The sequence below is a fragment of the Gossypium hirsutum genome, chromosome A09, assembly GCF_007990345.1.
Source record: "Gossypium hirsutum isolate 1008001.06 chromosome A09, Gossypium_hirsutum_v2.1, whole genome shotgun sequence".
Lineage (NCBI taxonomy): Eukaryota > Viridiplantae > Streptophyta > Magnoliopsida > Malvales > Malvaceae > Gossypium > Gossypium hirsutum.
The window spans coordinates 65,916,978-65,973,479 of record NC_053432.1 but is presented as its reverse complement, the minus strand read 5'-3'; the positions used below and the strand labels follow the sequence as shown (position 1 = coordinate 65,973,479).

Genomic DNA, 56,502 nt, shown 5'->3' with positions numbered 1-56,502 from the left:
TCAATGTAACACCCCATACCAGACCCGATCGCTAGGTTCAAGCTACAGGATATCACATTTGTTGCCAAAGCAACTACGATCATTTACAATTAAAATTATACTATTAGATAATTAAATTCAACCAAAACATGCATTTAATACGATATACAATCATTTTCGGGTCTTACACGAGCTTGCAAAAGCCCTAAAGCTAACCCGATATAGAAATAGAACCTAGTTGTAAAGAATTCAAAATACAGGATTGATGTCATGACGTAGCCAAACAGTTTGTCACGCCACAACGTCAGCCACTTGATGTTGCAATGTCAATTACTGTGTTGCCCTTATCGAGACGAAGGGGTTCCTCGTCTCACTGTGACATTATAGGTCATTCCTCATCGCAAAATCACATATCTACAATTCATATTGAAAATCAATCTACAATTTCTTTCCAAATATTCTCTATACACATTCATCTATAGGCAGACAATTTACATATCCTTCAAGTATCAATTCAAGCATATTAATCCAAAATCTATCAATATGCCTATGCCTTAATACCTATAAACTATCAAACACATTTCATTCAAAATATATATACATACATGCTATCCACAAATACCATTTACAAAGGCATCTTTTATACTTTACAAAACCATATAATAAATTCACATACTAACTTTGTATTCATATGATTAAATCCAATGCCAGGCATTAAAATTCAACATCATTAAACATAGCAAAATACCAAAATGACTTTACTAGGTACATGTCATTTACTAACAAAAGAGGTTCACAAACATTATTGAGTTTAGGATTCTGACGGGATATTGAAGTTAATGCTCGAGATCTTGATTTGTACCTAACCTATGCATAGAAAACAAAATTGTACGCTGAGTGATAAAGCTTAGTGATATTTCTATAATTCAAAACAAGTTAACACACGATATAGTCAATTGCATACCAAAATTTCAATGCTTAATGAATTACATAAATACCTACTTATAACAAATAATCATGCAACCTTTCATTACCAAGTCAAATGTTTCATTCCAAACCTTACCGAATTGACTTTCTGACTTGTTATTCATTTTGTGTAATCTTTTACATACCTCGACATTTAGTGTTGTATATAAGTGCCTATAAATCACCTTAGTAGCATATAATCAATTCTAGTCATCATTCAACCAATTCGCAATATATATGCATAATATTATTCCCTTATTAACTTGACTCAGACTCGAACAGATATACTGTAACACCCCTTACCCGTATCCGAGGCCGGGCTAAGGTACGAGGCGTTACCAGACAAACATACAAACATTAAACTAAAATACGAGCCATAAAATTTTATTCATATTTCAAAGCGTTCATTCTCTTACACATAGTCCCTTATTTGAGTCTACGGAGCCCAAAACATACTTTAGAAAGGGTTTGGGACTAAACCGAGAACTTACGAAAATCTTGGAAATTTCATGCTTTAAGGCTCCACACGCCCGTGTCCCAAAGTCGTGTTCCATACACGGCTGAGACACATGGTCGTGTCTCTGCCTGTGTGGAATATACCTAGGCTATTTTCCAAGCTTTGGTCAACCTTGATCTCTTACACACTTATACAAAATCAAAAGCATATAACATGGTATTCATTTAATGATTAAACATCCTCAATTAAACCACAAACATAGCATTTGTATGTCATCATACATGTGTCTCTCATACTCATTTTACCTTGTTTATTATAGTACCACTTATACATTTATACCAAGATTATCATCTTACCAAATATCTTCAGCTTAATCATCAAGCATTCATATTTAAAGCTAGATCATATCTTTATAAAATACCACGATTCAGATGCGCAGAATAACATGTTTTCCTGAAACATTTCAATTCAATTCCATACCCAACAAGCATTACATTGAGACTAGTCATATATATATATACATGTCATGATACATAACATTCTCTTTTTGTTTTCTTATAAACACATATCATTTATTTCATTATATCAATATTTCATATACCATAGTTTCCATGTATTCCACATATATTTATTTTTCTTCTCCTCCTCTCCATTCCACATTCTTAATGTATATAGCATTCTTGTAAGTACGATTTCACAATTTACTAATAAATGTTCACATCAAACTGTCCACACGAGTCACAGTCACTTAATTATTTATAATTCAAGCTACAGAGCTCCAAATTAAGATTCGTAAATTTCCCTAAAACTATACTCACATATCTTTCCACCATAAAATTTTCATAATTTTTGGTTTAGCCAATTAGTACAGTTTATTCATTAAAATTTCCCCTGTTTCACTTTCTGACAGTTCTGACCTCTCTTCACTAAAAAATAATTATCTCACAGTACAGAACTCGGATAATGTTCTTGTTGATTTATCTTGAAAATAGACTCATTATGGATTTTAAAAATATAATTTTGAGCCTCTAATTATTTTTCTCCAAATTTTTGTGATTTTCCAAAGTCAGAATAGGGGATCACGTAATCATTCTGAATCAGTCTCACAAAAAAATAAATATCTCAAAATATAGAACTACTTTGCTTTCTATATTTCTTTATATGAAAATAGACGCATTAAGCTTTAATTTGATATCTCATTCAGTCTCTGATTCAATTTATACTATTTTTGGTGATTTTTCAAAATCACGTCACTGCTACTGTCCAAAACAGTTTTATTGCTAATTCACTCTTTCACACTTTATTTGTATTAACCTCATTTTAACATACATATCACAAATCATTTTCACCACATTTCATACATCACAAGTATAGGCCCATGATCAGAAGGTCACCATAAAATCATCCTCATGTATAACTTACTTGTTTATAACCTTACCACATCCTGGTCACTTAATGAACACATCATTCACATAACCAAGTTCCTGCACTTATTCATCACAAAACTCACAAAGCAATACATAAAGAGTCTCCCGTTGAACACTTCGGATCAATCCTCGATACTTGGTGGTTTCAGCACATAGCTCCACCCATCATATAGTTTGGCTCTCTTGTACACATGGTGAACACTTAGTACCACCCATGTGACCTAGCCAGTTTATCTCGTAGCTCTCTTGTCTACATGGTGTCCTTCACTTGGAACCACGCATGCGACCTAGCTACATATATCCCGTAGCTCTCTTGTCTACATGGTGTACACATAGTATCACCCATGCGACCTAGCTACATCATAATGTCTTGTAGCTCTCTTGTACACATGATGTGCACTCAGCACTATACATGTGACCTAGCTACATACCATCTGTATCATCCAATCTTTCCGAAGGTTCAACCGGGATTTCTCTCTCTTTTCCAACAATTTCACCAATCAAGTAATTATCCACAAACATATTTCCAATATTTTTATAAAATATCATAATACAAGTAATAGTGATGTATTACTTACATATAAACTTACATCTCATTTAATATCAACGCAATAACATTAAATTACACATTATCTTATTAAAAATCATATGAACTTACAATTTCTCATAATATCCATAATCATAGAAATCACATTTATGTATGATGATTCAATGCACTTCATGTACCATAGACATATTTTTAAATCAATTCATAAACTTGGCACCATAATCATTTAATTTAACATAATTCAATTAATTCACTAAATTTAACTTTCAAATATAAATTACAGCATTATTGTTGTATTATTATCATACCAACTTACATACTTTCAACACCTCGGAGATCATAGTAAATATATCAATTTTACATTGAAACATGCATAAATTAATGCTTATTATACATATGAACTTACCTTGATATTAAAACGGTCATTTTACCAACTTTCCCAATTTTCGATTTTTCTCTCATTCTAGGTTCAAATCTCGTTTTCTGGGATCTAAAATATCATATTTTACTTATTTAATTAATGTACTATTCAAAACAGTACTTAACTCAAACTTTGGAAAAATTACAATTTTGCCCCTAAACTTTTGCATATTTACACTTTTGCCCCTAGGCTCGGGAATTAAACTTCATCCCTTATTCTTATGTTTTATGACATGATGATCACTTTTCCCTTCTATGGCAACATCAAATTCTCACTCTAACATATACTTATGACTATTAGGTATTTTTACCAATTAAGCCCTTTTGCTCGTTTTCACTTAAAACCGAGTAGCACAAGTTGTCTAACATAATTTAAAACCTCATATTGTATCATAAAACACCAGAATACACAAATTTTACCTATGGGTATTTTTCCAAATATGAACCCTAAGTTGAATTATTGCTAGCATAAGCTAAATCAAGTTACCGGGACTACAAAAACGTAAAGAACTTGAAAAACGGGGTTAGAACGGACTTACAATTGAGCTTGGGAAGCTTGAAAATCCTAGCCATGGAGTCTCCCTTGGTATACACGTCCATGGTGAAGAAGATGAGCAAAATTGGCTTTTAATTTTGTATTTTAATTCATTTTACCCCTAAATGACCAAAATACCCTTACTACTAAACTTTCCAAAAATTCCATCCATGTCCAATTTTTGTCCATAACTTAGAAATTGGTCAAATTCTATTTAAGACCTCCTAATTAATATTTCAAATCAATTTCATACTAGAAACTTCTAGAATGCAAGTTTTGCAACTTATTCAATTTAGTCCCTAACTTCGAATTAAGCACTTTATGCATAGAATTTCTTCACGAAAGTTTCACACAATCATGCAATCATATCATAGACCTCAAAATAATCATAAAATAATTATTTATATCTCATATTTTGTGGTCCCGAAACCTCTGTTCCAACTAGACCTAATTTTGGGCTATTACATATACGGATCCAACCAACATACCAATTTGATACTTAGTACTTCATCGGAAAATCTGAAGTAAGCAAATTGCAGCCAAAGCTCATCAGTATAACCGAAGTACAAATTATGCCCAAGACTCATTGACATATAGTTGAAGTAACCCATACTCAATCTATCCTATGACATGCCAACTATATCTGACTCTGCCCGAACAGTTAATAGGGTAACCAATTACTCAATTTATCATATAAGTCAATTCACATTTCATTATTTCCAATTAATCAATCTATTCATTATTTCATCATATAACATAACACATTTCAGCCCAATTCAATGCCAATATCATATAATCATTGAGTTACACTATTTTCCATTCTTTTCAATTTAGTCCTCTCTTGGATAATCAATCTCAAACATAGCATTTCAAAACAAATTAATTATTTTCAACTTACCATGATATTATACCATACAAAACAGAGTAAATATGCAACAATTATGATATTTCAAAGCATAGAAATACAAATCGAAAGTTCGAGTTACTCATAATTGATTATCATCTTTCCTTTTCCTCTCAACGTCCCCATGTCATCTTTAGCTACATATTATAATCCAACAATTCATAATATTAGATTCCATCTCAAATCACAATCAATTACAAATTCATACATATTTTACAATTTATTCAGTTTAGTCTCTAAAATCAAGACTAGCATAAATTTCAATTTAAAAATTAAAATTAAAATCTGATTCCACTATTATTCATTAGGGGTCTCCTATTTCTTATTTCAATAGTCAAATTTACATTTCATTCAGTTTGGTCCCTAATGTATGAAACTATCAATTAAGCTTTACAATTTAGTCATTTTTTTCACTTAAAATCTATCAATTTAACACGTAAAACTTCAATAACTCAACAATAAAAACTTCTTAAAACTTTAACAATTTTACAAATTGGTACATGGGCTAGCGAAATCAAGCTCCCATGACTTCAAATTTATAAAAATCAAAGGAAAATGGTTAGAAACTTAACCCTTTAACAATGGTGTGGAGATCCTTTTTCTTTCTCACATTCGGTTGAAGAAGGTGGAATTCTCTTTCCATCCACCAAATTTGGTCTTTTATAGTAGGACTATTAGGTTAATTAAGTTAATTAATCTTAGTTTAATTAAATAAAGTTTATTTTAATCATGTTTATGACTACATAACCTTACTGCCCACCAACTCATGATTATGCATGGTCTAATTGTTATTTTAGACCTTGGTTAATTGCAATTTAAGTCTCCATGTCGTTTACTAATTAAAAATCTATAGCAATTGGACTTTACAATATAGTTCCTAGGCTCACAATTTCGGCTAATTTGACTATCCAAAATTCAATTCACCTATGCAATAACTCCGTAAATATTTTTATTTAATATTTACGGGCTCGATTTACAGAAACGGGATCCCAAAATTACATTTTCCAATACTATTGGAAATTGAATCGTTACAGTCAAGGTTACAATAATAATATGTTTAAATAGATAGTACATTATAATATTTATGGACATGCAAAAATAAATCCTCAATACCAATAGTTCCAACTTCCTAATTTCCATCTCCTGCACATTCAAATAAAAAATTTATATGTTAATTTAGAAAAAAAATCATTTTTAAATTTCCAAATACATTATATGCTAATCAAGAAAAAAATATATAAACTTTAAAAATTACAATGCCTCTCTACATTAAACATGACCACCTTTGATAAGATGGAGAAAATGTTCCACATTAAACAAAACAAAAAACGGTATACATCATTGTTTGTGTTACTTCAATGTTCAAAAACAACCCTTTTATAACACAAGTTTTGCACTCAAACATACTTGAACAAGAACTAAAACCAAAACTGGGTTGCTTTTATCTGTTTTTGGTTAATGAAGGAAGCTAAATTGAAACATATGGCTATGGCTTTTTCCAACCAAATTCAGTAGCAGCTTATACAATGGTTTTGCAGTCAGCAAAATTGACTTGTTAGCAAGGAAAATAGGGGATGATCATTCCAATATCAGCCTTGAGGCGTAATGAAGCTCAACATGAAAGGAAAAAAAAAATCAGGCAACGCAATTGACTTGTTTTGCCACTCTCAGTCTCAGACAATATTAAAAAGATTATCAAAAGTATAGTTGCTGGTGTTCAAGATCAGTCAACACTCTATTGGAGTAGTCAATGCCCAAAAAAGCTTATAAATTTTGGGGATGAGAACGTAAGAATAAATTTTTGAGAATATTTATTTTAAAAGTTAAATGTCTATGTCAATTGAGTTTTAGTTCAATTGGCATAAGTATTGATGTCAATGTAGGAGTACGTGGTTTCGAGTGCACTGAAACGTATTATCTTCCTATTTATGGGTTGGGATGGAACTATGGATTGTTATAAGCATAGTGCCAAAATACCTTTAATATTTGTGATGGAATATAATTTTCGTTACATTTCTGCCACAAGCCTGTCGGTTACTAACAAGCTATAATAGTGACAGAAAGCTGTGATGGAAAAAATTTCTATCACTGTTAAGATGTTAAGACAATGAGAATTGATTTAAAACTTTAGAACTTTTAAGTTTTCAGGTGGTGTCTCTCCATTTAAATTTTATTTTAATTTAAATATAACAATGTATGAATTATATTCAGATATATTTTGATTTAATTCTAAATGTATTTCAATTATCATATTACTCATACTTTAAAATACTCTAAACTAATATAAAAACTTGAATGGGATAAAATTCAAATCGGTTTAATGCTTAATTTATTTAAATTTTAAAATTTTAAATTTAAAATTATTCCAACAATAAAAAAAAATAGTCTACTCAAAACTAGTCGATTATCACATCTAATTGCTGGTTTGATTCTTTCTAAACTAACTTGATGTAATATATCTAAAATAAATAGTCTAAATTTTTTATGAAATATTTTATCATGAATATTTTTAATAAATAATTAATTATAAAATATGATTCATTTCCAAATAAATATCGCACCAAATTTCATAATTTATGTTTCATGTGAGAAGCTACAAAGAGATGGAATCTCTTCTCTCTCTATTTTTATGATTTCACATTTCAATCCAAACAACAAATTGACAAAAAAAAAGAAAGTGATTTGAGGGAGAAAAGTAAATGCATTTGAGTTGAGGAGATTCAGTAGAAAATAAAGTGAATTAAATGACATTTACTCCAACAAATGCTACAAGACAAAATCAACTTGTTATCAGATTGCAATGTCATGTCATAATCTGCTGTACATCCAATTGATGCTTGCAATTTGGTGCCATTTTATACAAAAATCAATTAATTTTTTAGCAGAGCAGTTTAATGGGATTTTTTTTGGTGATTTTCCATCCCACATTTTGTTTTTATCTAAAACTCTTCCTATCACTGGATTACACTGTCTTTAAGGCTACCTACAATACTCAAATCAGAGATTTCACAGATCCATCACCTTACTGATATCATGGCCCTATGCTTTATATATGATGTGCAGGATGCATATAAATATGTCAAGCATAGAGAATACTCTAAAGCATGAGAGATTTATATATACTTTTATGCAAATAAAAAAAAAGAAAGAGGGAAATTAAGAAATACATGGGTCTTGAAAACACGCAGCAATTTTTATTTCTAACCCGTTTTGCATCAATATTACAATCTTCCTCTTATTTATAGAATTGTAACAACAAACTCTCAAACAATAAAGGCTACATTCTAACAAAAGCAAACAATAAGGATTATTGACAGATAGGATTCTTGACACATTCTTTTTCTTTTTTGATATTATGCATGTCTATTTTACCGTTTATATTCAGAGTTCGTGATGATTCTGACACATTCTAATCAAGTAAACAGTAAGGATTCTTGACATTTTAACAGTAAAAGCACAAGATTTAAAGTACAAGGTCCCTAGTAAATGAACGTGAAATCGGATTTTGATTTGATAAAGAATACTGAAAGATGTGAGCATTGAGGATGATATGGACTAAAATGTATAAAATGCAATCAATGTTTAATTGATGTGTTTTTGTGTGTTTGTGTGAAACTAATACTATTTCTACAATCAAATTTATCATGCACGGAAAAGTTGGCCCACTGGAAAGAAAGGGCGGGCACTTTCGTGTTTCAACCCCACTATACTATTGATAGTTGTGGGGCATTGTGTACTTAAAGCCTCTACAATAAGCAAGTGAATGGGAAATAGCTAAAGATGATATCTAGATGTCGCTAGATAAGAGAGAGGTGAAGGCCGGAGAAGAATATTTCTATCCCAATTTATGCTTTAATGATTTGATTTCAATATATTACTTACTATGAGTTAAATTAGTTAAAGTAATATTTAAATGTTTTGTCTCATGATAGGTGAGTATACTTGTGCTGATGAAAGTATATATGATGATCTGAATATGATGATTTGATGCAAAAATATCAGAATGAATTTAATGTGATAATTAAAATGAGAAAGTATGATAATGTTATATAATGGTATGCTAATGATTTGAGTGTGATATGAATTTGCTCTGTAATTGTTTATAACATGTGAAACATATATGTTTTAATTAAAATAATGAATACTCTATTAACAGTTTAGAATAGAGTTGGGTGTAGTTGAAATGTTATAGGATTAGTATAGATATTTTACTTCAATTTATACCGATGAAGTGAGGAATGCACATAATTTCATACGTACCGATGAGGTGCTAGGAGCACGCATGCGCGCGCACAGGCACACACTCATATTACTTTCATTTTATGTCAATGAGGTGCAGAGTGCATATTACTTCAAACATACTGATGGTCCACTAGATGCAAGTAATATTGATGTGATAGTTGATCAATTAGTGTATCGATTTTGAGTTCACATCCAATTAATAAAGACTATAAATTATGTAATATATGATTCATCGTGATATTTGACATTGGATACGGAATATAACATGTTCATTTGAGAAACTATACAAAGATGCTATAGTATTGAAAGGTAGCATGCAAAAGAGTCGGGTACTATAAGCCTAGAGGGTTGATAAAATTATAAAAGAGTCGGGTACACATGTTATCACAAATCATGGAAGCATGAAAGTAGAAAGCATGAGACAAGGATTGTACACAATGGTGATATATGTCTATATATGATTCCATAACTAATTTATATGTTTAATTTAATTATGCTTTCAAATCATGTTAGCACTATTAAGTTTTATTACTCAACGTACGATTTGATTTATTTCAGTGCGTAAGTGGTGTTAGAACTCGAGGATTCAGGAAGCACGATAGCATTTAGGACTCAATTTTCGGCTTAACAAAGTTTGTATAGCTTTTGGTACTTTTTGTTGCAAGTTGGCATTAGACCTATTCAAGGGTTGGGTAGTCTGTTCAACCCGTTAGGCCCAATCAGACTAGGGCTCGGTTGGAAAAGAATTTTCGTGCTTTGCTCAACTTGAATTTAATTTAAATAATAAAATTATTTTTAAATTTAAATTTAATTATAAAAATATATAAAAATATCAATTAACAATATAATTATTAATATTTTATTATTTTTTGAATAATGAAATGAGACGAGACCAAAAATTTTGATGATGAAGAAAGCAACTTCACAGCTACTGGAGTGTTAGCATTTAGACTTTTCCGAATCCTCGCTCTCCGATCTCGGTCTCGAAGTTAGCAGTGAAGGGCCGATTCTTGGAACTTAGTAACCCTTACTTGTTCGATGGCGTAGTATTACCAACTTCTACAACATTTAAAACACATTGTACAAAGAGTGCAACCAACCAAAGCAGAAAAAAGAAATTTGATGGATATGAAAGAGTAAAAATACCAGTTTGTTTTCTCCTTTTTATCTTGTGAAAGATGATTAGAAGGCTTAGGAGGATAACAAGGGCAACAACAGCTATAATGGATACAACAACCGGAGCAATAAACTTCTTCTTGTTTTTTCCTTCACAAGGATCCCTTTGGCATGATGTTTGGTTTTCATTGAAACTGCCATTCCATAGAATAGACGCATCAGTTGAAAATATGACAAAAATGAACCAATCATGTCATGGGGAATTAACTTTGAAATGTGAAACATTAAGGGAATCTAAGTAGGACATAATAGCCAATGACCTTAAACCTAAAAATGATTAGAAATGTTCACATTCTCTCTATATGTATTTATGGAGGATAAGCTCCCAAGTCACCAATCAAATTTTAAAGACATACAAATATTACTATACACTCATCTATATATACCATTTTCTCTAACTTAATTTAACTTTAATTAAATTATATAAAAATAATTAAAATTTTGGATGTCTCATTCATACAATTCAGCAAAACTTGACTTTCAGTTTTGGCAGACTTGCTAAAACTTGTGGCACAAACCCGGTCAAATCGTTGTATGATAAATCAGTGCATGAAATAAACAAGTTCAAAAAGAGTTGCTGGACCATATATCATGTAGCACTCGGGTGCTTCATTAAATTAAGAAGTACAGTACGTAGATGGACTCTATTCCTGGAGATGAGCTAGAGATGGAGATATCTCCCCTGTTAATTTACTTGAACTTAGGTTCCTGCAGAGTCAACTAACAAGGAAGGAGAAAGTGATACCATAGCCATCTAACAGTTTTGTCTTGTTAAGACAAGCCATCAACTTGTCTTCCGTTTCTATAAATACTGTTTTGGATGCTTTGAAGTGAACTCACAATGAGATTATCCTTGGAGTAGTGTCAAAACGACAGCTGAGACCACTCCATGAAGTCTATTCAGGGATGCATGGGTCTCCTTGCCACTCATCTCTGTTTATGCTGTACGTTTGCTTGATGGACATGATTGCATCAACTATGATTGAATCGAGAATGAACAAACAAATCCAAGTATTGCTAGCAAACCATATTTTCTTAAAAAAAAAAAGGAAAAGGTACCAACTGATGCGTGGTAGCAGAAAGTGGGAACTGTTTAAGTTGGTAAAACTCAAGCGCATTAAGGATTGGAGGAAGGGCAGAGTCCATTGTTGCAGCACTAGCAATAGTAAAAGTAATTTCCCCTTCAATTTTGTGGAAACTTATGGACAATGGCTTCAAGTATCCACGCTTTACACCATTCAAAGCTATGCTTATTTCTCTTACTTTATCTTCAAACTCCTCAACTTCAGCAAAGTGGAAGTAGACATTATATTTATAGTCAGAATTGAAAGAGAAAGAGCCTGTCAAGGAATTGGATGGTTGGACAGCTGTTCTCAACACCTCAGCCGGTAGTTTATACAAATTACCACTCCCTTGAATAACAATATTAGAAGAGGTATTAATTGGAACAGAAAACCAGATACGGTCATAAATCATAGATATACCTATGTGAGGAAGATGCATTAGCTTCAATACAATAGACTCCTTCAGTTCAACACAAAACATCCATATTCCATGGTGGAAAAATGATTCATCACTCTCAAAACAGAGTCATTTCAGGATGCCGAATGAGTTATTTAGTCCATCATCAAAGCATGCCATTGATGCCTACAAATCTGACTGTTAATCAGACTCACGAACCCTAGTGCTTACAAATGTGCTAATGAATTTTTAAATCCCCCCTTATTTGTGAACAACTAAGTACACTTAAACCTTTTCTTTTTTAATTTTTTTAATATTTAACAAATTTATTTTTTTTCCTTTTATTATTATTTAGTAAAATCAAATTCGAGTCAAGATAGTATTCAGTAAAGCTCTCTTAACAATGTTAACTTCAAATTCAATTTTAATTTAGATACTTAAAAAAGAAGTTCACTTTTACTTCTTCCATCGTATTTATTAAATTTTAAACTTAAAAAAGTTAATATATATTTAATATTTTACATTATAGTTTTATATATTTAATTTTTATATGATATAATATATATGTAAAGTAAAATAAGATAATATTTATAAAGTCAAAATTTGTTATTAGACCCTATATTTTGTGTAATTTATGGATTTAGTATCTTTATTTTAATTTAATAAATTTTAGTCTTTGTGCTTTTTAAATTTTAAAATTTTAATCTTAACCCAATGATAACACTTAGTACTAAAATTTTTAAATTCTAAAAATACAGGGACCAAAAATGACCAATATAGGTACTAAATCAACAACCTACACAAAGTACAAGGTCTAATTGCAGAATTAGACCTATTTATAGTTGGAAAACATATCCAACCTCTTACATAAGTTTTTTATCCAAACCTATTTTTCAAATATAATATTGGTTATGAATAGGTCAAGGGTTTTGATGCTTGATGCTCGTAACAACTCAGTTTTTTGATAGATATAGTTCCTTGCTGTTTTTCCTTGGAAAATCCTAAGCCCTCGATTTAAGCTAAGACAAAATTTGGTTGGCATGAGTTTGGGTGACAAGAAATAAGATTGTTGCAAATATTAAGATGCAGGGTTTTGGGATCAGCTAGCTTACCTGACACCAAAGGGACCAATGTAGGAACCCAGGTCGTAAATCTCGACATAAGTTAGTTCCGACGAAGACCCATTTCCATAACAAGTGGAAATGTTTGAAGGTCGAATCTCCAATGAAGAAATAAAAAAGGAGTTCCAGAACCAGTATTGACAGACACATACTCTGTATCTGCTGGGAAAACGTGGATAATCTCGTAGCATACGTTAGACCTAGAATTGACGGTTGCCCAGTAATTAACCTCCAGGTACAAGTCGAACTTGGGGGGCTGATTCTTGCGGTCGTAATTCCCATAGCCGAAGGACGCTCTAATGGGAAAGCTGTTGCTGTGAGCATGGTTAAGCGTCAAGGTGTAGCAATTCTTGGTTCCATTTGGGAAACTCCTTAGTGTCTTGTATCGCTTCCCGTATTATTCGTTCTCCGATTGGTATTCTGGTAACGTCTCGTGATTTTCTCCGGTGCTGCCGAATTCTTTATCTGGCTTGAACCATATTCCCGTTGGATTGTCCAAGTAACCTTCCTCCACTCCACAATTAATGCTTACGTGACCCTAAATTGATATAACACATTTAAACAATTCAATGATTTTGTACATCTGAAAAAATAACACTACTACAAAAGTTTTTACACAAATACTTGTAAATTAATTTTATTTCTTTTATTAAAAAATAAATTGATAATTTTTAGTAAAAATTTTGTCTATTTTTATTATTAAAAACTGGCATTATTAAAAAAATAACTAAATAATTACAAGTTGCATACCATACATATAGGGGTGAAATTAGAAATTTCTTTTTAGGGACTAAAATTAAATTATAATTTTTACGATAGAAAAAATACAATTTTATCATTTTAATAGATTATATCTTTATAATTATTAAACGATTAAATCAATTTTTTATATTTTTAAGGGGGCTAAAGTATAATTTTACTTTTATTAATTTAAAATTTTAAAAAAAATTAAAAAGGCACATGAAATTCATTTTAGGGGTGCTGAGGCCCTGCTAGATCCCTAGTTTCACCACTGCATATAGACATCATTCTAACATACAATGACCGATTATTAATAGTAGAAACGAATAAAATTTTTAATAGAATGATCAATTTACTTTTTGATCTAATGTAAAAAGACTAATTTACCCATTTTTTAGTAAAGAGGACAAAATGTAATCTAACCCTAAAACAAAAATTTTTCAAAATTTTGGAATTTTGCAAGAGGTTAAATTTGTTAAGAAGGCTACCATTCAAGTTAATGTTCTACTCAAAGTTGAGTAAAAACAACATGTTTGTTTAATATATCTGTTGGATTTGGTTCCAGCCCAAGATTTGTTGAATTGGATTTCAAATTTATAATTAAGGGTGAAAGTAGAAAATTTGAGATGTTGTTTATTGTTACGATAGTAAAAATATAATTTTAACATTTTAATAGTCTATATCTTTATAATTTTAAATGATTAAATTAAAATTTGATAATTTAGGAGTCAAAATATAATTTTATCATTACTAATTTTAAATTTTATAAATTATAAAAAGGTTAAAAGTAAAAATTTTCATTTTAAGAGAGACTGAGACCTCTACCAACCTCTGACTCCGCTGTTGTTTATAATATATTATTTTATTCTACTTATAGTATAAAATTTATATCAAATAAAAATTAAAATACTATATTATAATATAAAAATAAAAAAATGTTAAGTTGTTGATGTACAAAATTTTAATAAAATGAAAAAAATAATAGTAATATATGTAATTATTAAATATTAAATAACTATAATTAATTTTTTAAAAAAATTAATATATATGAACTTATATAGAGCTAACTATTTACAAATATGATAAACATATATAAAATATAAGCCTAAAATTAGAAAAAGGCAAGATTAGACTACCATAAATGATATCAAAACTCTAATTCGTCTCAGCCTATCCTAAACGACTCTAGACAGTGATGGAAGGCATACAAATATTGAGGACTAAAGGCCTCTTTAGTAGTGTTTAAAGAAAGTATTTCTGCCTCCAAAAATACTTTTAGAAGAAAAATTGTGCAAAATAAGTAGCTTTTGTTAAAATTTTTAGCTTTTCAAAATGCTTTTCAAAAGTATTTCTGTAAATGAGAAGCTAAAATTTTTAACTTTTCCTCTTCCAAAAGCACTTTTGGTGCTTAATTAAATTTTCACCCCTCCAATAACATAGTATATTCCCTTTTTTTTTCTTGGTGCTTAATTACAAATGTATTAAAATTATTAATTAAAAATAAAAAAATATTTTTAAAATACTAATTACAAATATTTAATTGTTATATTTAATTATTTAAATTTTTTTTCTCAAAAACACTTTAACACTAATAATTAACACTCAAATTTTAAACTAAAATTTTCAAAATAACTTCTCAACAACACTTTTCAAAAACATTACTAAACTAGTCTTAACTTTATTCTCACTCTTATAATGGTTCACCAATTACAGAGTATAGCACTATGGTGGAGATGGTACTATTGGATTTGTGTGGTATGTTGGACCTTGTATGGATTGTTTGTTTCACAAATTGGAGTTATAAACGAACTTCAAAAATAATTATGATTTCAGGTATGATTATTTGGGATTAGTTGTTGCTCTCATTGTTAGTTTCGCACTTCTCTTCGGGACAATCTTTACCAGAGATGTTTTAAATGTAGCGGTAAGATAATAAGTTAAAAAAAGTTTATATATTTTATGTTTTATTCTATAAAATTTATGCTATTTGAATTTTAGATGTGTAAATTTTAGTGTGTGTCGAGTATCGATAATTTTTATGTTGCAAATAAATAAAAAAATATTTTAAATTAATTATAGAGAAGTTCTTAATTTTACATATCAGTAATTCGGTAATAAATTAACAAAATTTTTAACAATAATAATCAGTAATTATCTTAAATAAAATAACTAAATTGGCAATAAATAAATAAAATAACTAAAATAAAAATGACACTTTTTTAAGGTTTAATTTAGCCTTTAGAAAGATAAAGAAATTTACTCAAAATCTAAATACATATAACATAAATAATGAGGCATGACATCTCATTCGAAATCTACAAAGTTGAAAGTAAAAACTCGTAAATTTCATAATTAAATTTTTTTTATGAGAAAAGCACTCCAGAGAAAACTTTGAAATGAATTTGTGAATAAAACCTTGTTTGTTGTAGGATTATCCGTGATTAATAAATAATTAAACAAAAAGTAGGAAAGACTTGTAAATATATAAAATTATAAATATTAATCATAACTATTACAAATAAATATTAATAACTCTCAATTTAAAATTTTAGATTTAAGAGTTTAGAGTTTTAAGTCTAAAATTTTATGTTTAAATTTTAGTATTTATTTTTAATTAATTATTATTTAATTATATTAATAACCAAATAAAAATATAGATATTGAAAACATGGAATTATATAATAATAATATAAGCATGGCCAAGTGTTTGCATAAGACAATGCATGTGTCAGTGTATATGCATGATGCACTTAGATAACATATCATTTAAGGGTATAGAAACAAAACAATTCACTGCGAAATGCACAAATACAAACATTGAATCTGAAATTTTCCATAATCTCAAACAACTAACCTACTCATTTCACCATATACAAAACAAAAAATGGTGAAATTAAAGAGTAGATCTGTACCACCACCTAGAATGGCTTCTAGGACTGAGCCACACGAGTAAGGGTTCATGTTCTCCCTTTTTCTTTTATGATTTGGTCCTTCTCTTTTGATGCTCGGCGAAACAACAAAGGGATCGATTTTCTCCTTCTCACCATCGAGGATGGAGGTGACAAGTTTAAGCCGAAGAAAAGAAAGAATGGGGAAGATCACGGGGCCCTTTGTAAAAATGAAATAAAATAAAAAATTTATTATATATTAGAGATTTATGCTCGTTGATTTTTAATCCTCTGGAAAATGGATGGGGTGGAGAAATAGAAATTTCAACATTTTAGCAAAAGAAATAAATATAAAATATTGGAGGAGAAGAATTATAGCACCAAAAGGGCATCCTCAGTCCTCACTTTTTATTTATATATTAAATATTATTTTCCTCTCCCGCTTTTTTCACTTTCCATTTTGCTAATTACAGATCTAACCAATTCCCACCAAAAAGAGTACCCTTTTTCCCACAATTCCGTTACTCTACTTTCAAAGGGAAGGGTCCCCAGAAACCCAATTTTCTTTTCAAATTTAATTTTCTCATGTCCGCTTCTCAAGAGCCGTTGAACCAACCCCTACGGCTGCAAAATCAGCAGCTGCCTTTCTCTATGAAGCCTCCGTTTATGTCTCCTGGAGGCGATTATCACCACTTTGCTTCCACTGAGTCTCGCCGCTTAGCCGATCAAAAAGGCGATGCCATTGTCGTCCAATCTCCTGTAGCTTCTTTTCTCCATTGTTTCTAGTTTTGTATTTTCTTCTTTTTTTTTTGTCGTTGACCTGGATATTTAGTTGAGATCTGATTTAGGCTGTGAATTTTGTGATTTTCTTTCTACTTGTAGTTGCTGGAATGGAGTTATAATTCATGGAGAAAACTTGTGTGGTTGAAATGTTAGTTTCGTTTTTAGTTGATGGGGGTTCTCTTTGGTTCTTTTAATTGGGAAATTTGGCGGGTTTTTGGCAAAATTGTTGGATTAATTGTTGTTTTAATTTGGTATTAGGTTTAATATGAATAAATAGGTTTTTATTAATCAAAAAAAGAAAGACAGTCAGGAAATTTAGTAAAGAATCTAAGAATAAGAACAAGGCCAAAGACTTAAAGTAAACAAGAAAATAAAACAAAATGATAAAACAGACTAATACATCAACTTCTATATGTAAAGCCTTTTGTGTTACTGCTGGAAGTTCAAGTAGATGCCCTGGCTTATTCAGAGTTTTTTGTTATTGGAATTATCCAACTGTCTTCAGGCTACTGGCTTTCATAATGATGTTTGCCACAGTAGAATTAAGCATAAAACTTGTCTGTCTTGACTGATTTTAATAGTACAGTATGTTACGGAGTTTCATGCTAACTCAGTTTGAGCCAAAGTTGGCAAGGAGCAAGTAACAGCGCACTTTAACCTGCGATGATTTCATATATTTGTCTATTTGTTTTTGAACTGTAATGCTGATTGGGACAATGATGTTGTGAGTAGTAAATGTTCTTGAAGTTCACTTGTTTGATAAAGGATTATTGCTGCAATGTTAAGTTATTAGTATTCCAAATACATATTTAAATCCTTCATGTCACAATTTCTTGTCAGGCTAGTTTGACTTTTTCTCCTTTTCGGACAATTGTTGTTTACTTTCTTTTCTAAGTTTACTGTGTTCTGAGCAATATGTTCTGTATAAGTCTCTTCAAAGTTTGGATAATATAGTTTGCTAAAATAGAAGAAAAGAAGGTTATATTGCTTTAATTGACTCACAATTAATTTTCATTAGGGGGCACTGGCTTTTATTTGTACTTAGTGACTGTGGTTTTCAATGATCATTATAAATTCAATTATTGATGACATTTTTATTATGAACAACAACATAGTCATCTGATAAATTTCAAAATGTAGATTATTGATGTTTCTGGTAAAAAGGCTGAATCTTTTGGAACATGTTGATTTCAACTTACCAATTGAGTACTAGAAGCTGTCAACTGCACCTGGTTGAAAGACACACTCTTCCTTTCCCTTCTTCACCCCTTCTCTTCCTTGTACAAATGCTTTAAAGGTTCTAGTCTAAATTGATAATGTCAGCAAATGCAAATATGCAGTATTTCTTTCTTGGTGCAGAGTTCAACTTCTTGTAAATAAATATCCTCTATTTTTTTCCAGTCAACTTTTATATTCCAATATATTGCTTTTTCTTGAATGGAGCCTGAACTTTCTTTCTTCTTGATTTACTTTGTGCCCAAAAGTTTATTGCCTGTCTTTCTAATTGCAATTTGAAAATGTTGTGTAATATTTGCTAAAGAGGAAGAGTGATGTAGCAGATCGAGAAGTTGAGTCTGGTGACTGGGCAAGGCCTCCAGGGTACACTGAAGTTATTGGCAGTCCTCTCCAGACACCTGTATCAGGAAAAGGGGGAAAGGCTCAAAAAGCATCAAGGCTAACAAAGAACAGTAGATCTGGTCCTCAAATTCCTGCTTCAAATCTTGGTGAGTAGTATCGTGTGCAAGTTATAAGGCTAAGGTGATGTCTTTGACTTTTCTATGTACCTTACTTAGCGACAGCATTGTAAATCCACTAGGTTTTCTTCCGAAACCATTAACTTTTGACTTAGTTCTACCAGACTATAGGAGTAAAAGTTGATATAGATAATAAGGAACTTCTGAAAATTTCCAGGTTCTCCTGGCAATAATGTCACTCCTACAGGTCCCTGCCGTTATGACAGCTCCTTAGGTATTTATTTTTGTCCCTTTTATGAATTTTGCTTTATTTTTTTAATGATTCCAAAACAAGTTAATTGGCTAAATTATTGTTTGAATTGTTACTAACTGCTTATGGAGTTGAGCGAGTGAATAGTAAGACTGATATAATGTTCTCTGAATTTAACCCGGGGCTTTTGACAAGGAAGTTTATCAATTTGATTAAACAAGCTGAAGATGGTATTCTTGATTTGAATAAAGCTGCCGATACCTTGGAGGTAACTGTTTCATTGCTTGGCCAAACAATCCAGTCATACAATCCTATTCTTAATGGCTTTCTGTTCCTACAGGTGCAAAAGAGGAGGATATATGACATTACCAATGTTCTTGAAGGAATTGGTCTCAGAGAAAAGAAACTCAAGAACAGAATTCAGTGGAAGTATGAGCTACTTCTTTTGTTCTCTAAACTTTGTTGGCACTGATTAGTTTTCTGCTTAAGAAAACACTTCAATCTTTTATTTAATATCAGGGGGCTTGATGTCTCAAGGCCAGGCGAGATTGATGAGAATGTCACTACTTTGCAGGTATGAAATTATATTTGTAGACAAATTGTTAACTAAATGCAGATTCATTTATGGATTAAGCTTCAGCTGTTATGGTTTTTTATTTCGTGTTTGTACTTAATAGAAAATTAATCCAATTTTACTTTTTCTTCTTTCAGGTACATGCACATGTAATGGTTCATTTTGTGCTGCTCTCTGGTTTGCTTTATTTGCTGTCTTTGACTGTTAAATCCTACATCCCTTGTATATCCATCGTAAATTATCAAAGTGTATTTTGGTTGAAATTTGAAAAAGACTAATCTTTTTTAGTAAAACCAGATCTGCCGTATAACTTGGATCCTTCAGTGCCTCCTTGATCAACTCATATAGGCTACTGGAAATGTTCTTTACAGCCTTTCAGTCCCGTACTTCTGTCAAAAGCCATGATATATTTTCCACCTTTCTCTTTGTCTTCCTTGCCCTCTAATTTTTAGCTTGGAATTCGGGCCTGTTAATTGAATGCTCTAGCACAAATGATAATACTTGTAGAGTTGTATTGAGTAAAATTTATCATTAACAAGTACAATACATGGAAATGATGGATCAAATGCCTTTTTCTTTGTGTTTACCATCAGCCCAGTTTGTAATGAGAACTTTACAATGGTAACATTCCTTGTAGGCAGAGGTTGAGAACCTTTCTATCGAGGAACGCTGTTTAGATGAACAAATCAGGTTAAGTTGCTATGGTCTCCTCCTGTATCTCAGTTCAATTCATTTCATCCTCTGGATTGTTGTAGACATTTCTATTATTATACAGAGAAATGCAAGAAAGACTGAGGAACCTCAGTGAAGACGAAAATAATCAAAAGTAATCTTCACTTACCCACTCAAGATGTTAATATCTCAGCAGATCAACATAACTCATTTCATCTTTTCCCATCTCAGGTGGCTCTTTGTCACCGAGGAAGATATCAAGAGCTTATCCTGCTTCCAGGTTTGTTCATTGGTCAAATTTTATATATTAATATTTTTGGTATGGTAATTGTAAGGTCATCTAGGCGTTCCTAATGCTAAGGATGCTTTCTACTTTCTGTTAATTTGCCTTCTTTAGAATGAAACGCTAATAGCCATTAAAGCTCCACATGGAACCACTCTGGAAGTCCCAGATCCTGACGAGGTAGTCTCAAAAGCTTGACGAATTTAACACATGGTTTATGATTTTATGTTCTTTCTTGACTGGAACATTTCCCCTTTATAGCAGGCTGTTGACTATTCCCAAAGGAGGTACAGGATTGTCCTCAGAAGCTCAATGGGTCCTATAGATGTTTACCTTGTCAGGTATCACTACTTCTTGTTGGTTAAAATATGGCATCCTAAAATGCAGTTTCAATCTTTTTTTGTTTCATGGCGAAACCTCTGTGCTAAAGAAAAATGTCCATCTAAGCATTGAAGTGGTCAGCTTTCTTTATGATTCCTGTCTCTATGATATTATAGTCAATTTGAGGAGAAATTTGAAGAGATACAAGGAGCGGATCCACCTCCAAACTTTCCATCAACTTCAGGCTTGAATGAGAACCCGGCAACAACAATGGTACCAGAGGAAAGCAGAGGGAAGGAGATTGAAATGCAGTGGCAAGATGATAATAAAATGTGCTCAGATCTTAATGCCTCACAGGATTTTGTGAGTGGGATCATGAAGATCGTTCCCTCTGATGTAGACGTAAGTTCAATTTTTTTTTTTTTGGGGGGGGGGGGAGGGGACCAAAAAAGAAGCCACTTCAGGGGATGGAGACAGATTTTAGGTGTTAGGATTTGAGCCCCATGCCAGTAGAAACTCTCTGTTAAAGGAGCTTCATGACATATTAGGCTTTTACTGAATGGATATTGCTCTGCTTTTTGAGAAACAAAAAGCTTTCAGGAAACAAATATATCATCTGTAGATCTTAACCTAATGAATGTGTTGATTGTCAACTAAAGGGGGTATGGCTCCTTTTTAACATTTTCCTTCTTTCTTTTGGTCAAAACAAGATCGATTTACCATTTCAATATAGTCAACTGAAGTTTTTAATTCATATGCTATTTTGATAAATTGATAATGAGTACTCATTACCTGGTATTCTTTTGCAGTGTGATGCTGATTATTGGCTCTTATCAGATCCAAGCATTAGCATCATTGACATGTGGCGGACTGAATGTATCCTCTACTGAGAAGTACTCAGATTAGTGCTAATTATTTTCCTCTTTCTTACTGTTTTGCATTCCATGACAATTGACTACAGCTCTGATTGAGTGGAGCGAGCTTGGTACACTAAATGAGGGCTATGGCATGGCCACAGTTAGCTCAACATGTCCCCAAACGCCCACTTCAAATGCAACAGAAGCACCTTCTGCCAACTCAACCGGGAAGTGAAAGGCATGTTTGCATATGTGAAAATGAAGTTTCCGGAACCTTTTTTGTTTGTTGAGAGCATTCCTGGCACTTTGGACATTAATGTGAAGGTTCGCAAAAGTTGGCTACTCAATGTTCTTCAAAGTTAGAGGAACTAAAAAACAAGAAGCGGAGGTTCCGATCTCTGTACAGGTAAGTGATACTAACAACCCAGGTGCTCTCGTATGAATAAGGCCATATTTTATTTTGTTAAGTCCATGTATATTATCCCATCTTTTGTTTTTATTGCATCAACCAGCACATCTTTTACACAGGGTCATATAGACATCATGGGATGACAAGCAAATGATCTGATGTACCTTGTTTTTATTGAGAAATTTTATGATGAAATAAAGATGTTATAACTCGTAAGAAATGCTTCAGTGCATGCCAAGCCTTTTCTTTGAGAAGTTTCCCCCCTCAACATACCAGAATTATGCAAGCATGATGCTGGCTGCAATGAATTGCATCACGTAATACTCTAGATTCATATCATCTTTGACAGAATGAAATCCGATGCCCGATGAGTTAAAATTCAGTTCCTTGATCTGTTACTTATTTGCAGAACTTGTAGATGGCTATTTTCATGTGATATGTTCCTGTAAGCTGAAGTTATATTTAGGTTTAATCTTTTTATTATTACAATCTTATGTCTATTTTCAACAAATGAATGCTAGTCTTTGCAATTAACCCGATTGCAAGCACACTGAAACCAACCAAAATCATTTTTGAAGCTTCAAGAAAAACTCTTCAAGCCTCCATGGGAAACAACCAAAGAAAACCATGTATTACTTGTACACTAAATATGATGATGAGACAGGAGCATTGAATTTGGAAGTACCCAAACATTTCATTTATCTTTTTCAACCTTCTTTCCTATCCAACCCGCAACAATAGGAGTGAGAGCCACAGTTGGAGGAAACCTTATAGGAGATGCAGCTTTGTGTGCAGCATATGCCAAAGCAAAGGTCCCGACTTTCTCTCCAGTAGCATCAGTTGAGATTCCCACCTGGAAATTCCATCTAATGGTTAGTCCTCTAAAACCTTTCATCATCAGAAGTCATGAAATGAAGAATTAAGGGAATTTTACAACCCATACGTCTATATATCTCCTCCCTTCTCTTTTAATTTACCTTTTGCAGCAGTGCTTGAACATCAACTCCTGCACTGATTAGTGCATAACAAAGGGAGAAGGATATCAAGGAGAGAGTAATAGAGGTTGCCAAGTATGCCCCTCCATATTTTGCTAGAAGCTCTTTTGCTTGATCCCCTTTTGATTTCTTTTGTTCCCCTTCTTCCTTTGAGCTGAATATCTTCATATATTCACAAAATACATGAAATCGTAGTAAGAAGTTAGCTTCCCATGCCCCAAAACTGACAAACACTGTATCGTAGTTAACAATTAAGATAACATATAGTATGTTTGGGGTTCAAAAAAAAAAATCTGGTGCAGACTTCTTTTTGTACTCTCCCTACTACCAAGCTGAATTTGTGTGATAGGGGGTTTCTTAGCAATTGAGCCAACAAAATTAAACATAAGAAAATATTGAGAAAAAGAGTAGAATTGAGTAAGTACCTTCCATAGCCCAACTTCAAGGCCATACTTCTTTGTAACCTCATCCACAGATGATGACGATGATGATGAAGGGGGGGTTTGAATTTCTTCAGCTTTTTCTTTAATAGCTTTGATTTGATAGCTTCTAAACTTGGGTTTGATGGAAGTTGAAGTTAATGCAGAGGAAAGCTTGGAGTACGTATGGGCAGTCAAGAAAGAAGTGGAAGAGAGAGGAGTAAGTGTTAGAACTGCTGTCGTGGCCATTGTTGTTTAGCTAACCATAGAGTTTTCTATCCAAACAAAAGGGGGGACGGGGGAATATCTGGTAAAAGAAAAACAGAGATGGATATACAAACGAACAGGCCAAGTCCAGATTAAAAGGTGGTTCAGCTGTAATGGTTGCTTGAGTGACGATATTGGCCCTGTAGTCTTGATTTATTTTAGGTTACGGACAAATCTGGGAAGCCGAAGGGGACAGCTTCTGAAATTGAGGCCAAACTTGAACGTACGTGTCTTAACTTCCAGTCATTATTTCGGGACACAAACAAATTCCTAAAGGCTAAGCCATGCTCATCGACTCGTGCTATTTCTACATTATATGTTTTCTCAAAATATTTGTCTTCTCTTTTTTATATGATTCTGGTATTTACCAGAGTTTTCCATGGCCCGGACTGACTAAGTAAAAAAGTTTTAGGCCCGTTTTTTAGGTTTAAATTTGGCCCAAAAATGGGCTTAAAATTTATTCAAACTTAATCTAAATAAAAATGTTAAAACTTAATCTCAACTCGCTTATATTAAAATTGTTTTATATTTTTTATATAAAAATAAATTTAAAAATATAATACATCAATTTCATTAAAAATATTAAAATAAATGTTTCTCAACAAATGAAAAAAATTTAAAAATATATATTTAAATAACAGTAAGATAAGTACAACTCAGTAAATAAATACCTCTACAAAAGTAGTAAAAGTAATAATGAAACAAGAGTTATACAATATTTAAATAATAACAATAAAATAGTAGTAATATAATAGCGAAATGATATCAAAACAATGAAAAAACAGTTAAAAAACAGCCGTAGTTTTCTTTTTTGCAAATTCGGGTTAGGTTGGGATGGACTTTGGCCAAAAAAAGCTTACTTGAGGCCTAGTCCGTTTAGAATGCAGATTTTTTTTTATCTAAGCCCATTTTTGGGTTTATATTTTTATCTAAATCCTCCTATTTTTCGAGCAAGCCTTCGAGCCGAATTGAGTGGCTCGACCCATGAACAAGTTAAGCACTGACACAATATTGTATCTCGGGAGGATATTATATTATATATTTAAATAATCGAAATGTTAAAAAGCATAACTAATGCTATCAATATTTATCAATGTTATTCGCCGCCCTTGATGGTTATGTTGCATTCGAATTCTATGGCTTCTGTTTCAAAATGGTTAGCTTTAGAGAGTGGTTATGTTAAGCTTAATACGAATGGTACAGTTTTGTCTAATGCTTACTTGGCTGCAATCGGGGGAGTCATTAGAGATGTTGATGGTAATTGGTTATATGGTTACTCGATGGCATTAGGAAAAGTTGAAGTGTTAGAAGGGCTTCGACTAGCTTGGGACAAGGGTTATTGACCGGTTAAGCTTGAGTTTGATAACGCTCTGTTAGTGGAATTAATGTTAGCCGGTGAATCTATTGATAGTTCTATTGTAGAATTACGGACTATTCATAAGCTATTTCATAGGAATTGGAAGGTTTGTATTCGTCTCACTTCTAGAGCTCACAATGAAGTTGCATATTTTATGGCCAAATATGCTGCTATAGGATTCACAAGTATCAATTTATTCTTTATACCTCCTCAAGCTGTATGATGTTTAATTCAAAAAGATATATTGGGCTTTTGATTTTATGTTTTTTTATTGTAATTACCTAGTACTTTTCTTGTTTACCAAAAAACAATATAAATTTTAAAAATATCTTATATTAAAATAATTCCAACTTTATTTAAAAAAATCAATTCAAGCATTAAAAGATGTTATATATCTAAACAATTAATTGATAAAAAATTCAAATGAAAACCCTGGCTTATAATAAAACATGTAAATACAAAATTTAATTGATTTTTAAGATATATAAAATTCATTCATAATTTATGAATCAATAAAAACAATTAATTATAAATAATAATTTGTGAAAATTACTTATTTATAATAATTTTTATAATAAATTACATAGAAATAGACAATTTTAATACAAAAATCATCAAGTGTAATTCTCATTCTAAAATACAAGAACTATTTTTAGGAATATAAATTTACAAATAGTTTACAATCCAAAACACCCATGAATTAAACACATCTTAGATACATGTGTGAAGTGGTGGTAAGCTAGTTAAATAACCCAATGAAACTTCAAGAGACTGATGATCTTAGAGTGAATAGGAGATAATATCCCAACAACCATCAACATTAATGCTCAAAGGTTGGCTAACGTTGTTGCTTAGTCCTCGAGGAGATTTGAGAACTTGATGAGGATGAGTTTTGTTGCTTGAACTTTTGGCTACCTATGTTTGAAGAGTCGCTTCTTTTCTTAGGTGTTTTCAATTGTTTTAGACCTTTCTTTTTTCTTTTGTACTTTTCAATACTATATGAAATAAAACATAGGAAAAGTTGTACCATCAAGCTATGGACATATTTTATCCAGTTTTGCCTCCTCACCAACTTCATATCCTAACATAAATACATCTTTCAACTTTCATGGTCAAATCTAAAGATTACTGCATTCGTTATTAAATTCATGAATTCTCATTCACCATTTAAGTTAGGCTTAATTACAAAACTTCCACTAAAGGCTTTTCCTCCCGTCTTCATTCAAATAACAAATAAAGTCTTTGTTATCTCATCACATGTTTTTTTTTGCTAATCAATCTCACACAAGTATACACATGGGCTATCATTGTTGTCCTTGAACAAAACTTTTAAACTCTAATATTTCATTCGATATTATTTCTGTTACCAATCTCATACAATGGATGCACTTATGCAATCATTATTTTAACGTTTTCTTGCACCCACATTATTTTAATAACAATTTAATTATATACATGTCAAAAGGGCACTTGATTTGTAGGGTTTTCCAATTCGATGCATTTTAACATAGACCGGAATAAGATAGTTTTACTGTTAAGAAACAGCTGCTGAATATACAAGTAAAAACAGAACAAATGACTTAAATTCTAAGCAAAAAGAATTCAGAAAATTAGAAAGGGTGAAGTATCTTCTTTATTCCATGAAGAGTACTATAAATAGTTAAAATAGCTAACAACTAAATCTCCTAAATAAAAGGAACACTACTGGCACTAAACAAAGACTAGGTCTGTTTGAAACAGACTTTGACTGACTCAACTACTAACTTATTCAATCAATAATTAGTAACAAATAATTTCTACATTAACCTTTAACACTCCCCCTTAATGTAGACATTCTCCAACACCCAACAATTCTCTCAAATACACGAATTTCTTCGGTGGAAGTGGCTTTGTGAACAAATCAGCAACTTGTTCTTCAGTGCAGCAGTACTCCATCTTGACATCTCCCTTTGCAACCAGCTCTCTTCTGAAATGATGATGTGTTTCAATGTGTCTTGTTCTACTGTGATAAACAGGGTTTTTTGTCATTGCAATTGTTGACTGATTATCACAATAGATGGTAGTTGCCTCCACTTGTGTTTGCTTTAAATCATCAAGAGTTCTTCGTATCTAGACAGCTTGACAAGCAGCAGCAGTAACAGCCATATATTCAGCCTCCGAAGATGATAAAGCAGTTGAAGGTTGCTTCTTTGAGCTCCATGAAACAGCTCCGCTAACCATAGTAAAAACGTAACCAGTTGTACTCTTGCGATCTTCAATGCATCCACCCAAATCACTATCTGAAAAACCATACAGCCTTTGATTGTTAGAGAACTTATACCATATTCCAAATGAGCTTATCCCCTTCAAATAGCGCAAAATTCGCTTGGCAGCTCCAAAGTGATGCTTGCTTGGACTTTGCATATATCTAGACAAGAGACTTGTTGCTTGCAAAATATCAGGTCTACTATTTGTTAGATACAACAGACTCCCAATCAAACTTCAAAACAATTGGCAGTCAATTTTCTCTCCCTCATCATCTAAACACAATTTTTGATTGGTGCACATTGGAGTACTCACGAGATTGCAATCCTTCAAGTTGAACTTTTCAAGAAGATCAGTAATATATTTTTCTTGAGACATAAAAATACGCTCTGCACATTGTTTAATTTCTAGTCCCAGAAAGAAACTCATCAACCCCAAATCAGTCATTTCAAATTCGTCTGTCATCAGCTTTTTAAACTCATTCAACAAAGCACTACTATTGCTAGTATAAATCAAATCATCAACATAAAGGCAAATAATGAGAATCTCAGAAGTACCTTTATTTTTCACATATAGATTTGGCTCACTGGGACTTCTTTGAAAACCATTATTGCTGAAATGCCCATCAATTCTTCCATACCAGGCTTGCGGTGCTTGCTTTAAGCCGTATAGAGCCTTTTTCAACCTATACACTTTCTTTTCTTGATTTGCAATCTCGTAACCTTTTGGTTACTGCACATATACTTCTTCTTCTAGGATCCCATTTAAAAAAGCCGACTTGACATCAAACTGATAAACCTTCCAACTTAATTGAGCTGCAATTGACAGAATAACACGTATGGTGTCAAATCTTGCCACCGGAGAGAAAGTTTCTTAGAAATCTAACCCTTCACGCTGCATGTACCCTCGAGCAACCAGTCTTGCTTTATGCTTTTGAATGGAACCATCAGCCTGGAATTTAGTTTTGAAAATCTATTTTAACCCAACAGCTTCTTTTCCATTTGGAAGGTCTACTATTTCCCACGTCTTGTTCTTTTCCAACGCTTCCATTTCACCATCCATTGCATCTTGCCATTCCTTGGATTTGATTACTTCTTCAAAGATGATTGGATCTTCAATTCAGGTGAATTGGCATTGCTCAGTGCTTTCATAAATTTCTGCCAATGATCTCCATTTTCTAGGTGGTGATTCTGATGTAGAAGAGCTTGATGAAGTGGTATTTGGAACTACTGAAGGACTGCTTGGTGCTGATAAGCAAGAACTTCCATCTCCATTTTCTTGACTAGGATGAGTGTTGAGACATTCACCATCTTCTAGTAATGCTTTTGAACCTGCTTGTAATTCCTTCCAATTCCAAGAGTTTTTCTCATCAAAAACAACATCACGACTAATTAATAGCTTCTTAGATAAAAGATTATAAAATCGATATCCTTTAGTTTCTGAGCTATACCCAACAAAGATGCATTTAGTGCTATTATCATCTAACTTTCCTCTCTTTTGAGATGGAATATGCACAAATACAATGCAACCAAAAACTCTCATATGAGTTACCTTAGGTTTCCACCCATGCCATGCTTCAAATGGTGTTTTTTGTTCTAGAGCTGTTGTTGGAGATCGGTTGAGAATGTACACTGCTGTGTGAATTGCTTCTGCCCAGAAACTTTTTGGAAGATCTTTAGCTTTCAGTAAGCATTTTCCCATTTTAACAAGACTCCGATTCTTCCTCTCAGCGACTCCATTTTGTTGAGGAGTGTAGCTTGCTGTTAGTTGGCGTTGAATGCCAGATTCTTCACAGAATTTGTTGAATTCAGTAGAGAGAAATTCTCCACCACGATCTGTCCGCAAGGTCTTTATAGGCTGGCCACTTTGTTTCTCAATACTTGCTTTAAACTTTTTGAAAACTGAAAGAGCCTCTGACTTTTCTTTGACAAAGTACACCTACGTCATTCTACTGTAGTCATCAACAAAGACTAAAAAGTACCTGTTACTATTGAGAGAAAGTGTTCTCATTGGTCCGCAAAGATCAGCATGAATAAGTTCAGCAAGTTGGGAAGCTCTCCTTGCCTTGCCCTTTGGAAATGAATCTCGATGTTGTTTCCCAAATACACAGCTCTCTCACACATCATCAACATTTTTTATTAGAGGTAAACCATCAACTAGACTCTTTTCAGACATGAGTCTTAAACTACCAAAATTTAAGTGCCCATATCTGTGATGCCATAACCAATTTTCATCAAATGATTCTGCCTTCAGTGCAAGCCTATCATCAGTTGCGAAATTATAAGGAAAAATCTTATTTTTTGCCATCGGAACACTAGCTAACAGGTGCTTTTTCGATTTATCCTTAAAAATACAGAAATTGAATTCTTCAAAGACAAGTGAATACCCATCCACCATAAATTGCCCAACACTTAGAAAATTAGAATTTAAATCTGAAACATACAAAACATTATGAATGCAATTAACACCCAGGGAATTCAACTGCACAGTACCTTTTCCCTTTGCTATACGAACAGTTCCATTACCAAGCGTAATTCAGCTAGTTACTGACTTATCTAAGTTGTTGAAGAGACTTAATTCACTTGTCATATGATTGCTACAGCCACTATCTATGTACCAAACTTCAGGAGAACACTCTTTAGCACTGAAGCATGCAACGAATAGGCTCTCTGTGTCATCTTCTTCACTATCTTCATGAGCCAAGTTAGCCTGCTTCTCTTCAAGCTTGCAAAACCTCTCAATATGCCCGTACCTTCTACAATAGTAGCATTGTTTTGGACTATTACTTTCTCCTTTATCACCATCTCTATAACGTTGGTTCTGTCCATTGAATCGGCCACTAGCCCTACTCTTCTTCTCCCACGAGATGAATTTCCTCCACGTCAGTCATTGAAGTTTGTTTCGCTGGTGCCCTTTCTACCACGAGAGTATTGCGCCCTACTATAAAAGGCATTCTCGACAGACGCATTACCATACCTTTTCATCCTATCATCATGAGAATAAAGAGAGCCTTGCAACTCATCAACAGTTAACACACTCAAATATTTTGACTCTTCTATAGCTGCAACTACATGATCATATTTCCTAGGTAAACTCCTAAGAATTTTCTCAACTACCCTTTGCTCACTTAAATCCTCACCATATTTTCGAATTTGATTCACAACATCAATAACTTTTGACACATAATCATCCAGAACATCATCATCTTCCATAATAAAATTATCAAACTTCCTACGCAGAGTTTGAAGTTTGACAGTAATCACCTTTGCAGTACCTTGATATGTCGTTCGCAGCGTGTCCCATGTTTCTTTCGAACGTGTCACCACTTCAATGCGAGGAAAAATTGATTCATCCACAGCTTGTTGGATGAAAAACAAAGCTTTAGCATCTCTCTTTCTGATATCTTTGAGAGTCTCAGCTGCAACCTCCTCTTCATTGTATCCATTTTCCACCAAGTCTCATAGGTCTTGGGACAAAAACAAAGTCTTCATCTTAGTGCTCCAAACTCCATAGTTGCTGCCTTGAAAAATTGGAACCAACGGCTGTGAAAGGTTCACTCAATTCTGATTGCTTGCCATCATAAGCTTGAACAAAGGCCTCGAGTAGCTCTGATACTAGATGTTAAGAAAAAGCTGCTGAATATACAAGTAAAAATAGAACAAAGGACTTAAATTCTAAGCAAAAAAATTCAGAAAATTAGAAAGGGTGAAGTATCTTCTTTATTCCATGAAGAGTACTATAAATACTTAAAATAGCTAACAACTAAATCTCCTAAATAAAAGGAACACTACTGGCACTAAACAAAGACTAGGTCTGTTTGAAACAGACTTTGACTGACTCAACTACTAACTTATTCAATCAGTAAATAGTAACAAATAATTTCTACATTAACCTTTAACACTCCCCCTTAATGTAGACATTCTCCAACACCCAACAATTCTCTCAAATACACGAATTTCTTCGGTGGAAGTGGCTTTGTGAACAAATCAGCAACTAGAATAATACGTAAGTGACTAAAATGTAATATGAGACAAACAAAAGTAACAATTTTTATAGATTACCCTTTCTTTTAACAATTTCATCTATTATTAACTAAATTCATTAATCTAGCTAAAGGTAGATTGAAGATTGATTTTTAAATTATGAAATTCAAAAATTATATTGATATTGTTTTTATGTTGGTATTTTTCTATTTTGAAACAGATAGGATCGCCTCTTAATATTGTTATTAGTGTTCCTTTAAGAAAATCCTTTATTTGATGCTTGGAGTATTAATGTACGGTTGGTTAAAATTATTTTATCCGTAATTTTCATTTTACTTTAATCAAAGAGCAATAATTAAAGTAACACTAATTCTACTTTGTTGAGCCTTAATCAATGAATGATTTTATTTAACAATGGATTTGGAACCCTATTGATTACAACTCAATCTACCTTTACACATTAGATAATTGCAACCCCGACAAACTACCCCTGATATTACACTCATTCACCCCAAATAATTTCACTTACAAATCGCAATAACTCTAATAAAATGTCTAAAACACGAGTGTACAAATACAAAGAAAAAAAGCACAATACTTAGTCGAAAAACACTCTAAAGGCACACAAGAGCAAGTCGACCATTAGCCTATTTATAGGCTGATATAAGAGCTCTTTATCAACATTTAGATAAGATTAAAATATTCATATAAAAATTAAAATTTTCTATTGAACTGTCTCCATAAATTACTCTGTAAAAAAGTCTCCAATCAACTTCAAATACATTTAAGAAAAAGGATAAAGTTTGCTTTCAAACAAACTCTCTTCTTCCTTCTTTCATTCGAAGCACAAGCTTCCGGCAATATTAAAATTAATCCAAGCAAAAACCAGATATCATTTGTTGATATGAAGTCAACCAATAATCTCCAAGTGAAAAATATTAACAAACTTACTGCATTTTACTGCATTTTTACTGCATTTTACACTTGTATTAATCGGTGATTGTATTTCTCTTCAACTTTTTGCTCTTTTTTCTCTTCAAGTTTTTTGATAATCACCGTGAGTTAAATTACATCCTAAATCCATATCACTATTTTCTTTGATTTTAATTACGAAACCTTATCCTCTAAATTCTTTAAGTCAATCCATATCACTATTTTTATGGCCATTATATCCGTTTTAATTTTCAAAAGGTTGGGTCATGGATCTTATTGGTTATGTTGGCTCTTATAAAATTAGAACTCACATTAACTAAAGAAGCCCATGAATCATCATGGTCTAATACCAGTCATCATTTCACTTATAATTGTTTCTTGACATCTACACCACACAATCCTCAACATTCAATTATTTATTTATTAATGCAAACCTAATCACACTCGATACCATGCTCCCTTTGTTTATTGTATGTTGGATATTTAAAATCCCGAAAGGTAGTTCATTGAGTCTGCCACATATTTTGTTTCATTGTCTTCCTCTTTTGTTTTTATACATATTAAAAGAAAAGAATTTGAATGGGTTTTTGTGAATTTGGATGTACAAAAAGGATTAAAAGTTTTGAAAAGAGTTTAAAATTGCCTAATGTCACAATTTAATCTTTCTAACTATATTCATTTTCTTTTTTGTCCACTTCAATATTCCCTATTTGCCCAAAAAGAAGTTACCAATAAGCTTGTAAGAGCAGAAAATTTGATAGCGGGCACAAGTAATTTTTAGAGTAAAATGGATTTAGTTTAAGAGTGAAGTTTTAGGTTCCTTCCTGAAAATCTATCTTCCTAGCCACGACTACCGATAATAGACTCCTAATAACAAGAATCACCTTCTACTTCTACCCTTTCTTTTCTAATTTCTACCTAAAACAGATCCATCCAACTGTTACTGAGCCCTGCAATTTTTTATTTTTTTTAAAAAAAGTCCATTTCTTTTTCACTTGAGAAACACACAAAATTTAATTACTCTTTTCTCTCTGTGTTCTTCTCCCTTTTAATGTCTTCCAACAAGAAAAACCTGTTTAAATCCCTGTTAACAGTGAATGCTGGATGCGGGTGTAGCAAGCCTAAGCTCTCCGATGCTTATGAACCCAAACCCAAATCCAAATCTTCTTCTGCACCCCGAAGTCCAATAAACAATGCCCTTCCAACCATCGAAAACGATGATCTCACATCCACTTCTTTCTCTTTCAACAATGAAGATACGTTATCATCATCACCCACTACTACTGATCTCTACTCTGAATCTGAACCTGATCTTCCCACAGCTAAACTCAGTCGCCCTTGCCCTAAAACATCGACAGCATCGCCGTTGTGAAGGATTCCGACGACCCGTACAAAGATTTCCGGCATTCCATGCTCCAAATGATCGTGGAAAAACGAATCTACTCGAAACATGATCTGGAGGAACTTCTTCAATGCTTTTTGGAGCTGAATTCACCATGCCACCACGATGTTATTATCAAGGCTTTCATGGAGATCAGGAAGCGGGTTCTTCCCGACGAGATTGTTATAGCGCTGCAGGATCAGGAACCATCCTTTGTTCATGGAGGAGAGAAACCTGGATCCTAGCTTGACGCAGCTTTCGACACGCGTGTGTGAGATGACAACACATGTGAATACATTCAATTCGCACGTGGGAAGCAGCTACTAGGCATTTTGACGAAGTCAGGTGCTCTACATTACCATTGGTATATTCTTATTATATTCGTAAAGTTTTGCATGTTAATTTTGTTGAGTTTAAGATATTATTAATTCATACAAATTTTGATATGTTATGTATTAACACCATATTTTGTATTAATTTTTTAATACTAGAACGTGTTATTATTATTATTTTTGCTTATTCTTGTTGAGTATGTTTCCCTATTTATATAGAGGTATTGTTCACTAATATGACATATTAGGTAAGTTTCATTCATATTAACATATATCTTACTCTAGACTTAACACGTGTTTATAAGTTTCATGCTCGATCTCATATGTGACTTCATATGAGAATATAAATACCTCTCCTACAACCACCTATTATTATGCGAGCTTAGTCTATTATTATCATGCGAGCTTGATGGCATTCAACCCAAACCCATTCTGGTTTTGGGCCGGTAATAACAATTATCATAATAATTTTGTAATCATCTTTTGGTTCAAAGTTGCCGCGAATGAAGCTGTGCGTGTGTAAGTTCTTTTGCAAAAGTTATATTAATAATTCACAGTAATTGATAGTAAGAAGTGTTTACAGTCTCCTTTGAGCATAACCGAGTTTGGAGGTTGACGGGAGGGACTTAAGGTTTACGAATACTGGGGTTTTTATGATGATAAGCTAATGAGTAAAGATGTTGAATTTAACTTCTATTTCACCTTACTTTTGGTACAAGAACGACTACTATTCATCAATGGATAAGTATTCTCTTTTTTTGGTTTTCTTCTTATCTTATAAACTCATTGTGATATCCAGGTTTAATCCTATCAAGCTCTTGCTCTCTAGACCTGCTTTATCGGGAAGAACTGTATAATGACTTCTTTTGTCGGGTGAGTTTAATATTTATATTGCTTAGCTGAAATCTATCAAATCTCATCTGAATGAATTTCATGAAGATGTGAAGCTTGTATTCTAAAAAGCTTTCTAATGATTAAGTTAGTAAGATTAGAAGAGCTTAAGAGAATAGTAAAGAAATAGAGTGATAGAATGAATCTTAGAATAGGAATATACCTTTCTCTTTATACCTAAATTTGGGCTTCCTTCCCTGGGCTACTTGTGTCATCCTTTTGCATAAGAGTGGGTGGTCTTTTCCTTATTGACTTTGGCATCTTTGCTTGACCATGTCATGTTCAAGGACTCTTATGTTTATTATCTTGCTTTCTTTTTTGTTTTTTATGTAAAATAATCAGCATTCTCAATTGTTTTACAATTTGAACTTAATCTTATTTTAATTCTAGTGGTACTCAAATAAAGTTCTCAATAACAATGCTTTTAAGATTTCAAACTCGATTCAAATGCATGCGAGCTGGGCAAGGACTAGCGTCTATTGCCTTGTTTGTTTTGGCTTAGGTGCTTCTAAGGGGTGTGATGCTTACTAGAAGTGTGGAGTGTAGCACTCATTCGGCCAAAAGTGAATGAAATTTAAACACTTTGGGTCGTTTATTCATTGTCATCTTATGTTGGTAATTGGTATAACAAAAGGAAATTTTTATTATTATCTCATTCTATAGGAGCAACAAGCAATTTACAAGAGATTTTTGAATTGTGATTTTGTTTTAAAGATAATTTAAAGGTAGGCTTTAAGTTGAATGAAAGGAAAAGAAAAAAGAACAAGAAGTTGGGGAAGTTAAGAGCATTTAGCTTCATAATTTCCATCACTATTTGCTTACTTTTGTTGGTTTGTTGGTAGGAGTATTCAAATGTGCTTTACTGCTTTTGATATATGGGTACACCATTTTTGTTTTTGTCATGTCTCATGGGAACTTTATGAGCCAATCGCCTCTAAAAGTTCTCATTAACGTTTCAAGGAAAAGCACTTCTTCAAGTTACATAATTTACTATTTATACTCAAGCTTTTGTTAATTCCAATATTATACTTTGAAACCTTCTTATTAAAACAAAGAATGTTGGACCTACACATTATAAGTGTGATGGCAGTTCCTAGCTAGCTAGGTTCAAAGTCTAGATCAATAATTCTAGAACTTGGTTAGGTTAAAATATCCACTAAAACACACATTGAACTAGTCTTTGGTGGTTGGATTTATTTTAAAAAAAAATACAAATCTCCTCCACCCAAATTCAGAATTAGAACTTATAAGTCAAAGTCAATCATTGCTTAAGCCGGCCTACAAGACTATTCCTTGGTCAGCTACCCCTTTACTAATCTACTGTTTGAATCAATTATACCTATTTATGATTTATGAAGTTGACATATAACCCTCCAAATTTATCATCTACATGTATGGAAATTGTACTAAATATTCAGCACTCTCTACTATAAGCAGATTTGTCACATATTTCATATATATTAATTTTTTAATGTTTTATATGTATTTTTCATCAATCTAATCTTACTTATAAAATTTTTAAATTACACTGATAGTGTATCAAATATTTTTTCATAAATTTATATAAATATCACTTTCAATAAATTTATGAAAAAAAATAATATAAATAAAATTATCTTTTTAATACAAAAAATATAATTAACAAAGCACGAACAATTCCATACGCATATTATTTACATAAGATAAAACTTGAACTTGAGTGATTAATGTCTCAATGTCACAACTTTATTAACAAAGGCCAAACTTCATTAGTTTTAACTTGTTTTTTAAATTTTTAAATGTTTTAATTAATTTTTAAATTAAGAATTTCATTTTAATTAAATTCATTCGCTTTTTATTTATACTAACAATTGTTTATATTGTCATTCCAAAAATAAAAAATTTTGGGTTTAATTCTTAGTGGAGTCATCAAATATAAAGGGTCATTTGATGGAGATAAGAGGAGTTGCTAAAAAAAAGTGAACAAAATATACTGGGAAAAGGCAAAGAGCAAGATTGGTGTAGATATTGTAATACTAAGAGCAACAATATTTGATGATTTGCAAAGTGGAGAAACATTTGGTGGTTTTGAGGGCAATAATTTGGGTTTTGTTCAATATTGAAGGGAAATAGAATATTAGTTTCAACGTATTTGACTTTAGTTTCATCTCTCATTGAGTAACAGTTTCATAAGTGTGAATGAAACGTGTAATCAAAATTTTCATTGAGAATCTCTATTCATTAATTACACCACACCAAGCATTATTATATTGTAATTCAAATTTTAATTTTTTTTTTCAATATCAGATGGAAATAGGAGACTAGTTTCGATGTACCTGGCTTTGGTTTCGACTCTCACTGAGTGACAGTTTCATAAGTGATGTTTCATTTGTGTGTGAATGAAACGTAATCAAATTTTTATTGGGAATCTCCATTCATTAATTACACTGCACCAAGCATTATTATATTGTAATTCAAATTTCCAAATTATTTTTTTGTTCAATATCGAAGTGAAATAGGAGATTAGTTTCAATGTACTTGACTTTGGTTTCGACTCTCACTGAGTGACAGTTTCAGAAGTAATGTATTATTTGTGTGTGAATGAAACGTGTAATCAAAATTTTCATTGGGAATCTCCATTCATTGATTACACTGCACCAAGCATTATTATATTGTAATTCAAATTTCAGAATTATTTTTTTGTTCAATATTGAAGGAAAAAAGGAGACTAGTTTCAATGTACTTAGTTTCAGCTTCGACACTCATTGAATGACGGTTACATAACTGACGTAGCTTTGGCTTCGATTTTCATTAAATGATGGTTTCATAGGTGACGCGTGGTTCCGGGAATTTGGCTTCAGCTTTCATTGAACGACGGTTTCATACGTGACGTATCAATTAGGTGTGAATTCAATGTGTAATGTGAAATCTCGATGACAATCTTCATTCATAATTACATTGCACCGAGCGTTATTATATTATAATTCAAAAATTTTAATTATTTTTAATAATATAAATACAATTATATTCATCTACGGTTACACCTAAAAAAAATAAGATTGAAGTTAAATGAAGCGTAGGTATATAAATTGGAGTCCGAGTGTGAAGGTGACAACCTTACTAACAAAAGCCAAATTTGATTAGCTTTAAATTGATTTTAAAATATTTAAATATTTAAATTAGTTATTAAATTAAGAATTCATTTTAGTTAAGATGCATCTTAGCGGGAAGCAGAATAATGTATTAATTTTCAACTTAATACATGAATTAATTTAAAAGAATTATTATGTTTAAGTAATACACAAATTAATTAATTAATTAATTAACAATTTTTTTAATAAATTTCCAGTCCATACAATACACCGGCATGCTTTTCCGGTCCATCGTTCACAAAATACACGTCCCTTATTTTCTGAAACGCGTGCCACGTCAGCAAGGAATCTGACCCAGCTTGGTGACATTTCCCAACCGCCCGGTTCACATCCAAGGTCCTAGCGACCCGGTCCAACCCACCGTACAAGCTTTTACAGAATTTCATCATGTGCTTCACATCATAAACTCTGTTTCCGAAAAACACCCTGAGAACCCTCAAAAACTCATCTAAGCCGCCGGGCAAGTCCCGGCGCGTGAGAATCTTAACCAGGTACCCAAAATCATACGCGCTGTGGAAAGTCACCCAACTCACTGACTCATTACAAACGAGTCCAGACGACATCATCAACTCAGCGAACAGTAACGAGTCAATCCCCTTTTCCTTGTTCTTCTCGAAATCAATCCCTTGCCTCCTCAAGAGCTCGATGGAATCAGGCGCGTGAGCGTCACGGTCAACGTCAAAGTCGCGGAAATTGAATTCCCAGATGAACTGCTCGTCGTCGGTTCCTAGGGTGGGCAAATTACCTGAAGAATCGGTGAGGGTGAGGCCCACTTGGATCAAGTTCAAAGCATCAACGTTGGATTTGAGGATCTTGTAATGATCGGACGGCCGGAACTGGGCGCCGTAAGGCCGGGTTGGATCCACTTTGGGTCTGAAAACAAGACCCGGAAATTCAGTGTCCATGGAGATGAAAGGGTACTCATCGATTGCTTGACTGATCAACTCGAACTCCGAATCTAAATTATCAGACCAAACTTCCCTTATCTTTATATGTCTTGAAACCCTGTCTGGATCTTCAAACCCCATGTCGGAAAACCAGAAAACTGAAGGAAAAAGAAAAAGAAAAACTGGATGTTTTGTATTTTATAAGCCTCTTCGTCATGGGAAAGAAAAGAGTGAGGGAAAGGGGGTTATATAAGAGTGGATGAGGGTAGGAGAGTGGTCAAACTGAAGGAGGGGGGAGACACCGTGGGATTGGGTCTTTTTTGACTAAGAGAAACAACGAACATAGACTTGGTTTTGTATTATCTTAGTTTTTGTACAATAGGAGGCGCCACGTTTTTCAGTATTCATTTTAATTTAGTGGGAAAGGGTTGGATGGTAGGGTCGGTTTTGGTGTTTCCCAATTTCGGTTCGTAACTTAGGTTTTTGTTCGGTGTCGGAGATTAGTTTTGATGCACCTAGCTTTAATTTTAACTCTTACTGAATGACGGTTTCGTAAGTGAGTGGTTTTGATTTTGATTCTCACTGAATCACGATTTTGTAAGTGACGCGTGGCTCTGATTTCGATTTTTATTGAATAACAGTTTCATAAGTGACATAACTTTGATTTTGATTCTCACTGAATCACGGTTTTATACGTGACGCGTGGCTCTGATTTTGAATTTTACTGAGTGACGGTTTCATACTTGGTGTATTATTTAGATGTAAATTCAACGTGTAATTTGAAATCTCATTCATTAATTGCAGTGCACTGAGCGTTACTATATTATGATTCACTGTTTATATTTTTTAAAATAATATAATTACAATTATATTCATAGACGGTTACAAAAATAATAATTTGCACCACCAGACGTTGTCTTGAGAGTTTTGGCTCACTTAGTTTAAGTTATTTCTTCTCTATGTTATTTATTGAAAAAAAAACTCTATTACAAAAAATAAATTAAACATTACCTAGAAAAAAATTTAGATATGATTCACCCATTACGAGATTTAAGTTAAAATAAATTTAAATGAAGTTTACATATGATTTACTAAAGATGAAACTTGAATCTAAATACTTAATATCTTAAGGCGACAATCTTGCCAACAAAAGCAAGGTTTCATTAGCTTTAAATTGATTTTTAATTTTCAAAAATGTTTTAATTACTTTTTTAAAATTATGAATTTCATTTTAGTTAAGTTGATTCATTTTTTATTTATAACATCTTCAAAAGAGATTTTGAATTTGATCTTTAGTGGAGTTGTCAAAATGTAAACGGTTCTTTGATGGAGAGAAAGAAACGTTGCAAAAAAGTAAATGACATGTACCGGGAGAAGGTGGAGAGCATGATTGGAGTAGACCCTGTAATACTAAACGCAACAATATTTGGTGGTTTGTAAGGTGGAGAAACATTTGGTAGTTCTAAAGATAGTAACTTGGGTTTTTGTCCAATACTTGAGAGAAACAGGAGACTAGTTTCAATATACCTCGCTCTGACTTCGACTCTCACTGAGTGACAATTTCACAAGTGACGTGACTCTGAGTCGCTCTCATTAAGTGATAGTTTCATAAGTGGCATGACTCTAACTTCGACTCTAACTGAGCGACAATTTCATAGGTGACGTATTATTTCAGTGTGAATTCAACGTGTAAAATGAAATCTCAATGGAAATCTTCATCCATTAATTGCATTGCACCGACTGCTATTTTATTATAATTCAAAATTCAAAATTATTTTCTAATAATATAAATACAATTATATTCAACAGTTACAAAAGTAATTTCATTTTAATTAAGTTGGTTCACTTTTTATTTATAACATCTCAAAAAGAGATTTGAGCTTTGATCCTTAGTGGAGTCATCAAAATCTAAATGGTTCTTTGATGGAGAGAAGAAGCATTGTAAAAAAGTGAACAAAATATATGAGGAGAAGATGGAGAGCAAGACTAAAGCAAATCCTGTGATACTAAGCACAACAACATTTGGTAGTTTGTACGGTGGAGAAACATTTGGTGATTCTGAAAAATCAAAGGGAAACATGAGACTAGTTTCGATACACTAACTCTTTCATTGAAGGAAACAAGGAGAAACATCTGACTTCGAGTCTCACTGAGTGAGAATTTCATAAGTGACATATCATTTGTTTGTGAATGAAATGTGTAATTAGAAATCTCAACAAGAGACTAGTTTCAATATACCTGGCTCTGCATTGAGGGAAACAAGAGAAACATCGAGCTTCGACTTTCACTGAGCGACAGTTTCATAAATGGCGTATCATTTCTATATAAATGAGACGTGTGGTTAGAAATCTCACAGAGAATCTCCATTTATTAATTACAGTGCACAAATTGTTATTATTTTATAATTCAAAATTCAAAATTATTTTTAATAATATAAACACAATTATATTTAGGGGTTGGCTAAAAAAACACCCCCAACATACTAAAAAAACACCCTAATAAATAACACACATTTACTATAATTATTAATTAATGTTCTTTTACTTTATTGATTGGTTAGTAATTAACATCTTTCTACTGTAATGGTTAAGAATTAATTATCACCTCTCCACTCACTTTTTTATCTCATTTAATTGTTAAACATATTTTTATTATTGTATTATTATTAAATATTATAAGTATTATTATTGTATGATTATTAAATATTATAAGTATTATTATTATTATTAAAGATATAAGTATTATTATTATTCAACATATTTTTTTTATTATAGGATTATTGTTAAACATATATATGAATACATAAATACAAAAATATGAGCAAAATGCTAAAATATAATAAATTAATATTATTCAACAATAATTCTTTATAGTTATAACAGGTGTTTTGAGATTACAAGGTTTTAGTTGTCTATAAAATTCCAGACGTGACATATACATGGTTTGCCATCCAGCTGTAGACGGGGCTCTATGGCGGATCCAATAAGCCGAAATGGTAGGCATTGGGTAATCTCCTTCTAATTTTGCCATCACATTATGATTATCATATACATGTGCAATTGTAATAGCATGATGGTATTGAAAATGTTCCAGACCTCTCCAAAGAGGAAAGAAAGTTATGTCACCTCGCTTGGTTAAATAATTGAGGACCACCTCAAACCTGTTGGCAATCAGGACACTTATCATAGGCATAACCATCTAGTGTTCTGCTGGTGCAGGCGATTGTAAGAAACACAGTGAATTACGTAATTCATCGATTCCATTAGTGAAAACTCTAGCATAGACATCATATGAACTCAATAACTCGTCTAGCAGTTGATGTCGAACATAGAGCCACTGATCTTTGCCATAACCAAGACAAACAGATTTTGCTCGGAATCTGCAATTTCCATCACCCTAACATCTTGTACAAGTGTGATGTAAGGGTGGAACATATTTGGAATTTCTTTCATTAGTGGATGAGTGTCACATGATTCAGGCATCTGGTTTAAGTCTATGAAGTCTGAAACTTTCTCTGATAGCTCCTGGTTTAAGTCTGGAATTTCGGTTACGTATGAACTATGTCTTGCAGGTTCTTTGTTCAACTCTACTAGATCCAACCCAACAAATTTTGACGTGGTTGAATGGCTACGTTTTCTGGGAGCTTGACTTATAGAATCGACTCGTTTTTGTTGTTGTCTCTTCAAGGTTGGTCGTCCACGCGTATTTTTTGAATTACAGGTTCTTTAATGAGTGTTTTACTCAGCTGGAATATATCTCTTAACTTTCTTAACAGACCTTTTTTCCCGGCTTTTGACCGCTTAGTGAAGTTTTCTTTGAACATTTCTAACTCACCGTCACAACAAATATCCTCATTTTCCACAGAAGTTGACGGTGATAAGTCAAGCTTCCTCCAAAATACATCTATTGAGTCCAACGGAATACACTCACCTGCATTGAAATGCCATTAGTTTATAAAAATTCAATATATAAATAAAATTTAGAAAATAATTGTTAAATATACCACCTGAATTCAAGTAGACTGATAGCATGCAAGCGCATGGTATCCCACAACTATGACGTAGTTTACAACCACAGTTTGAAGAGTCAAGTTGATGTCTACTTGACCGCTGAAGTTCCTCTTCTAGGATATTTAGAGCTTCAAGTGTCATAAAACTCCGCAATAATTTGAAACACAGTAAGTTGTGTCTGTGTTTGAGGACAATTCTACTCTTTTCAAAACTTTCATATATCGATGTAAGTTGAAACTTCACAATCTGATTTGTCGAAACCATTCCTCGATTTAAAAAATTTAAAATTTAAAAAAAAAGGGTAATCGACTTTTGAAAAACAAATGCATGGAGTCGCCACCGATCTTTTGTTTTGGTGTGATCGGATCACTTAAAAATTTGGTTATTTTAATAAAACATTTATGATTTACTAAAACAACAATTTTGGTCAACAAAAATTTTAGAAAACGGGCTCAGGAGTTGGTTACGCATGAGGAAGGATTAGCACCCTCACTACGCCCAAAATTGGTACCAAATCGATTAAATATTGTCCTTATGTCTAAAATTAAAAATGCTTTTGAAATGTGGCTTTTTTTAATAAAATTTGAATAACCCGAGTTAATTGTCAAAAATCTTCTTGTTTCGATGTCCGGAAATTTATAATTCGAAAATCACGAAAGGATGCTCAACTATTTAGTCCAACGAAAAATCGAAACCCAGCACAGTAGGGCATGATTCTTCGAATTCCCAAACATTGATCATTGCCTCACTTTGGAAAATATGAGTGAAATCCCAGAGAGATATTTGATTATTTCGGTCAGACGAGAGATTGCAACCCAGCACGATAGGGGGCACTATTCCCCGAACTGCCCAAACATCAAACACTTCTTTCGTTTTAAAGGGTTTTTAGAAAACGTGGATGAAACTTCAAAGGGATCTTCGATTGCTTAGAATAAATGAAAAAGCGCAACCCAACACGATAGGGCACGATTCTCAAATATCCAATCATCGAACATCCTTTGTTTTGAAAGGTTTTTAATAAGCATGGGTGAAAACCTAAAGGAATATTCGATTGTTTTTGAGCAAACGAGAAATCACAACCCAGCACGATAAGGTATGATTCTCGAATCATCAAACACCGAGTATTGCCTTTATTTGCGAAAAATCTTATTTCGAGGTAACAACATGTCATACCCGGTAAGTTAGGGCACCACACCTCGTATCTCCAAAAATAAACATTTTTTTAAACTCACATTGTGATTAAAAGGAATATTCTATTATTTAGGTTAAATAAGAAAAATCGAAACCCAGTAAGTTAGGGTACGATTATCTCGAATTACCTAATACGGAATATTACTTTTATGAAAGAATTGTTTTAATATATTGAGTAAGAAAAATAACGTGATTTATAGTAAAACATAAAAGCAAATTATAATATTAATATGAATAATAACATAATAGGTGCGACAGTGTCAAAAAAGATAATATGAGTAATTATAAAAGATGAAGTAATAGCAAGACTAGTAATATGTAAATATAAACAAATGCATGAGGAAAATGAAATGATCGAAGACATAAGCAAATTAACGAATAAATGAAAATGAATAAAACATGGAACAACAAAAATGGCAATGACAATGAAAACGATAATAATGATAATAATAATAATGATAATAATAATAATAATAATATAACGTAGAAAATAATGATAATAATATATGAATAAAGAAAAAAATATATATATACATACATACGTATACCAAAAACATATTCATAATAATAGTATTGAATATTAAAAGTATATATATAATAGAGACAAAAATATATGCAAAATGTAGTATTGAAAGTATTTACATGGGATAATATATAAAAAAACATATGAATAATGTGATATTAAAAATATATACATAAAAATATAATAAATACATATATATATATAATATAATACATACATAATATAGTATTAAAAATATATATAATACATACACATTAGAAATAATAATAATGTTACAAAACAATTATTAATAATACTTCATAAATATATACATACATATATATATGTTAAAAATAAGTACATATTAATATTAAGATGATGATAATATTAAAATAACCATTGATAACTTTACATATAAATATATATACATATAAGTATGATAATAGTAATTATAATACTAATACTAATAATAAATACAATAATAGTAGTAAAAATAAACACAATAATAATCATGAAAATAATATAAATAATGTGTACATGAAAAATAATAATGATATGATAAAAAAAACGATACGATATAATAATAATGTAAAGAAAATAAAGTAATAATATTTATAATAAAAGAAAATAAAAGAGTGTATTTAAAAGCATATATATAATATTATTGGAACTAATATTAAAAATTAAAGTAGCAAAGATAATATAAAAATCAACTTAAATTAAAAAAGAGACTAAATTCGAATTAAAAACGAAGTTTTGGGGCAAATTAAAAAAAAAAAGAAAAAGAAAAGGACCTATTTAAATGCGCGTGAAACAACAGAGGGCCTAAAGTGCAATAACCCCCTTTATAAAATGCACAGCATCAGCTAGGATTAAATTGAAAATTGCAACAAATTTTGGTGCCAAATTAAAAATAAAAAATAATTTAATTGCAAAGTAATAAAAAGCAGAGGGGCTAAACGCGCAAATAGCCCCTCCAATGAAAACACGTGGATCTTGAAGTTGGAGCGGGTCGGATCGCGGGTCGGCCATGGGTTAAGAGCCAAAACGACGTCGTTTTTCCCATTTCATAAAAAAAAACTAACCCATTTCTCTCAAACTCTCTCAAGGCCTTCTCCCTCCGACCAAACTCCGGCTCCGTCTGCCGCCATCCGCGACCGCGGGTCACCGTCGCCGGCCACCGCGCACGGTGGCCGGAAATTTCAAAAAGGTTTTTTTGTTTTTTTATATATTTCTTATATATACCTTGATATATTTTAATACATGAATGAGAAGAGATGGATTCGAATAAGAAAATAAAAAAGAAAAAAAAGAAAAGAAAAAACCTTAAGCCGGTTTGCACTTCTTTTTTTTATGGCTTTGTTATTATCTTTTTTTTGTATTGCTTGCTGTTTTTTTTAAGAAAAATTTTCAGAGAGATTACACTTTTTTTCAATCTCTTTTTTTTTTCAAAAAAAAAGAATCTCCCCTCCTTTTACAATATTTTTGTTTTTGTACCCAAAAAAAATTCGGGATTTCAGGCTTTATAGCCGAAATACCATGGATTTGCTATTATCTATTTCCTTGTTTTCTTGCTTCTTTTCTACCCCTTTTTTGTTTTTTCTTCTTTTGGCTTTTGCAGGTGTAAGTGGAGCAAGTGGAGGTGACTAGTTTTTTTTTTCTTTTTTTTTTAGTAAAAATTAGTTAAGGTTGTGGGCTAATTGGGCTTTTAGGGTTTTAATATTTGAGCTGTAATTGGGTATTGTATTTATTTATTTGGTTTATTGGGCCCCGGGCAAAATTTGAGCCTTACTGCTGCCTCTCTTTGCTCATTATCGTGTAACGAGAATGGAGCAAAGACTATAAAAAGGACCAAATTTGCCCGGTCTGGTTAAATCTCAAAATCTTGCTCCTCATCTTCCCTAAAGGTATTCTGATGTCTTCAGGAGTGTCAAATTTGCTATCTTCAACTTGCTTCTTGAAAACTCAGGAACACCGATCTGTTATTTTCGATCTGCTCTCTGCCGCTATAGAGATACCAAATCTGTTACCTACGATCTGCTCTCCGCCGCTACAGAGACGCCAAATCTGTTATCTTTGATCTGCTCTCCACTACTACAGAGACGCCAAATCATCTTCGATCTGCTCTCCGCCGCTATAGAGACGCCAAATCTGTTATCTTCGATCTGCTCTCCCCCGCTACAGAGATGCCAAATCATCTTTGATCTGCTCCCCGCTGCTACAGAGACGCCAAATTTGTTATCTTCGATCTGCTCTCTGCCGCTACAGAGACGCCAAATCTGTTATCTTCGATCTGCTCTCTGCCGCTACAGAGATGCCAAATATGTTATCTTCGATCTGCTCTCCACCGCTACAGAGATGCCAAATCATCTTCGATCTGCTTTCCGCCGCTACAGAAATGCCAAATCTGTTATCTGTTTCAAGGAAGGTCAGATCTACTATGCTTTAGCATGTTACCCTACTGTTTAGGGGATAAAGGCACATCGATCTTCATTGTCCCTTGAATGATTTAACCTGTATAATGCATATGAGTTCATGCCTAATGATTAGGATGCCATGACTCGAATGAGCCAAATGCTTCTAACTAAATGAATGATTACGAAAGTATAAATATCATAAGAGTGGTTTCTTTTTAAACGTTTAAGGTATCATTGCTAATAGTTCATCCGGGTTCTATCATTGATGCACTAGCGTGTCTTCCTGCTTAGTCGTTATCTTTGATAGAAGATTCAAAGAAATAGTCACAACTTGGACTATTCTTTCTCCAATGTTTCCCACTTTTGAGTCTGGTTAATTCTGCCTAGTGGCCCTGTTTCAGGTCCTTGTACTGTTTAGAAACTTTCCAGAGTAATATGCGTAACCTCTTTTATGTGAATGTTATAAGTCCAAAAATCGTGATTTCAACAAAAAAAATGCTCGAAAGAGATTATCATAATGGACAAGATGGAATTTTATTGAGCAAAACTTGAAGTGAATACATTAAACAGGACAACAAATCTGGTAAGGCTCAAAATAAAATGAGGAAAAGGTGCCCCAGATATCGCAGCACGAGCTTTACTATTCTAGTTTCTCAAAGGCTCATTCGAACCAAATGTGTGTTCCGGAGATCCCACATCTTTTGTTGATACTCCAAGGTGTAACATTCTTCTGTCTTGCTAATTTCGGGAGGACAAGACTGTCATATGCCCCATATTCAAAATTTGAGCTACCCGTTTTCGGGTTTTCAGCTCAAAGGCCCTTTTGGTTCCAAAGTGCCCTTTGCGGGTTTTCACATTTTCCTCTTTTTTTTGTGAATTTAGAGCGCCCTTTGCGGGTTTTCACTCTGGCCGCCCTTTCTTCAGGTGAAATACTTCTTGATCGAATCCGAGTTTACAGGATGGGGCAAGTTTCTACCGTCCATCTCGGCTAGAATCAATGCTCCTCCAGAGAAAGCTTTCTTCACCATGTAAGGCCCTTCCCAATTAGGCATCCATTTCCCTCAAAAGTCCTTTTGTATGGGAAGGATCTTTTTCAAAACCAGGTCTCCCTCGTGGAATTCTCTAGGGCGAACCTTTTTGTTATAAGCCCGCATCATTCGCTTTTGGTACATCTGACCATGACGGATAGCTCTTAACCTCTTTTCCTCAATTAGGTTCAATTGATCATATCGAGACTGGATCCATTCAGCTTCTTCTAACTTTAACTCTGACAACACTCGAAGAGATAGGATCTCGACTTCGATTGGCAACACCGCTTCTATTCCGTAGACCAAAGAGAAAGGGGTTGCCCAGTTGAGGTTCTGACTGACGTTCGATAAGCAAAGAAGGCAAATGGTAACTTCTCATGCCAGTCTCTGTAGGTTTCGGTCATCTTCCCCGCAATTTTCTTAATGTTTTTATTGGCCGCTTCCACTGCCCCATTCATCTTTGGGCGATATGGTGATGAGTTGTGATGTCTGATCTTGAATTGACTGCAGACTTCCGCTATCGTACTATTGTTCAAGTTTAATTCATTGTCAGATATAATCCTCTCTGGCATTTCATATCGACATATAATCTCCTTTTTCAGAAACTTGCTCACTGCCGACTTGGTCACACTAGCATACGAAGCGGCTTTTACCTATTTGGTGAAGTAGTCGATAACCGCGAAGATGAACCGATGCCCATTGGAAGCTTTCGGCGATATTGGTCCAATCACATCCATGCCCCACATAGGGAATGACTATGGAGAAACCATGACATGCAGCGGTGAAGGAGGCACATGAATTTTGTCTCCGTAGATTTGACACTTATGACATCTCTTAGCATAATTGACACAGTCTCCTTCCATGGTGGACCAATAGTACCCGAATCTCATAATTTGCCTGGCCATTGTAAAGCCATTAGCATGTGTCCCACAGACGCCTTCATGGACTTCTTCTAAGATTTTCTTAGCCTTTACAGCATCTACACATCTTAGTAGCACTTGATCCTTTCTTCTTTTGTATAGGATATCTCCATCTAAGACATAGTCGATGGCCAATCTTCTTAGCGTTCTTTTGTCATTCTCGCTTGCCTGGTCCGGGTATTCACGATTCTTCATGTATTGCAATATATCGTGATACCAAGGGTGATCATCTCTCTCTTCATCTTCTTCAATATTATAACAGTGGGCCGGAGTTTCATAAATGCTCATCCGGATGGGTTTGACATCTTCTTGTTTGGTCACCTTGATCATGGAGGCTAAGGTAGCCAAAGCATCAGCCATCTGATTTTCGTCTCGTGGAAGGTAGTGGAAGGTAATGTCATCAAACTCTTTAACCAATTCCAGGACCAGCTTCCGATAATCGATTAACTTGGGGTCTCTTGTCTCTCATTCTCCCTTGAGTTGATAAATCACTAGCGTAGAACCTCCATACACTTCTAGCACTTTAATCTTGCGTTCTATAGTTGCACGGACTCCCATGATGCACGTCTCGTATTCCGCCATGTTATTCGTACAATCAAAATCCAATTTACTAGTGAATGGATAATGATCTCCATTTGGGGATACCAAGACGACCCCGATTCCATTGCCCACAGCATTTGACGCCCCATCGTAGTTCAATTTCCAAGGAAGTTCTTCCAGGGCACCTTCTTCAGTGGTAGCAACACACATTAGGTCTTTATTCGGGAAGTCAAAGTTCAAAGGCTCGTAGTCTTCCAAGGCTCTACTGGCCAGAAAATCTGCTATTGCACTTCCTTTTACTGCTTTCTGGTTCATATAGACTATGTCGAATTTAGAAAGTAGAATCTGCCATCGGGCTATCCTTCCATTCAAAGCTGTTGACTCCATCATGTACTTTAAGGGGTCCAATTTTGAGATAAGCCAAGTGGTGTGATATACCATATACTGCCTCAATTTTCAGGTTGTCCAAATTAGGGCACAACACAACTTCTTTATCGGCGGGTACCTTACCTCACATTCTGTGAACTTTTTATTGAGATAGTAAATAGCTTTTTCTTTCCTCCCCGACTCGTCATACTGACCCAATACGCATCCCATGGAGTTCTCGAATACTGCCAAATATAGTATCAATGGCGTATCAGGGTTAGGTGGCATCAGCACCGGGGCGTTGGATAAATACTGTTTGACCTTGTCGAAAGCCCTTTGGCATTCTTCATTCCATTCACCTGGGTTATGTTTCTTGAGGATGCGAAAGATAGGGTCACATTTCTCGGTCAGTTGTGAAATGAACCGAGCAATGTAATTTAATCTTCCTAGAAAGCCTTGAACTTCTTTCTAAGTGCGCGGCAGAGATAACTCTTGTATGGCTTTAACTTTGTCTGGATCAATCTCGATCCCTTTCTCACTAATCATGAATCCGAGCAACTTTTCAGACTTGGCTCCAAAGGTATATTTGGCGGGGTTGAGTTTTAGCTGAAAATTTCTCAACCTCAAGAACAATTTCCCCAGGACTTGTATGTGCTCCTTCTCTGTTCGAGACTTAGCTATCATGTCATCAACATAGACCTCGATTTTTTTATGCATCATGTCGTGAAAAAGGGTTACCATGGCTTTTTGATAAGTTGCCCCCGCATTCTTCAGTCCAAACGGCATTACCTTGTAACAGAACGTGCCCCACATAGTTACAAATATGATTTTCTCCATATCTTCAGGATGCATCTTAATCTGGTTATATCCCGAAAAACCGTCCATGAATGAAAACAGTGAGTGTCCCGCCGTGTTGTCCACTAGGGTGTCGATATGAGGTAGTGGGAAATTGTCTTTTGGGCTGGCTTTATTCAAATCTCTGTAGTCCACACACATTCGCACTTTTCCATCTTTCTTAAGGACAGCGACGATGTTGGCTACCCAATCTAAGTATTTTACCACCTTCAGGAATCCAACATCAAACTGCTTTCAAACTTCTTCCTTTATTTTTAGCAAGACGTCAGGCCTCATTCTTCGGAGTTTTTGCTGAACAGGCTTACACTCTTTTTTTATGGGGAGTCGGTGCACTACGATGTCAGTGTCCAACCCGGGCATATCTTGGTATGACCATACGAAGACATCTTTGAATTCTTGAAGTAATTCAATGAGGTCTCGCTTCATCTCCGCAGTGATACATGTTCCGATCTTCACCTCTTGTCCTCCTCCTAAGCTCACAATTTCGACTGACTCTTTGTGAGGTAGGATTTGTTTCTCGTCTTGTTCTACCATCCTCAACAAATTAGGAGATAGGTTACAGCTTTAGTCATCTTCAAAATCCTGATAATAATCCATACACACATCTTGCTCAAAAGGAAATTCTGAGTCGCTAGCAGTGTCACTCGTATCATTAATATCTGGGGACCTGTTATGAGGACGAAGGCAGATACAAAGAATCAAAAGAATTCAAAATATTTATTTGCGTGATATGATTATGAATGACGAATGAAAGAATATTTAAAAGAATGTTTCAAGAATAAAAGAATTCGAAAGTAATCATTTGTATGGTTATGAATGGAATTGAAAGGACGAGATAACATTTGCTCAAAAATGATAATAACCGTGCATTTTACTGAAATGTCGTTTTTAAACATCGACCTTTTTCACAAAAGATTCTTATTACTCTTAGGCCTAGAGCAATAAGTGTGTTTTGGACATTACTCTGAATCCGTTCTAAAAACTACAGGAATCTCTTTCGCAGTCCAGTTGTCCAGAACACTTCCAGGCGTGCAGAGGCAAATGCCCGACAAATTCTCTCTTTCGGTCTCCTTTTCGCATATGACGTTAATGTCCATGCTTTCCAGCCTTTCTTCTATAGCTCCCGTCATTGGTGTGTCTCTCTCGGGATGAATGATTCCCCTGGACACAAATGTTTTCGATATATGGGGGAATGTCATTGGTTCCCACTTGATTTCCTCCCCCGTTAATCGAGCTCTTCTTCTTTCTTGCTTCTTTTCCAGCTCCCTTCTCCTTTGTTTCGCATCCGGCTTAAATCCTAAATCGAAGCGGTCTCTCTTGTCTTTCGACATTGGCGTTTCAACCCTTCCTTGCAGATGTCTCCCAAGTCCTTTTCCGGGGAGGGCCCCTCTTCCGATCGTCAGCTGGAGGCTCATCCTCGTGATTTTGGACAATTTTGGCACCGGAATTTTTCTTCCATCGGCAATGAACATCGCATTAACAAATTCCAAAGATCGAAATGAGCATTCGATTGCTTCGTCATCTGTCCCCAAATAGGGTGCATTATTGCTCACAGTTGCAATAATATCCTCCTCAGCATTGATCTTTATCAATCTCCCTTCCGATACTAGCTTCAATTTCTGATGCAACGAGGAAGGTATTGCCCCAGCCGAATGTATCCAGGGCCTTCCCAACAAGCAATTGTATGAGGGCTTGATGTCCATTATGAGGAAATCCACCTCATATATGTTTGACCCAATCTGAAGAGGTACCTCGATTCTGCCCATCACCTTTCTCTCTGTGCCATCAAATGCTTTTACGATGTTCTGGCACTCCTTCATGTGAGAGCTGTCTATAGGTAATCTATTCAGCGTGGTCAAAGGTAGGACATTCAAAGCCGACCCATTGTCAATCAGTACGCTTAGCAGCGTGTACCCTTTACAGCGCGTGGTAATATGCAGAGCTTTAGTCGACCCCATGCCCTCGGGTGGTATCTCATCGTCATTAAAGAAGATATAATTGTCGGTACTTATGTTGTTTACGAAACGGTCCAGCTTGTTAATGGAGATGTCATTGGCAACATATATCTCGTTTAAGACCTTCATTAACACGCTACGATGAACTTCCGAGCTTAGAAGTAAGGCCAACACCGAAATACGGGCTGGTTGTTTACGTAGCTGTTCCACCACGCTGTATTCGCTATGCTTTAGGAATTTTAAAAACTCCTTGGCCTCCTCTTCGTTAACTGGCTCATTAATAGGTTTGGTTGCTTTTCCCTTCATTTCCTCAACCACCTGGGCTTTTCTTTTTGTAGGCTGCACCTCCTCATTCGCCGTATCGTAACACCTCCCGCTACGTGTATAGAAACCCTTGCCTTGATCCCCTCTTGAAGTGTCAATCGGGCTCTCCTTTCCCGGCATCATCATACTGCAATCATAATTCCATGGGACCTTTTTGTTGTCTTTGTAAGGGAAAACTGCAGGTCTTTGGATTATGACCCTCGGTGGCATTTGTACTCCGGTTTCATTATTTTTGGGTCTCGAAATGATCACTACGGGATAGTTAGGTGTTTGATTTTGTGCCGTTGATTCTCCATCCGATGCACATATATCTTCATCTATGGGGTTTTCGGTCTCTTCATAGAATTCAATTTCATGCCCCACCTTGCCGTGAAACTCACAGTAGTTTTTCTCTTCTTTGGATTCTTCCCTCGAGTCCAACACAATCAATCCTCTCTTGGCCATCTCCTTCCATACCCATCTCAACGGGGTCCTGACTTCTGCCACATCATATTTGGTCTTCTTATTCAAGCCTTCACTTATCCCATTCACTCCTTGGTCGGTATGATTGGGGAGTGGGTTTCCTGCTACATTGGGAGTGGCTGGGTCGTCAAATCTCACAATCCCCACCTTAATGAGTCTTTCGACTACTTTCTTGAACGCAGTGCAATTCTCGATTGAGTACCCGGTAATTCCCGCGTGGTATTCACATTGGGCGTTTGTGTCATACCATTTGGGATACGGGGGTTGCAGTGGCTCTAGGTAGAAATGGGATACTACATGAGCGTTAAACAGGTTCTGGTACAACTCCCTATATGTCATGGGTATAGGGGTGAATTGTGGCCTTTTTGTGTTCTTCCTCGAATTGGATTCTTGTCTTACAGAGCTTTGTTGATTGGTAGTCACCGTTTTGGGTTGATTCACGGTAATTGACTTGGACTGCCCCTTGTTAAATGTGCTCGTGTTGTTCACTTCATTGTCCCTTTTCCTTGGGGTCGACTTTCTGCCATTCTTTCTCGACTCTATTTTGCCGCTCCTCACAGCATTCTCGATCATTTCCTCCGTCATCACTTTGTCGGAGAAGCTTTTTGTGGCGCTTCCTAACATATAGGTGATAAAATGGGCTTTCAAGGTGTTGATAAAGAGCATTGTCGTCTCCTTTCCTAGAAGTGGCGGCTGAACTTGTATGGCCACCTCTCTCCACCTTTGTGCATACTGTCTGAAGCTTTCATTTGACTTTTTTTCCATATTCTGGAGAGTGATTCTATCGGGGGTCATGTCCGTCACATGATTGTATTGCTTCATAAAGGCCTGAGCCAGGTCCTTCCATAAGTTAATCTTGGCTCGGCTCAGTTGATTATACCACTTAGACTCCGCTCCAACCAGACTATCTTGAAAGCAGTGGATTAGTAGCTGGTCATTGTTAACATATCCCGTCATTCGCCTGCAGAACATGGTGATATGTGCTTCAGGGCAACTTGTTCCATTGTATTTCTCGAATTCATGCATTTTGAATTTAGGGAGGAGGACTAAATCTGGGACCAGACTCAGATCCTTGGCATCAATCCCTTGATGATGATCCGCGCTTTCCATGGCTTTAAATTTTTCCTCGAGCCATCTACAACGTTCTTCCAATTGTTTTTGCGAATCCATCATCACCTTTTCCTCTTCAGCAACTTCATCCAAGTCGAGAACGGGCGGATAGTTCGGGTTGTTGACAAAGTTAGTGCCTGAGCCGACTTGGAAGTTCATCGGAATTGAAGCTTCAGTCTGAACTTGCTGGGGTATGATTGTGACCGATGGTTTTTGTAGGTTAATCTCGGGCTTCATCGATACATGCGTCAGAGTAAAGCCAGGGGGGTATTAGAGATCTTCATTCTTTTCCTCAACTTGGTCCATGGGGCCTTTTCCCTTATCTATTCCTCCCAATAGCAATTTGGATAACTGGGACATCATCTCTCTCTAGGACTCCATCATTTGCTCCTTCATCTCTCGTTGAATCTTGGCTAGCTGCTCTTCCATCTGAGACTGCATTTGTTCTTGCATGTCCTTTTACATTTGCTCCAATTTCTCGAGTCTCTTATCCATTGATTTTTTTTCTTGTACCGTAGGAGTGCGTAGTTGGTTGGTTTTCGTTAGTTTCCAGGTTACTGAAATAATTTTTAATTAATTAATTAGAAAACTCTTATGGACTTTAATGCATAATGATATGATGTAATGCAAATGCATGAATGTAAAGGAGGCATCAATTTTGATTCAATTGCCCTTAGAAAATTTCACTCGAAAATAAAATCTTTTACATAAAGTCGAATTACCAATAAAATTTTGCTCTAACACTTAAAGTCCTAATTTTTCTAAGCAACGAGGCCAGCTCTTGTCCGCGATCCGGCTCCAACTCATACTTCACGCTCAGTATGTCCACTTGAACCGCTAAAGTTTGCAAGTAGACTGTTGCTTCTCGAATTTGGGTTATGGCTTCCCCCATAAGGTAATCTCTGTTTCTGACTTGGTCTTGCGCATGGTGAAGCTGCTCTTTCCAACGATCCTCGTTTGCCTCGAAAAACTGGATCCGCATCTCACAGTTCTGCAGCGATGCCTCTAACTCTCCTATTCTTCCTTTCATCTCTTCTATCTGGCTCAAGCTTGCCCTCAGCTCTATTGCGGTGTTGCGGTTTCAGTACTGATGCAGAGACTTCTCGAGTTCTGCCACTCTAGCCCTTAGTTCACCTCACTCATTTCTGCTCTTCGACAGACTCTTCTCCAAATCTTCGTTTCGTGCCTGAGCTTCTCGAAATTTTCTTTCCCACCGATCGGTATTGGATTTTTCTTCTCGAATTTCGTGGCACCATTGTTCGGAAGTCTTACCTAAACCCGCAGTCCTCATAGAT

The 56,502-nt window shown here is 34.1% G+C and overlaps 4 protein-coding genes across 14 annotated transcripts; 1 reads left to right on the top strand and 3 right to left on the bottom strand.

The window, feature by feature from the left end:
- Positions 1-10,246: 10,246 nt before the first annotated feature.
- On the bottom strand, positions 10,247-13,804 carry LOC107890061 (uncharacterized). Of its 3 annotated transcripts, XR_005901117.1 has the most exons (4): positions 13,227-13,804; positions 11,494-12,065; positions 10,624-10,787; positions 10,258-10,536 (listed from the first exon to the last, which is right to left on the bottom strand). XR_005901117.1 is itself a non-coding variant. In XM_041076447.1 (3 exons), exons 1-3 carry the CDS (start codon positions 13,424-13,426, stop codon positions 10,505-10,507), a joined length of 396 nt encoding a protein of 131 aa, XP_040932381.1. In that variant the 5' UTR covers positions 13,427-13,801; the 3' UTR covers positions 10,247-10,504. The 3 variants fall into 3 exon arrangements, 2 of the variants coding, with proteins under 2 accessions (XP_040932381.1, XP_040932382.1); XM_041076447.1 differs by lacking the exon at positions 11,494-12,065 and having other exon boundaries at positions 10,247-10,536; positions 13,227-13,801; XM_041076448.1 differs by lacking the exon at positions 11,494-12,065 and having other exon boundaries at positions 10,257-10,533; positions 13,227-13,802.
- A 2,898-nt stretch (positions 13,805-16,702) lies between these two features.
- LOC107889196 (transcription factor E2FB) lies at positions 16,703-23,218 on the top strand. Of its 9 annotated transcripts, XR_005901116.1 has the most exons (16): positions 16,705-17,623; positions 19,188-19,371; positions 19,559-19,615; positions 19,774-19,859; positions 19,932-20,020; positions 20,111-20,165; positions 20,303-20,314; positions 20,803-20,855; positions 20,941-20,991; positions 21,069-21,117; positions 21,235-21,300; positions 21,382-21,461; positions 21,618-21,843; positions 22,251-22,317; positions 22,403-22,704; positions 22,827-23,218. XR_005901116.1 is itself a non-coding variant. In XM_041076440.1 (15 exons), the coding sequence occupies exons 1-15, from the start codon at positions 17,450-17,452 to the stop codon at positions 22,531-22,533; spliced, it is 1,377 nt and encodes a 458-aa protein (XP_040932374.1). In that variant the 5' UTR covers positions 16,705-17,449; the 3' UTR covers positions 22,534-23,218. The 9 variants fall into 9 exon arrangements, 8 of the variants coding, with proteins under 8 accessions (XP_040932377.1, XP_040932378.1, XP_040932374.1 ...); XM_041076440.1 differs by having other exon boundaries at positions 21,385-21,461; positions 22,403-23,218; XM_041076439.1 differs by having other exon boundaries at positions 22,403-23,218.
- Positions 23,219-23,258: 40 nt separating this feature from the next.
- Positions 23,259-24,759, bottom strand: LOC107889195 (uncharacterized). The gene is made up of 3 exons (XM_016813553.2): positions 24,128-24,759; positions 23,685-23,864; positions 23,259-23,560 (listed from the first exon to the last, which is right to left on the bottom strand). Exons 1-3 carry the CDS (start codon positions 24,368-24,370, stop codon positions 23,402-23,404), a joined length of 582 nt encoding a protein of 193 aa, XP_016669042.1. The 5' UTR covers positions 24,371-24,759; the 3' UTR covers positions 23,259-23,401.
- A 14,039-nt stretch (positions 24,760-38,798) lies between these two features.
- Positions 38,799-39,913, bottom strand: LOC107889193 (probable CCR4-associated factor 1 homolog 9). Its single transcript, XM_016813552.2, has one exon. The coding sequence runs from the start codon at positions 39,666-39,668 to the stop codon at positions 38,823-38,825; it is 846 nt and encodes a 281-aa protein (XP_016669041.2). The 5' UTR covers positions 39,669-39,913; the 3' UTR covers positions 38,799-38,822.
- Between the last annotated feature and the right edge of the window lie 16,589 nt (positions 39,914-56,502).

Coding starts and splice junctions, on each gene's coding strand:
- LOC107890061 (XM_041076447.1), bottom strand. CDS start 13,426: ATGCTACGAGATTATCCACGTTTTCCCAGCAGATACAGAGTATGTGTC. Junction 10,788..13,226: donor ATTGGTCCCTTTGGTGTCAG/GTAAGCTAGCTG, acceptor ATGGAATGGCAG/TTTCAATGAAAACCAAACAT. Junction 10,537..10,623: donor AAAAAGGAGAAAACAAACTG/GTATTTTTACTC, acceptor TAAATGTTGTAG/AAGTTGGTAATACTACGCCA.
- LOC107889196 (XM_041076439.1), top strand. CDS start 17,450: ATGTCCGCTTCTCAAGAGCCGTTGAACCAACCCCTACGGCTGCAAAAT. Junction 17,624..19,187: donor CCATTGTCGTCCAATCTCCT/GTAGCTTCTTTT, acceptor TATTTGCTAAAG/AGGAAGAGTGATGTAGCAGA. Junction 20,992..21,068: donor GAAGACGAAAATAATCAAAA/GTAATCTTCACT, acceptor TTCCCATCTCAG/GTGGCTCTTTGTCACCGAGG.
- LOC107889195 (XM_016813553.2), bottom strand. CDS start 24,370: ATGGCCACGACAGCAGTTCTAACACTTACTCCTCTCTCTTCCACTTCT. Junction 23,865..24,127: donor TTGAAGTTGGGCTATGGAAG/GTACTTACTCAA, acceptor GAATATATGAAG/ATATTCAGCTCAAAGGAAGA. Junction 23,561..23,684: donor TTCAAGCACTGCTGCAAAAG/GTAAATTAAAAG, acceptor TGGAATTTCCAG/GTGGGAATCTCAACTGATGC.
- LOC107889193 (XM_016813552.2), bottom strand. CDS start 39,668: ATGGGGTTTGAAGATCCAGACAGGGTTTCAAGACATATAAAGATAAGG.